This window comes from Cygnus atratus, chromosome Z (genome assembly GCF_013377495.2).
Source record: "Cygnus atratus isolate AKBS03 ecotype Queensland, Australia chromosome Z, CAtr_DNAZoo_HiC_assembly, whole genome shotgun sequence".
Lineage (NCBI taxonomy): Eukaryota > Metazoa > Chordata > Aves > Anseriformes > Anatidae > Cygnus > Cygnus atratus.
In genome coordinates this window covers 49,952,717-50,017,645 of record NC_066396.1, presented here as the reverse complement: position 1 = coordinate 50,017,645, position 64,929 = coordinate 49,952,717, and the positions used below count along the sequence as shown (strand labels likewise).

General features: G+C 38.8%; 1 protein-coding gene across 1 annotated transcript; it reads right to left on the bottom strand.

Moving 5' to 3' along the window:
- Positions 1-4,777: 4,777 nt before the first annotated feature.
- Positions 4,778-48,289, bottom strand: SLC27A6 (solute carrier family 27 member 6). The gene is made up of 10 exons (XM_035572251.2): positions 47,809-48,289; positions 38,540-38,746; positions 36,087-36,245; positions 35,493-35,617; positions 23,295-23,489; positions 15,369-15,459; positions 13,671-13,869; positions 12,959-13,056; positions 10,202-10,332; positions 4,778-7,342 (listed from the first exon to the last, which is right to left on the bottom strand). Exons 1-10 carry the CDS (start codon positions 48,287-48,289, stop codon positions 7,166-7,168), a joined length of 1,863 nt encoding a protein of 620 aa, XP_035428144.1. The 3' UTR covers positions 4,778-7,165.
- Between the last annotated feature and the right edge of the window lie 16,640 nt (positions 48,290-64,929).

Sequence of the window (64,929 nt, the reverse complement as noted above, 5' to 3'; positions counted from 1 at the left end):
AAAGAACTATTAATTTCTTCAGCATATCAGTACCAGTTACTTGAAGAAAAGGAAGCAAAACAAACAAACAAACATATATATATATATATGTTTTTGGTTTTGTTTTTGCCAGCATAAGTGCCCTTCTTATGAGTAATAATTATGGAGTAATAATAGTAAAATGTATATGGGACAGGGGACTTCATGTGAGAAAACATTTCCAATATAGGAATATTTAATAATGGGAACTGTGCAAACCTCACAGTGCTAGGAACAACTCTAGATGGAAGTAGGTCAGTGTATCTCCTGCTGCAAGGCAGCAATGAAGACTGCTTTGCTATATCCCTCTCTCCTTTAACCACACCACTAAAAGCAATTCTTGACTGCCAGATTTGAACCATATCTGATGCAGTGTTTGGAGATATTGAATGAAGACTATTTCAGTAGGAGATTCTCAGACTGTGGAGAAGTCGTGGATTTGTTTGTGATACAGGAATTTCATTCCCCTCTGGTAATGACCTAGTTTATTTTAAACTAACATTGTTATCTACATAATATAATCTATCATTAAGGGTGTATATGATGTGTCCGGAGTTATGTCCCAAACACCAGGACATAATATGATGATTTTCTGATGTTACCCTTGTAGTGCAGTTAATTACCAGACTATGCTGTCAGTTATTGACAGCACTGCTAATTATATAAGATCTCACTAAATTTATTCCTAAAATTACTGCTGTTCATTTAGAACATTCTTTGGCTGTCTGCTGAATCTTTGCACCTAATTTTACATTAAATACTTTTTGAAGATAACAAATTTTAAACAGATGGAAATTACTCACTTAAAATGGGTTTTGACTTAATGAATAATTTCCATAGAAATTAGTATGTGTCATAATTTCTTCCATGAGTGAGAATGTAGTTCAGGTAACCAGTTTCATAGTTAACAGAAAAGAAATATTTATTTATTTATTTATTTATTTATTTAGAAGCAGAGGGCCTTTTGTTTTGTTTTGTTTTGTTTTGTTTTGTTTTTTGTTTTTTGTTTTTCCCTGCATATCTGTCTAGCATTTTCAATTAAAAAAAAAAATGTAAGCAGGACTGCTTCTCTCTCTTCACCTTTTTTGTCTTACACACACACACAAAACAAACAAACAAACAAATAAATAAATAATCAAAACCAACAATAGAAGACATTTTCTTTGTCATCTACAGATAATTTGTAGAACAATTGAAATAATTTCTCTGTGGTGGCTGATACACACATGGGAATGCTGATGGGCATGTGAGGATGTACTGGATTCACCTGGCAAGATTTTGTCAGAGTGGGAGGGAGCTGCAAGGCCATCTTCTGTCAGGAGAGGCCACAACTCCTCCAAGTTTGGTGTCGTTGGCAAATTTGCTCAAAACACCTTCTAGTCCTACATCCAAATCATTTATAAAAACATTGAAGAGGACTGGTCCTAAAACGGAGCCTTGAGGGACCCCACTAGTGACCATCCGCCAGCCTGATATGGCCCCATTTACCACAACCCTTTGAGCCCCACCCGTCAGCCAATTGCTCACCCATCATACGATATTTTTGTTTAGTTGTATGCTGGACATTTTGTCCAGTAGGATCCTATGGGAAACCGTGTCAAAAGCTTTGCTGAAGTCCAAAAATCAGCTGGTTTCCCTTAATCGACTAGATGGGTGATCTCATGATAAAAAGAAATCAAATTTGTTAGACAGGACCTACCCTTCATGAACCCATGTTGGCTGGGACCAATGACTGCATTGCCCCCAGGTGCGCTTCAATAACTTCAGGGATCATCTTCTCCATAATTTTACCAGGCACTGACATGAGACTGACAGGCCTGTAATTGCTAGGGTCTTCTTTCTTACCCTTCTTGAAAATTGGCACAGCATTTGCCCGCTTCTGGGGGGGAAAACATTGCACAAGAGCAGGTGAGGGAGCGGAATGAGAAAATGTGAGAGAACCAGCCCTGCAGACCCCCAGGGCAGTGCAGCAGGAGGGCAGGAGGTGCTCCAGGCAGGCAGCAGCAGTTTCTCTGCAGCCTGTGGAGAGGCCCCTGCTGGAGCAGGCTGTCCCCCTGCAGCCCACGGGTCCCGCATGGAGCAGATCCCCACGCTGCAGCCCGTGGAGGAGCCCCCGGTGGAGCAGGTGGATGTGGCCTGGAGGAGGCTGCGGCCCATGGAGAGCCCCTGCCGGAGCAGGCCCCCGGCCGGAGCTGCAGCCCGTGGAGAGGAGCCCACGCAGGAGCAGGGGGTCTGGGGGGAGCTGCCGCCCACCCATGGGGGACCCGTGCTGGAGCAGTTTCCTCCTGGGGGATGGATGGACCCCCTGGTATGAAGCCGCGTGGGAGCAGTTCTTGAAGAGCTGCTGCCTGTGGGCAGTCCCTGCAGGCTCAGTTCGGGAAGGACAGCATCCCGTGGGAGGGACCCCACATGGAGCAGGGGAAGAGCATGAGGAGGAAGAAGCAGCAGAGACAAATCCTTACGAACTGACCACAACCCCCACTCCCCATCCTAGTGCACCGATTGGTGTGGGGAGGAGGTTGAAGAATCATGAATAGGGGCAGTTTAGACGCTTCCTCATCTCTTGAAAAGCTTTATCCACCTGAGTTAGTGGAGGGAATAAAATTCAGGCCATGATCTCTGCCCTGGTCAGGCCTCACCTGGAGCACTGTGTCCAGTTCTGGGCTCCCCAGTACAAGAAAGACGAGGATCTTCTGGAAAGAGTCCAGCGGAGGGCCACAAAGATGATACAGGGCCTGGAGCAACTTCCCTGTGAAGAAAGGCTGAGAGACCTGGGTCTGTTCAGCCTGGAGAAAAGAAGACTGAGAGGGGATCTCATCAATGTGTATAAATACCTGAGGTGTGGGAAACAGAGGGATTCGGCCAACCTCTTTTCAGTGGTTTGTGGGGACAGTACAAGGGGTAATGGCCACAAGATAGAGCACAGGAAGTTCTGCACCAACATGTGAAAGAACTTCTTCACAGTGAGGGTGATGGAGCACTGGAACAGGCTGCCCAGGGAAGTTGTGGAGTCTCCTTCTCTGGAGATATTCAAGGCCTGTCTGGACGCCTACCTGGGCAGCCTGCTCTAGGGAACCTGCTTTGGCAGGGGGGTTGGACCTGATGATCTTTCGAGGTCCCTTCCAACCCCTTCAATTCTGTGATTCTGTGATTCTGTGATCTGCTTATAACTTTGTATTTTTTTTACCATTCTCTGAGGATTCTGAGAGAGACTTGTAAAACTAACCCAGACTGCAGCAGTATTAACTATACCAGGTCCTCTAGGACAAAGAGAGTGGGTAGTGTTGACCCTTAGCATTTTACAGTCCCTAAATAAGTATCCCAAATTCATCTTTAATTTTTTTAATAAATGCTTCTTTCACCATTGACCATCCCCACTTGCAAACAATACTCTAAAGCTCAAAAGTAATTACTTGTATTTATTTTAATCCCTCTTTTTTTTTTTCTTTCTTCTAATAAGTGACCTTAGCAGGGCAACTCTCCATCCACACTCCAGCCATCCTGCTGCTGCTTTACCCTCACCGCACAAAATGAAACTTCCCAGGCACAGTTTTGCAGCAACACTCAAGCCCCCAGCCCATTCCACATGTTGATCTGAGCATGAGGGCAGGAAATGAACAGGTTGGTCCAAATACCTCAGCTTTCTCATTCTGAAAGGAAGGGCTTTCCCAGTGTCTGACATAAACCTCATTATAATTCAGCCTAACATCAGTACCAGTTCAACAACTTACATTAACTGTGGGAAATATAACATTGTGCAGTAACATGCTTCAGTGCATGCTGGCACCTAACCTACTAGCTAAAAGAAAGCAAACAACAGCATGGCAAAAAATACACTGTTTTCCCCCTAGGAAATACAACACCTATGGCTATGTAGCTTTCCCTGTTTTTCATTCTTGATCTCATAACCACCACAGGGACAGAAGGGCTCTGTGGGAGTGTGGTCATGGGGTGTTTGCTGTTGCTGGGCAAAGTTGTTGACCAATGAATAGTTAGTGGAAAAGTACTGCTGTGGGGTGAATGATATAAGAAGGGAGCCTGTCCTCAACAAGGATGATGAAGTTATGCCATCAGTAAGAGAGGGATGAAATTATGCCCTCAATAAGAGAGAGCTGAAGTTATGTCATCAATAAAGTAGTAACAGTTACTGATCCTGAAAGAACCCTGGTGTCCGTGTGGTCCATTATGCCACAGGGCTCTTTTGCAAGTCTTTGGAAACAATCAGATTGTCCAAGCTGGCATGATTACACAAATACAGGGGAGTTGCTGGAATTCTCTGTTCTCTAGTGGTCACAGCTGGGAAACCAATCTTTGTAAACTATTCAAGCCAGCTGAGTTAGAAGAGTACTGCTACTGCTGTAAAGCACCTCAGAGATCAGAGACACCATTGGCAGTACTGCTACATGAAAGTTAGACACCTGAATTTTCCCTTCTGTAATGCTGTTTCTGCCCTAGCTTTCCCATGTAGAAACAGTTTCTACATTACAAAATAAGCCACCAAATGGTGACAGTCCCAAACTTTTTTTTTTTTTTTTGGGTATGGAAAAGTATTTACTTGTCTGCCTGTATTTTCTTCATGTTTCTTTTTTTTCTCCTTTCTTTTGCTGTTAAGTGGTAGAACATTTCTTTTCACTAGTCATAAGCAGTATCAAACATTTTAAAGCAGAATAAATGAAAAGTGGTAAATCTAATAACAAAAATGAGTATTTGATTCCATTATATTAAGTTTTATTCTATTATAAGATTTAAGAAGCTACTGTAGATCTCAGGGTAAAGGTTTTTTTTTGTTTTGTTTTTTGTTTTTTTTAATTATAAAAAATGTATTATTTGCCACGTTAGTGTTGCAATAAAAGAAAAGAGATCCTGAAGTATAGTCAACACACACATATGGTGAGATGGACATAAGAGATAAAATAGTTTTGATTTCAACAACAACTTTGCTGAAAATTGTAACCTATTTTGCAAAGTTGGGTTTAACTCTATTGTAAATACTTGACTCTTAAATTTGCAGTCCATGATTAGAAAAGTGGAACTCTGTTCAGAACAGAACATTATTATTTGTATCTAACCAAAAAAGAAGCAAAAAAAAAAAAATCTCCCTGTTGTTGACAGCAATTTGGGGAACTACAAAAAGAAGCAGATATAAAAAGTGGGACTGCTCAGGAAGTGCTAGACCATAGCAACCCCTTCCACTCTTACCTAGCAGTTGTCTCCTTTCCCCTTTATGTGCTTAACCTTTTATAATAACATCTAACATGAAGCATGATGTTGGTGAAGTATTGTTTGGTTTCGCTTCCTTGTAAACTGCAAAACTACAAACTTGCTTATTTGTACTAGCAGTCCCATGAAGAATATAGCACTCAGAAACAAGCACGTTAAGAGTCTTCATATAATTTTTATTGCATTCTTGTGTGCAGAATCAAAGGTCTGGGGTTCACAGTTGGCAAGAATCCACACAGTAGACAATAGATGCAATTCACTTTATTAATTCTCCAACACAGACAGTACCAAACGCTGCAGTAGCTATAGGAGCCCTGCCAGGACAAGGAGACCACCAGGTGCTGAGGAACATCAACCCATGGGCGAGGCTTGCTCCTATTTAAGTGGGCAGCACTTTTCTAATACCGGTTTATGCTCATTAGTGTATTGGGTTCTGGTCACAGTGGATGATCCAATGTGGTCACCCTTATGGCAGCCACCCCACATGATCAGGTTCCATGTCTGAGAAAGTTTGAAACATGAGGGGTGAGCTCCTATATAGAATATAGAATCAAGAGCATTGTGTGGGCTTGACCTTCAGCCAAGCAAGTTACAGCTGGCTACTTGAAATACGCATGAGATAGCAATAAGCAAGAACAGTCCTTAGCCAATCACCTAACTCCTTGCAGTATCTTATAAAATGGCTCATACACCTTGGTTTGGGATTTTAAGGAAAATCAATGAAAGTGATAATCAAAGAAACAGAAGTAGACACAATTTCTAATGCATCGTTTGATGAACAAAGTAGAAAGAAACAAAGAAAAACAGAACAGAATCACCCTTGCAGTGTTCCATGGTACTGGTATACTTCTGGCCATTAAGGCCACTGATCGAAGCTGGCAAAACAATCCATTAGAGGAGGACATTGTCCCATTATTTGTACTGTGTAAGTAATGTATTGAAACAGGCTATTAAAAGTCTTTAAGCAATCAGACTTTAACTGAGACAGCACAAAATTTGTTTAAATAATCTTATATTTTATTTTAAAACTTTTGCAAAGCAGTGCATCAGAATATATGATTAGGAATTTTTAAATTTCTGCTATTTTTATACCCATAAAATAACAATTTTCTGGCAGCCATTAGTAAGAGTAAGGAGGCTATTTATTAGTCAGTATGTATGACATAAAGCCCTTTAAGAATTCTTTTTGTGCTATATGAGTGATTTTCTTCCTACTGTTGATATGCTGCTAAACATTACACAAAAGTTTGGTCTGTCTCCATAACTTAATACTTCAAAGAGCCAGTTTAACAAATGAAAGAGCATGCATCATGACAAAAAGTTCTAGCAGTAATGTTAGTATTAACTTTCTAGTTTTGTGTTTGTTTGGAGTGTTTTCTTCTGTTTCATTCTCTTTCATCTTATGTTCCATCAGAAAAGTCCTCCACATAAGAGGTTTCTTCCAACCCCTTTCAAGTCTTATTTCCTAAAACATATATTGGTAAGTACATATGAAATGTAAATTACATTAAAAATATGTTACTGGCTTATTTTGTCTATCTAGAACTAATAACAGCTTCTGTCACTACATTTTTATATGTTGGATCTTTTTTTACTATTTAGCATTCCCCATATCATTCATGTTAATATAGTACTAAGAAAAACTATCACACTCTGCATCTATACTCCAAAATTAAGATAAAATAGATTTCAATGTTGTTTTACAGGTCATTTACTTGTAATTGATCTCAAGAGGTAGAAATGATTAATGAACAATTATCAAGTGAGGAAAGATACAAGACATATCTGAAAGTAAATATCAAGAATATAAAATACTATTCTGGTTAATAACATATAAATATTGGTAATTATTTTCACTGCTTCTAACACAGTAGTTCATGTAGAGACACAGACTGTCTCCTAATAGCCTATAAGCCTATATAGTTAATTAAAGTTTCATTTGCCCAGATAAGATCCTCTCATGTAGTTCTTTGGTTAACAAGACGTACGCTTGCTTAGAATTATCTAAAAAATAAAGAGGATCAGTAACTGTGGATGGATTAAAACCTTCATCCACTAATCGAAATTTTTGTTGTTTGAAAGTTCCGGTCATTTCCATTGTTTCCTGTAGAAGAGATAAAAATATATTTATTATTCAGTAGAAGAGCTCCTTTTCTTTTGCTCACAACATTTGTTTTCAAAACAAATTTTTGTTTTTAAAAGTCTTACTTAATATAAGATCAATACTAGTTGGCCTTATTACTTTGTAAAACAATGTTTTTCCCAGAATTTTTGCGCTGGACCACCACTTGTTGACATGTGGATAAACACTGCAGCCTCTTGCTTTCTGAATTGTTGTGTAGTTATCAAATGTTATCAAAGTCTTTGGTGGAGCCCCATCATGCCTGAGACAATCTAGCATCTTCATTTGTACACATTACAGATCCACACATCGGAAAGAATCTCAACAAATAAAATATGTTATTAACAGGAACTACTTACTGAAAAAACTCAGGAAATTCTCTATGTCTGTGACTATTTTGGCATTAAGAATAGGCTGAAAGAATCACAAAATTATTGTGGTCCAAATAAAGCTCGATTTTTACTACACATTTTATAATGCTGTTGTGGTTTAGCCCGGCTGGCAGTCAAACACCACACAGCCGTTCGCTCACCCTCCCCCCTCCCTCTCCGGGATGGGGGAGAGAAACGGGAAAGTGAAGCCTGTGAGTTGAGATAAAGACAGTTTATTAAGACGGGGAAAAGAATAACAACAATAATAATAATAATAATAATAATAATAGTATTAATAATAATAATGTGTACGAAATAAGTGATGCACAATGCAATTGCTCACCACCCGTTGACCGATGCCCAGCCTATCCCCGAGCAGCCGGCCCCACCCCTCCACCCCGGCTAGCCACCCCATATATTGTTCAGCATGACGTCAGATGGTGTGGAATACCCCTTTGGCCAGTTTGGGTCAGCTGTCCTGGGTCTGTCCCCTCCCAGCTCCTGCTGCATCCCTAGCCTGCTCGCTAGCAGGACAGAGAGAGGCTGAAAAGTCCTTGGCTTGGTGTAAGCACTGCTCTACAACAATTAAAACACCCGCATGTTATCAGCGCTCTTCTCATCCTAATCCAAAACACAGCACCCTGCCAGGTACTAGGAGGAAAATTAACTCTGTCCTAACTGAAACCAGGACAAATGTTTTCAAGCTTCTCTTCAGAGTCACTGTGTCCCTTGGAAAAAGTAGTAGGAGACATGTAGAGACATGTAGTAGTGAGTTGTTTGGTTTTTTTTTTGTATTTCTAATTTTTTTTTCTAAGCTTCATCTTGTTTTTCAGTCACTATGAACAATATGGAACTCTTCTCTTATTTCCGCTTTCCTTTATTGCAGCCATGCCTCATACACCTCCTTTTTCTTCTCTCACATCCAAAAGAAAATTTCCATCTGCCTTGTTTTTCAAGCACATCAATTTCTCCAGTAACTACTCTCCATCTTCCTACTCTTTTGTTCTTAGTCCAGCACTAGCCATTTTCTTTCTACATTCAAAACAAGTAGGATTTTCTGTCTTCCATCTAAAACCCCTGTGACAGGCACCACTATCCTCTGCAGTGACTAACTTATTGAATTCTCGTCTCCAGTGACCTCATGATTTACCACCAGTCTTGGATTCAACTCCTCCACTACCACTCTAGATCATTCCATTTAAATCTCTGGCTGTTGTGCTTCTTTATTGATTAAATAATTTTGACAAAGTTCCTAATGACCTTATACTGATGAAATTTTAGTGCAGTTATTGCTTATCCTCTTGATCTGTCAAAAACCCTTAATGCATTCATTAATTCTGCTATTCATACTTTCTCATACTCCATGGACTTGTGAGAGTGTGTTTCTTCATTATGTCTATCCTACTTCTCTCTTCTGAGCTCCACTTATTGACCTCCTTTATCTTCTATTCTATCTTTACATTTATATACATGTATACAAATCATATCTGATAGTAGAATTCTTTCTACACTTTTTTTTTCCCATTTTCAAGGTTTTTCACAGTCTCTTCCTTTTTACCTCTTTATTCTAAGCAGTATTCAATCTCTGACTGACCCAGAGAACCAGCTCCCATAACCTATGTTCTCTTTTCAATGATTTTTTTTTTTCAGCTTTCCTTTGGACATAAGAGACTTTCTTCATAACCATCTTCTGCTGTTTGCCTTTGTCATGATGTTCCCAAAACACTTACCACAAGTGAAGATGCTCACAAGCTTCGCTAATCACAGCGATCCATACTGTGTATTTTCTATACTCTCCCTATCTTTTTTCCTAGCCATATGTAGCCTATTGTAATTACTTTTAAATTTTTAACTCTTTGGCAAAGGGACGTTTTTTCTCCAAACTGGACAAGTTACCACAGCAAAGTACTAGTATACAATTAGGCATGATAGGCATTCTGATAGTTATGGTGGTGACAGTAATAATAAACATTTTTAATTTAGGCCCAGTAAATATGGCACATTTTCCAATGTTTTTGTCTTTTTCGTCATTATATTACACGGCAAATAACATCTCATTTGTCTGATTTGCACTATCAATGTGTCTCCTGCTCTACCTTTACTTTTGTACTCTTGTTTCCATCAAATAAAATGGATTTTAGATTATTTTCTCCAGATGCAACAGTTCACATTTTACTAATCTGAACCTTTTGTTTTCCCATGTTCTTGCTTCTAATTCCCTAAATCCTTTTGTATGGTATCCATTCTCACTGGTTTATACAATTCCTCCCATTTTAAAATAATCTGCAGATTTTATTATCTTTTTTTGTAATTCCTCTCCCCAAAATACCATTAATGGAGACAACAAATAGGGCCATTTCTAAAATTAAATTAAGTGATATATTTGCAAGCACTTTCTGTTATTCATTCAGCTATCTCTGTGTTCAAATGACATAGATGTTTGCATGCACAGTACAGTAATGCAGCTTACCCGAACTCTTAAAAAAAGAGGACAGGCATAACTTGGTAGATAGGTCACCACTTGCTTATACATTTGCTCTAAGTCCAATGATTTATTCTGCTTTAAAATGAGAGAGGCCATTCCTGCTTTTCCTTCATGATCTGTGGGAAAGGAAGTAAAATGAGAATTTTCAAACATGAATAAAGTTAAAATTTTTGTGAAGAACCATACAAAAAAGAGCTACATGAATGAACTAACAATAATATATCATCTTCTGAGTTTCAGTAAAACAAAGAGATTACATGTAGATTTTATATAGTATGACTTACTTTTGGAGATTGTTCAAGTGATCAGTTAAACAATAATGCTGCAAATGAGTTGGGCAGGTAAGACTAAATGGAGTACTGTCATGGAGTACCATGCTCAATATTAATCAATATCTGAGGATAAATTACAAAAACCTCTCTCTCTCAAAAAGAGTGCTGAGGTGATTTCACGGATTAGCCAATTATATGTTCTCTTCACTTTCGGCCTTTCTCTCTTGCAAGTATGTTCCCTCAAAACTGTGGATATGAATGTTGACAACAGAGAGAGATTAAAAGTCTTAACTGGTTTGTGGGAAATGCAGGCATCACTGTTGGTCTATGGGAAAGAAAAACAAACAAACAAAAAACAACAGCAACAACAACAAAAACCAGGTAGATAATAAAAACAATAAATTTCAGCAATCAAAAATAATCTCACATTTTAACCATCAGATATTAATAACAGCCAACCTTACTTTTTTCTCCTTTCTATCCTTTTTTTTTTTTTTTTTTGCTAATTGTCCTGGTTTCAGTTAGGACAGAGTTAATTTTCCTCCTAGTACCTGGCAGGGTGCTATGTTTTGGATTAGAATGAGAAGAGCGCTGATAACATGCTGATGTTTTAATTGTTGTAGAGCAGTGCTTACACCAAGCCAAGGACTTTTCAGCCTCTCTCTGTCCTGCTAGCGAGCAGGCTAGGGATGCAGCAGGAGCTGGGAGGGGACAGACCCAGGACAGCTGACCCAAACTGGCCAAAGGGGTATTCCACACCATCTGACGTCATGCTGAACAATATATGGGGTGGCTATCCGGCGGGGGGGGGGTGGGGCCGGCTGCTCGGGGATAGGCTGGGCATCGGTCAACGGGTGGTGAGCAATTGCATTGTGCATCACTTATTTCGTACACATTATTATTATTAATACTATTATTATTATTATTGTTATTATTGTTTTCCTGTCTTAATAAACTGTCTTTATCTCAACTCACAGACTTCACTTTCCCGTTTCTCTCCCCCATCCCGGAGAGGGAGGGGGGAGGGTGAGCGAACGGCTGTGTGGTGTTTGGCTGCCAGCCGGGCTAAAACACAACACTAATGCTATAGCTTCTGTGAGGAAATTGATTTGCATATGTTTTAAGTACAATTATCATGACAGTTCTATGAACTGGTTCAGCTATTTCTTCATACAGGTAAGAATTGGCAAGTAAATGTATGCTGTCATATTTTTGATCCTGATTTTCAATAAGTCTTCTTCATTTTGATTTTTCTTGTTTTGTGGCTTTAAACTAGTGGCAAGTGACACCTTTTGCACATTTTAAACACTTATCATTACGTAGTGGGTTCACCTTGGCCGAGGGCTAAACATCCACCTAGCCTCTCACTCATTTCCTTCTCTCACAGAAGATGGAAAATAGAAAGAAGGTGAGAAGACTCATGGCAGTTTAAAAGGGAAAGCAAAAGGGGTACACTAGCAAAGCAAAAAGCAGAATTCATTCACTACTTTCCACTGGTAGGCAAATGTCCAGGCACTTACTGGAAAACAAGGGCTCAGCATGGGCAATGGTTGCTTGGGAAGGCAAGTGCCATAAACAGAAATGTACCCCCTCTTCTTCATTTCCCTAAACTTTTATTACTGAGCGTGGCATCATATGATATGGAATATCCTTTTGGTTAGTTTGGGTCAGCTGCCCTATCTACATCTCCTCCCAGCCTCTTGCCCAACACTGCATACACACAGTAGAGAGAAAATCTTGACACTGTGTAAGCTTTGTTCAGCAATAGCCAAGCATTGGTGTGTTATCAGCACTGTTTTAACCACAAATGCAAAGTACAGAACCTTAAAGGTTACTATGAAGGAAGTCATCTCCCTCCCATCCTCACCTAGAACACATTTTTAAAAGCCTTTAGCAATAACCAGAATCAGGCCCAAATAATCTCATGAAATTTAGCTAAAAATATTATTGAAAAAAATACATTATTTTCTTTATTAGTCATTTATTTATTTTTCTATCCATTTGTTTCTTGCCCTGTCTTTAGCTTTATAATATTCCTGTTTTTAGATGGTTATGAGGCTAAGTTAAAAGTGAAATAAAATAGTAGCATTTATTCATATACTTTCAAGCAACTTTAATTCTTACCCCGTTGACGTGATTATTTTCTGACACATGAAAGTGTGGATTTTCCATGGCTGTCTATTTCATAAAGCTTGAAACTTTCATTTAGGTTTTGTAGCTATCACAAATTCATGAAAGATAGGTAATTTTTCAAAAGTACACATCATTGCGTGCACATAAAAATGCATGATTCACTGGCTCATTCACGAACAATTGGTATTTTCTTCATCTACGTACAGATTTTAGCTAGGTATTAAGCAGATGACTCAATCAGAAATGATTCATAGGCTTATAACATGAAATAAAAAACTTATGAGAGTTAACAAATAAACCTAGGGGAAGAAAAACATAAAACTGAAGCTTTCCTTACCTGGCACAGATACACCATACACATTTGCTTCTTGTATGAAATCCAACATTACAATGACATCAGAAACTTCTGTTGTTGCAACATTCTCCCCTTTCCATCTAAAACATGAAAAAAATAATTTGATCCCATGAAAACATATGGTCATCTACTCTTTAAAAAACATTAACTTTAGTAAGACTTCCATTCAGTTTAGACTATTAAAACCTCACATTTATTCCTGCTTGTCATCTCAGTATATTGGTCTGATAACCAGAAGACAGTGCTTGTAATTGAAATGTTACTGGATATTATCTATCACTATAAAGCACAATTAAAGTTTATCATAATCTGATTTAATGGTTTTCAAAATTTTGATGTATGTCAAAATACATCAGATGTGACCAGTCTTCAGTATTGATATATTTTTCTCTGTTTCAGTATCTAATTCTCCTTGCCTACAACAAAATGATCATTGGTTAGTATGATCACTGGAAGTATTGTTCAAAGACCTGGACTTCCTACAAAACCTTCTGGAAATGAGTTATCCAGCTCTGCAGGAGCACTTTTTACTAAATTAAGCTCCTATCATCCACTTCAAGATCATTATAGACTACATCACAATAGTTATAAACTGAATACTTCCTGCTGAAAACAAATAGAACAAGTATTATTCTATCCTACATGTCTGTTTTTTAATGAAAAAAAAAAATGTAAAAGGAAACAATGATTATACCTGAAGGTATCTCCAATCCTGTCCCAAAAATACAGGAAGTTCTCATGGTCTTGAACCATTAGATCTCCAGTATTAAAATAAAGATCTCCCTTCTTAAATACTTCACTGAGTAATTTCTTTTCTGTGTGCCTCTTATTGCCAGCATAACCAAAGAAGGGGTTCTTCGCATTCACTTTGGAAATGAGAAGACCAGCCTCACCTACATGGAGAAGTTGAAATGAACGTATGATACACTGTTCCTGTACTGCACATTAGTGTTAGTTTGCTACATATGACTTTACAAGACCAGGAACCAAGTTTGGCAGGGTTCAGTACATAAGGCCAAATAATAAAAGCTTACCTGCTTTGCAATTCATATAGCTATCTCTATGTGCAAAGTGACCATAAAGACACAGTACAATATTCTCCACTCAAACTCCCAGTGTTTTGTATTTCTTGATAACTAAACAGTTCTGATCCATCAACCATGAGTTTAGTCACAGTAACTTTATCTTCTCAAAGCACTCACTCCAAGTGAATATTACGTCCCACTTCCCACACCTTACTGAATTTTTAGTGATGAGTCTCAACTTCAGCACTTTCCTAGTGAATTAAAAAGCTAGTGTTTCTGAAGAAGCAGGTGTTCAACCAAGACAGTAAATCCTTATTTAATCTCAGAACTTCTGAGAACACTTCTGAGGAATTTTCATTAATGTGATAAAACATTGTTGCTGTCTTTGCAGAGTAAAATATCAATGTTTTAACATATTTTTTCCTAAAAAAAAAAAAAAAAAACAGTGACATGGAAATAGGGTAATCCTGTCATGCATGTCCTACATCACAGTATTAGTTTCCTGAAAGTGTAATAGTATGAACTCCTAACAGTTTTGGAAGCACGTTCTGAACAACAAAGCTTAAGAGTTGCATTACTTTATCAAAGTAAAGAATTACAGTGATGAAAATACATAAAATAAAAATATGTCTTAAGTTATGTCACTTACATCTTTTGGGAACCACATTTTCCTGGAACTGCCCGTGTTTGATTAAGATGTGCTACAGAATCTCCAAACTCCTTTGAAAAATCCACCTCAGCTCCCTGTTAAAGCAGTCTGTCTGACCTTTAAATATGAGTTTGTCTCACTTCAGCTTCCAGGCATTAATTACAGCTGTTATCTTCCCACAGTACAATAGGGGTGCTTTAGTATCTGATAAACACTTTGCAAATAGGTACAATAAAGAAAAACTAGATATCTAATAAGTATTTTGAAGACAGTTATAATCAAGCAACCTCTTATATATCTATATATTTGATAAACTAAGTACTGGAACACTATCAAGAGCAGTTAATCTCCAAAAAGCATTTGCTCTAATCCACCAGACTTTCTTGTAGATCTCTTAGGCAATCATCTCAGTATGTTAACCTCCCTTAAAAAATACAGATCACATTACTTACATATTCAGTGATAATACCACATTGTCGCTTTTATACATTGCTCTCTGTGAATATCCAAGGATCTCCTAAATTCTTTTGGTGTTCAGCACTGCTGTGCTTAATAATGTTCTGTCTTACATCAAAAATCATATTGCTTTTGTCAAAGCGAACAGTAATAGTTTATGTCGGCATAATACAGTAATACAATAGCAATTAAAAAAAAAAATCTTTGAGGTATTTGTATTGCAATCAAAAGACAATTGTATCCTACTGTAATACATACTTACCTTTCTTAACTTTTTCACACCAACCATGCTTATTTCTAACTGGTTCATCTTTTTGGAAATCATACTTGATTAAATCAAATGGAAAAAAAAGCTAAAAAATGGAAAAAGTGTCATCAGTTATTCATCTACACAGTGACATCTGGTGGCAGCAAATTTAAGCAAAGAAACCTTTAGTTTTGGTCATCTAAAAGTAGAGTGCATTTCATATAAACTTTCTATGTGTAAACTTACACCATTTCCTGGAGGGAAGTGACATCAGAATATTTATGTAATCTTGTAACTTTCAAAAATACTTGGTGAAGACAGAATTGTGATTTTGTTCATTTTCTTGTAAATTAGTTGTGGGATGCACATATCAGTGGAACAGCCTACATGAGTCAGGATAATAGAAGCATATATGAAATTTGAACTGACATTTAACGGTAGCTGATATGAAAAGTCTTCTAGGGATATTCTGGTGCCTAAAACAAATGGGAAAGCACGGGACTACATATCCTTACAAACAGAAGCCTGCTTCCTACTGGGCTTTATTCTTGCCTAACTAGCCTCAGTTCTTCCCTCTGAAAAGTCCTACCACGAGCATCAGCAGTAAGATATGTACTCCTATGTCGTTTTACAAAGTTATGTAGCTGTGGATGTGCCATAGTTATGTCAGGGTCAGTTCTGCATTTCTTGGAAATACTGTGAACCCTTGAGTCCTAACACTGCTGACCTAACTGATCTCCTAGTTTTATTTTACAACCAACCTTCCTCTCATATAAGTATCACAGAGAATATGACTCTGAGTAAGCTGAAGGAGAGGGCAAGATATTCTTATCAACACTACAAATCACAATATTTTTACTTCCTAGATATGCAGGGTCTGACTCTTACTTCATCTTATTTTTCTACTGTGATATAAATCTAAATTAGACCTAAAAGATAGCTATAGGCTTGATACCACATGGACCACTGTTGTTGTGATTATTATCCTAAGGCTTTGATTTGTTCAGCTTAGGAGTCTTCTAATTTCTGTTTTCCTAAAGAAGTATATCGGCAATCTATTTAACAATGTATTTAATCTATTTAATGTTAATCAAACCAAGGATATATAATATCTTTTCCCATAGAAATCCTGACAAGCAGAGAAAACAATTTTAAAAAACGGAACTTTTCACTATAAAGAAATGTAATGTAATGTAATGAAATAAATGTAATGTAAAGGATGTTATGAAAGTGACTGAAGTAATGGATAGGGTGCCAAAACATAAAACCCTTTGCTTTTCTGCACCTAGTTTGCATGAGTTCTACAACGACTTTATCCTAACCTGAAATGTCTTTGTAGTTATATAACATCATTTTGTTTTCAAGAAGTCCAAATAAATAGTGGCTTGAATCAAACATTAAGCACACAGTTTCCGCCTCCTTTGGAAAAAAATATTTCACTTTTCAAAACTGACCATTGTATTTTGCTTGCACCCAAAATCTGAAACAAAAGATATTTTAAAAAGTTGACCAATTGAACAAGGTTTAAGCGCACTGTGCAAAATCAATCCAAGAATTGGACACTTTTTCAATAAAGTCATAGGGAATTTTTCTTTATAACAATATTCTGTAGTGTTTATCAAAAACAAGAGTTTGAGAGCTAAAGGGTTTACCTTAATTAGAAAATAGCTGTTTTACTCTTGATAAGCCACATGACAGGTATTCATAATGAACAGTAAGCAGAAGGGATTTTTGTTGTTGTTTTTTGTTTGTTTTGTTTTGTTTTTCTTGGAGAAATTTCTTTGGATTTCTACATTTAATTGCTGTCTTTTTTTTTTTTTTTTTTACAATGATATTTACTATTTTAATAGTATGACATGTTATTCTGATATTTTTGTATTTGATTAGAACAGCAGTTTTCCCTGCTCAGTTCCATTTTCATCCATTTACTCCTTCAGAGTTCAGTAGATATGCTTTGTCAACATATTAGTCTGCATGATGCATTATTTTAAGTTGTTTAAAATAGTCAAAAGCTTTAATTTAGTATTTGAGATCATCTAAAAGACTGATGAGACTTTTAGTATTTATGCCACTGCATACATCTTTTACTGCTTGCAGCTTTGACGTATTATCTATGCCTATTGCAGTTAAGTCTTTGAAATAACTCATGCAAATGCTTAATTAAAAGGAGAAAACAACACATATTGCATTAGACATGCACAATGAAAACATATGCCAATATATTTTCTGTTCAAACATATGTCTTTATGCAAACAGCTTTCTTTCCATATTAAATAATAGAAAATGAAAGCTCCAGAGCAAAGCATTTAGTCTGGGTACTGGTCTACATTTGTTTTATCCCATTTAAAATTTATTGGAAAAGAGAGCCTGAACTGCTGAAGCATTACCATATTATTTTCACACAGTAGTGCATGCAGCATTCATCATTTTAATGTGTATTTTACTCCCTAAAGCACTATGTAAACGCATAAAAACAAAAGCATCATTTACCTAGTTGAAGCTTAAAATGAGTTAAACTGCAATGTTATCGTCTATTACTGTGCAATTTGGATGTTATTCAACAACAGCATTGCAAAACACTATATATTATTTAAAAAAAAAAAAAGGAAATTTGAGTTGTTAAATGTTATTTCAAAATTAGCTTTGATATTCCTAAAGTTTCAACTTATATGGAATGACAATATTAAAAAAAAAAAAAAAAAAGTTAAAGCTAAGCTTGATATTAACAGAATCACCATATATTCCACCATAAGTAAGATAATTCGGAATATACTTAAAGTACCTTAGAGTATCTTAGATCAAAACTAGTCAAAAGAGCAGAATCAACACTAATTTTTAGTTAATCTGATATGCATTCCTGTCCATTGACCAATGAACTTGAGAGCGCCCATTGCTTGCACAAACACGTATCAATGTTTTGTCTGTGAGTACAGTTTCACAGGGTCTTAAGACTTGGTTAAAACTGTTTGCTTTTAAACTAAAAATTATCTCTTTTGCCATTTGCTTTTATGGCTATATGAAAAAAGTGCATAGTACTAATTCTGTGTTGCTGTTTTACATAAGATGTTTTAAATGCTGAAATGACATATGGATATATTAGAACAAGTTCAGAGGAGGGCCACAAAGACGATCAAGGGGCTGGAGCACCTCTCCCATGAAGACAGATTGAGCAAGCTGGGGTTGTTCAGCCTGGAGTATAAAGGGCTCCAGGGAGACCTTATAGTGGCCTTCCTGTACCTAAAGGGGGCCTACAGGAGAACTGGGGAGGGAGTCTTTGTCAGGGAGTGGAGTGATAGGACAAGGGGTAATGGCTTTAAACTAAAAAGAGAGAGATTAAAATTAGTTATAAGGAAGAAATTCTTCACTCAGAGGGTGGTGAGGCACTGGCACAGGTTGCCCAGAGAAGCTGTGGATGCCCCATCCCTGGAGGTGTTCAAGGCCAGGCTGGATGGGGCTTCGGGCAACCTGGTCTCATGGGAGATGTCCCTGTCCATGACAGGGGGATTGGAAATAGGTGATCTTTAAGGTCCTTTCAAATCCAAGTCATTCTATTATTCTGTGGATGTTATCAACTTACATTTTCCATCAAATATGACTTAAATGTTTTTCAGCTCGCAGCTGATTTTGAGGCATACAATTTTGAGTAACAGAGGTTTAGATTCCTATAATTGTTGCAATACTTATGTTTAAAATAATGAAAAAATAAATTTATAAATAAAATTTTGAATACATTTTTTGTATGCTGTTCTTTCAGGTATTCTTGCCATGGATTATTTTTAGGCCTTATTATAAGCTTTCTTGTATCTCAGCAGTTCCATTCCCCCATTGAATATTCTCTGCTGTCACACAGAATATATTTCAGTGCAAGACAGACATTTACATACATATTTGACAGATGTTACTGAGAGTCTTTTTCCAAAAAAAAAAAAAAAACATTTATATGTATGTACATAATTGATTTCATAATACATTTAATGTATTATGATAATGTCATGATAAAATTAAACATAAATGTTAGCATACAGATGTATGTCAGGTGTAAACTTCAGACAGCAATTTATTATATTACTATGCTAATTTACATAATCTTCTTTGTAAAATATTTCAAGAGGTATCATCTAAAAAGCTAGCCAAATGATTCTACTATGCTGTTCACTGAGTCTATATGAACATTATGAATATCCATATTTAAGGGTTTATTCATATACCACAGTGATGCTTTCAAGCACATGAACCAATTCCTCATATAAAGAGTACTATGTGAAAATAAGTGCAAACAAGAGCAGTGCCTTGATTTAACATCTCACACACAGTCACTTCTTGGATGTCTGGCAACTGCTATACCATTCATCTGTTTCTTCCCATTAATTTGTGACTTCCAAATTATTTACAAAAATAAATGTGTAGAACCCTAATATTTATCAAAGCTATTTCTCCCCTGACCACTTGGCAGTTACTGACACAAAACATTCTTTCCTCATTCTGAGGGCTAAATTTATTTTTTTTTTTTTACAGATGTAACCTTTGTCAGCGTTTCACCTTTAGAAACTGTGCCCTTATTGCCGTTAGGCACAACAGAAATGACATCATATTTCTATTAGTTTTTCCCCACTAAAAATATTATATCTTGAACCTACCTGCCATTATTCCAACTATACTTGTGATTTTTGTACGTATGGACTTTTATACCACATTTACTTCATTCTGACTGTGTAACTATGCCAATAGAAAGAGTATGTTTCTTCCTTTGCTGTTATCACATGTATGGTCACCCAAATCTCTTCTCCCCTTTTTCCATTTTCTTTCTTTCTGTTCCCAGATTAAGAAACAGGTGTGTAGGAAAATCCCAGGATATATGCCTAAGAATATCTTCTCATATCATCCTATTTGTCAAGAGAATAAGATTTCAAACATATGTATGATTTCTTTGCAGAAGCAAAATAATTTAGTAACCAGATAGATGTGCCTTCTTTGTGCCATTCTCTGCTTTCCAGCATGAGAGTCTCCCTTTTCAACTTCAGGTCGTTCAAGGGTCAGAGAATCGGAAATAAAGCTGCTCTTGTTTATGTATTGCTAGACGTCCAGTGGATGTCATTCAGACTGAAGTAAAACAAACACAACAGCTACACTGCAGAATGCATTGTCTAATAACCTTAAACCTGTAAAACATATTTAAAAACAGCAAAAGCCTTAAATAAGTCAAAACTAACTTAGATATGGCATTAAAAAGCAGGGTGAGTTTGTGTCACAATACTCAATTGCAGAATAATCAAAAACACATATAAAAGGAGGTCCCCAAAATTTAGTATTAATTTTTTTTATATATGAAATCACAAAAAATGTCTCATGTTTCCACCACCCATTCTCTCTCTCTACCTCTTTTTGACTTTTCTTTTCTGCATCTCCTTACACAATCCATACAGATACATAAACATTTGTTCATGTCAACACTACTTTGCTTCAGCATATGGGGGAGCTAGCTGCTCCTGCAAACTAGAAAGCGTCACAAAGCAGACTGGAGCTGTCATTCCAGAGTGACTGCACAGGTAAAAAGAGCAAAGTCCCATCAGCTTACAGACTGGAAAAAATTTAATTTGACACTTCTAAGTAGTGTAATACAAAAATATTAATGTCATTTTGTTCTGCTGACATAAATTATTTGAGAGAGAGATAAGGTACATCATGCAACCATAAAGGTTCTGAATCAAAACAGAGTACTTGTGAAAAAGTGCCTGATGTGGCCTTGGAAAAGTCTTTCAGAACACCTCAATTTGGAAGATATTTTTGCCAGATCTATTCCCACATAATGAGGGTCATATAATTCACCCAAAACCTAGCTAAGGATACCATGCCCACATAATCAAGGTGAGGTAATTTGTCTCCACACTGAAACTCATTTTCAGTGACAACCTTTATTCTTCTCTACAGACACAGATGGCCAAATTCACATATGTTGGTGGAAGGGGTGTATACCTTAGGCCTGCATGGACAATGGTAATAGCTAAATAGTGAGTCTGCTCACAAATAACGTGCTTTAGCGACGATTCTTATAACAGAAACTATAGAAATAACTGAAGACTTACTAACTGAAGACTTACTGTAGATGTATTTCTAAGGAAAACAGAGTATTGACAGAACATAAATTGATTTCAAGCCAAGCCAAATGCTATGAATGGCTTTTTCTGGTTCATAAAATCCCTTATTGTCTTTCCATATTCATACTGAGTAAGCAAGGGGACAATCCATAATTATCTTAGCAGACTATACTGGTGTTTCCACAGAATACAGCAGTTTGAACTTGAAACAGCATATAAATTATAGAAAAGATGTCTAGTGAAATCAAGTAGTTAGTTACAACTGCATTTATTGCAGTTTGCATGAGCTGTTTTTTCTCCTAATCTGCAGCAACTGTCTTAAATTGAAAATCCAGTCATTAAAGAGGAAAAAGTATCATGTTTCATGTGGAAAAAAAAAAAAAAAAAAGCCCCAAATACTAATCTGCCTTTTGGGAATGCATAAAGCAAATTTTATTGATATATGACATGCCAACATTAATGCATGCAAAAAGCACAAACTACTACTTGACTAAAAGTAGAGAAAAGTAAGTTAATAATTAGGTAATTTCAAGTCTAATCCTTTTTCTGCTGTAACTTAGTCCAGAAAGTTAGTGATTTCTGACAAAAATCTGTCAAAAGTTCTAAAATTCTGAAAACATATTCAAGTTCTGAACAAATGTAAAATTTCATGAGATAGAAGGAAAAAAGTGGTTTACAAGTAATTAGATCATTTGGCCCTCTAAAACAAAATGTAACATGAGCTCTAAGGCTCCTGATTCAGCTACTGCTCCCCTAAATTCCAGATTCCTTATTTCCTGTGGTGGATCTCTGTCTTTCTAGAGACAGCTACCATCACCACATGTCCATGCATATTACAAATTATCAATGACATAGAACACACAAAATCAGCAGAGTAAATCTGCTTTAATTCTTGAGCTCCCAAAGGTTTCTGAAAAACATTGTAGCTCTTGTGGTCTCTCTCTGAATGTTTCCAAGTTGTTCCTTGCAAAGTCTGAAGGCAAAACATAAGCTGATTGGTTCCGATCCCTGCAGAGAAGATCTAGGAATTCCTCTGGGCCCTGAATTGTGAAGTAGTCTATGTGGTGATGATGTATTGAGATTGTGAACCCTGGGACATATGCTGTCTACAAACATATTTCCACTTCATCTGAAGTCACCTCACACAAGTGTGCTTCAAAACGATATTTTTAGATAACGGTGAAAACAGATTGGTCTGGACATTTTACTGTTAGTTTTCCTTAGAAGCACAAATGCCACTTCAGTCAGGAGGATTTGTATACATAGATAGGTATCTGAGTTACTTTTGTAAATTCTAGGCAATGTGTGTAGTCCTATTTATTTCAAGTAGAGTAAAAATTAACATAAATAGCAATATAACATTAAATACCTAGTCTCCTTGCTAGAAAGCATTGCTAAGTAATTTTACATGTTATTAGCTAAAGCTTGAGATTGAGACACACATTATTTACTGTTCTCTCTAGTCATTTAAGCGTGGTACTAATAGGACCCCACGGGCAAAATCTGTGAAGTTTTGGTGAAATACTTTTAGGTGGACATATCACTTGTAAGCTGACCCATCAAGCAATTCGTCTTCATTTAACCGGACAGGTGAAGGAGAAGAGAGCATGTATGATATAAATAACAAGTACTGCTCTTCCCCACAACATATAACTTCATCAAAGTTGCTGAAATACAAACTGAGACTTCAGCAGCTGAGGTTTCACAGGCAGTCAATTAAATTTCCAATAACTGAGTTAGAAAATTTACCTTATACTTATGACTGTAGTCCCACGTCCTATGGTCAAATTGAGAAACACATCGACTTTCAGCACTCCCTTTTACAAAGTAAAATATAAATAGTCACCTTATAAAAGAAATTGGTGCGTCCAACAGATCCAATTTTTCCTGTGTGGTTCATAAAACAAATGTTTCCTTCAGTAGCACCATAAAACTCACAGATCTTAACGGAACCAAATCTGTCTAAAAATTCTCTCCACACATCATTTCTTACTCCATTTCCAACTGCCAGTCGAACTTTATGATTTTTTTCTCCATCCTTCTGTTAAAAAAAAAAAAAAAAAGAAAAGATAACTGCATTTGATGTTGCATATTTGGTGGGGAAAATGTACTTTCTTATATACATCAAGTATAAACAGGGGAGGGAAAGAAAAAGGGGAAGGGGAAAGGGAAGGGGAAAGGAAAATGAAAAGGAAAGGAGAAAAGGAAGAGGAAGGAAAAGGGGAAGAAAAAGGGGAAGGGCAAGGAAAAGGAAAAGGGCAAAGGCAAGGCAAAACAATAGGAAGTTAAAGAAAGCTGGCACAGCTAGCCTACAGCTACAAGGTAGCACACTGCAATCCAAAAGCTATTATCTTGTTGAATAAGCAAATTATTGCCTGAATAATGGCTACACCAATTTATACAAGTATTTCTATATTTTAAAAGGTATATCATTTCAGCCTGTTTCCACTCAGAGCAATTAGAAAGCTGGGAAAAATGCAGAAAGGCAGGCATTGTTTCTGACAGGCGATTAAAGTCATCAGAGATTAATAATTACTTTCCCTGTGTCTTCAGATTGATTAAAAGAAACAGTCAGGTTACATGTGCTTGTAATTTGTGTTCCTTCCCACACATTGCATATGAGTCATATTGTGTATTGTTTTCAACATTTAGTCTTGCAAGGTTTCGTTCATCGTTACTTAGAATACAGTATATCCCGGTGACCTTAAATCTTTTCTGTTGTCAACTCTCATGTTTTATTACAAGAAATACTATGTGTTCAGCCAGTTCAGTGAGACAGATTCTATGAATACTTTCCCAAACCCAGTGATTGCAAGGAGCACCTTAAAAATAAAATCAAATTTAAATTGAAGTGTCAGAAAGCAAAAGACCTAAAATGTATTTTTTTTATTTCACCTATTTTAAAACCAGAGTCAGTTCTTAATCATTGCAAATGGCAATACAGTACGCCATATGAATGATGTAGCACAAAATTAATACAGGTACCATTTATTACCGCATACCTTTAGAAGTGCACATCACTCTGGTACTCCAAGACTATCTGTATGTATCTCTATATACGTATACTTTTGCATATGTATGCAAATCTCTCTATACATACATACACATGCACATATACGTGTATATGTACACATATATTACAGAAAGCTGAAGGTCCTTATTTTCTGATCCGTTTCAATCTTCTTTTCCTTTCAACTCTAGTCCAGTATAAATTAGAATCATAGAATCACAGAATCATATAGGTTGGAAATGACCTCTAAGATCATGAAGTTCAACCTTTAACCTAGCACTGCCAAGTTCACCATTAAATCATGTCACCAAGCTCTACACCTACACGTTTTTTGAATACCTCCTAGTTGACTCAACCACTTCCTTGGGTTCCAATACTTCCAATACTTCCAATACTTCACAATTCTTTCAGTGAAGAATTTTTTTCTAATATCCAACCTAAACCTCTCCTGGTGCAACTTGAGGCCATTTCCTATAGTCTTATCACCTGTGAGAAGAAATGAATGCCCACCTCCCTATAGCCTCCTTTAGGGTAATTGTAGAGCACAATAAGGTCTCCCCTGAGCCTCCTTTTCTCTAGGCTAAATAAACACACTTCCCTCAGCTGCTTCTCATCAGACTTGTTCTCTAGACCCTTCACCAACTTTGTTGCCCTTCTTTGGACATGCTCCAGCACCTCGATGTCCTTCTTGTAGTGAGGGACCCAAAATTGAATGCAGTACTCAAGGTGTGGCCTCACCAGCACCAAGTACAGGGTGGCAATCTCTTCCCTAGTCCTGCTGGCCACACTATTTCTGATAGAAGCCAGGATGCTTTTGACATGTTGGCCACCTGAGCACACTGCTGGCTTATGTTCAGCCAGTTATCAACCAATACACCCAGGTCCCTTTCTGCCAGACATTATTCCATCTACTCTTCCCCAGCCTGTAGTGTTGCATGGAGCTGTTATGCCCCAAGTGCAGGACCTGACACTTAGCCTTGTAGAATCTCATACAGTTGGCCTTGGCCCATTGATCCATCCTATGCAGACCCCTCTGCAGAGCCCTGCTACCTTCAAGCAGATCAACAATCACACCTAACTTGGTGTTGTCTGCAAACTTACTGAGGCTGCCCTCAATCCCCTTATCCAGATCACTGATAAAGATTTTGAAGAGAACTATCTTCAATACTGAGTCCTGAGGACACAACTTGTGACTGGCCTCCAAGTGGATTTCACTCCATTCACCACAGCTTTTTGGGCCCTGCCACCCAGCAGGCTTTCAACTCAATGAAGCATACGTTCATCCTTCCAGCCTTTCTTGAAGATGGGCGTCACATTTGCTAGCCAACAGTTAACTGAGACCTCCCCTGATAGTCAGGACTACTGATAAATGATGAAAAGCAGCTTGGTGAGATCTTCCACCAGCTCCCCCAGCACCCTTGGATGGATTCCATCTGGTCCCATAGACTTGTGTACATCTAAGTGCTTTAGCAGGTTGCTAACCATTTCCTCATGGATTATGAGGGCTTTGTTCTGCTCCCTGTCCTTACATACTGTCTCAGGCGACTGGGTACTCAGAGAACAACTAGTCTTGCTGCTAAAGACTGAGGCAGAGAAGGCATTAAGTACCTCAGCCTTTTCCTTATCTTTTGTCACTATGTTTTCCCCCACGTCCAATAAAGGATGGAGATTCTCCTTAGTCTTTTTCTTGTTTAGGTATTTATAAAAGATTTTTTATTGTCTTTAACAGCAGTAGCCAGATTGAGCTCACTCTGAGCTTTGGCCCTTCTAATTTTCCCTCTCCACAGCCTCACAACATCTTTGTCCTCCTGAGCAGCTTGTCCCTTCTTCCAAAGGTCATAATTTTTTTATTTTTTATTTTTTACTTCCTGAGCCCTAGCCACAGATCTCTGCTCAGGCAGGCAGGTTTTCTTTTGGACCGGCTCATCTTTCAGCATGTGGGGACGGATTGCTTCTGCACCTTTAAGATTTCCTTCTTGAAGAGTGCCCAGCCTTCCTGGACTCTTTTGCCATTCAGCACTGCCTCCCAAGGGACTCCTCCAACCAGTGTCCTGAACAGGCCAAAATTCTACATCCAGTTTCAGAGTCTTTCTTCAGTGATTCAGCAAGGAATGCATACGTTTCACTAGATGCAGACAGCTCTTGGCAGATTACACACTGAAGCATTATCCTGTTATATCATCCCAAAACTACATCACTCACAAGGCTCCCTCAGTTGCTAACCATTTGTTTTTTACATCAACTAAATTATTTTATTTTCCTTTCTCCTCTCCTACTTTACTGTAGATGCAAAAGTCATTTCTAAATACATAAGCACATACTTCACTGACTTTCTGCTAAGTTGTTATTAACAATTGTATTGTGTCATATTACGCAGTACTATGAAATCATCCATGGACATGACCTGTAATAAAGTGTCTAAAAATGACCTGTGGATGTAATTTTTGGAGTGATTTGTTTTTTCCACTTCAGATGCAGTATCACAAAGCAACTCTGTAGATTTTCATATATCTGAAATAATAAGGTCTGTTCCACATTCAAAGATCATTACACTGTCAAGGAAAAAAAATATATTCATTTTTTATAAGAAAGTGATTCAGTGCTACTTTGAAGTACAGCAGGAAAGCCTTTTTCTTCCAGGAAATTGTCTACCATCTTTGGAATGTTCTAGACAGCTCAACTTAAAACTTTTCAAAGTGGGATATTTTCTCTACAGTTTCGTTGATAAACTGAAATTAATGTACCAGTAACTGAACTGCAGTTACCCCTCACTGACACCACTGATTTATTCAAATGTTCTGCCTCTGCTAAGATATGAAATATAGCACAAGAGATCCTTTGTCCCAAAATGAACAAAAGAGACAAATATGTGTGTATATATACATACTAATTAAGCGGGTCATTCATCAGTCTGGGAACATTCTAATTCTCTAGAGTCCAAGTTAATAAACAGGTGAGTTTGCTTCTATATTTATACATCAGGTTAATAAAAATACTGATGACAGTTTGCTGAAAAGACACAGACTAGGATGAGCTAGAAAACAATTAACTGCTTATATTTTTTTTTTTCAAATGGACGAATGTAACATAGTATATAAGGTCGGTTAGTTCAAATCTTTCAGCTCCTCTTGTTGTTTTGGCTGTTTTAAGTTACTACAGCACAACGTTGTTTCTCCAGTGCAAGACACAAAATATAATCATAGAATACCCCGAGTTCTTGGAAGGGACCCACAAGGATCACTGAGTCCAACTCCTGGCTCCACAAAGAACTACCTAAAAATCATACCATATATCTGAAAGCATTGTCTAAATGCTTCTTGAACTCTGGCAAACTTGGTGACATGACCACCTACCTGCAGAGCCTGCTCAAGTGCCCAACCACCCTCTCAGTGAAGAATCTTTTCCCAGCATCCAAGCTGAACCTCCCCCCATGCAGCTTCATGCTGTTCCCTCTGGTCCTGGTCAGCATTCTACTGTGCTTGCAACAACACAACATATGACTGCCTCACTTTAGGAAATATTCTCTTAAGGCACTGGGCCCTTTCACAAAAATACAGAGTAAGTATCTGAAGTCATCAAAAACTGATTGCAGAAGGAACGCTTTCTTAAAAGACATAATAATAATACACTTGTCGTTCACAACTAAGGTAAATTTCCTATTAGACTGCATTGCTGCAACTGCAGTGTTTGTGATTGAGGCAGCTCCATCACAGTTGTACCCATCTGTTGATACTACTTGAAGGGTATTGCAGGGCTTTCTGGGGAAAAAGCATTAAAACTGGCATACCTTTTGATAGTTCTTCAACTGCAAGAATAAAAACTGTACGTAATTTATCTTCCAGTAGATGTTTAATAAGTATGAACATTATAAATGAGGGAAATTTTAAACAGTGTAATTCACTGTAGTTTTAAATGCAAGTAAATTCACAAAGTTAATTTTAACATTTTTACCTAGACTTTATGTATAACTACTATATGACATTAATCAGCTTTACATATAACTAACTTTCAACAGAAAGTGAGCCACAGTAAATGAAATGGATTTAGCTATATTGACACCATTTTCGTGATTCGATCTGTAAGTATTTATCATCTGTATTATTGTCCAGCTCATTGCCATGCTCCAAATCTGACAGGAATAGAGATACCCACTGGCACCATGGCAGATAACTATGCAGTAAATAAAATGTAATAAATAAGAGAAGGGAAGGAAAAGGGATGATAATTCCAACAAGTGTTAAAAGCACGGCTAAGCAATGTTCTAAGCACAGTGTTCTATGCATATGAAAATCTAAATAAACTAAATATGCAGGAACATATGCCAACAGCCTATAGCACCAAACAGTCATGTTTTGAATTTCTGCTGTATTCACATGGCATTTCATCAACTAGTTTCCCATCGCTACAGAACCTAGAGGTATAGGACTAGGAGGGATTTCAAAGAGTCACTTAGTACACATCTTTGCTGGAAGATAAACTGCTATCCCTGTCATCTGAAAAAGCTGCAGCAAGCCAGCTTGCTACTGTGCAGCTGCTGGTATGCTGTAGTTGTCTGCATCCATATTCATAGTCTACTGCAACAGTGGAGTACCTAGTTAACACCTCCTTCACTAAGACCTAAATTTCCTCACAATACCTGAGTTAGGAAGGGCTCAGCACCTTGCCCAGACTCGCAATCATAGATAGCTCAAACAATTTGTGTCCTCTGAAAATTTGTTCATGTTTTGTGTTTCTCAGTGTGATTAATAGTTCTGTCTGGATGATTCTGAAGACAGTATTTGTAAATGATTTTAGAATAACAATGTTAGAATACCTTTTCAAGTGTTTTAAAACTATTTATTTTCCTGCACTGTGATTTTCTTTCATTATTGAATGATTTTGAAACAAAATGGGGATTCAGTCTCTACCTACCTATTTATAACAGTAAAAGTGAATTTTTTTTTCAATGCCTTTCTAAAGCATTAATAAGACAGCACTGTTCATACCTTATACCTGGACTTTTATTCAGTGCATTCAGCCAAAATCTTTGAACCATATAGGAAATACTTGCATACATTATGAATCAGTTTTTGACACACTATTCCTCCATTCTGTGTACTTGTTTCATTTGTATAGTAATTAATTGACAAGTCAAGATCTGCCTTATTATACTAAATACCACATAGCTGGGATTCTTAATCTGCCAGTCTTTCCTCCTTAAGTGTTCTTTGTAAACTATGTGGACTATTTGCGTGATTAAGTCACTGATAAAAAGAATAAAAGTCTTTTAAAGGGCCATCAACACTATATTAATCAGGTGTGGGATGAACTCATGACTGCAGCTATATAAAAACGTACTTAGCAGTTTCATTAAAGGAATCCAAGAAAAAAGGTTCATTGTCTTACTTTTACCATTTACACAGCAGGAAAAGCTAAGTGGAGAGAAGCAAAGGCAACTTCAAGTAAAGAAGGTGTGAAGTGTTCCTTTATTGTGGCATTGATGAACCTAAAAGCAGTATCAGGGCCTGAGACATGCAAAAATCTGTTAAATACAAAATATGGACAGGCCATACAGGATTTACATTCATGTATTTACAGGAATGTGGATGTCAGTACATTCAACGGTTATCTGTTGACCCATTAGCCCTGTAAAAAAGGGGGCATCAGGTAGATATTAGGAACACTATGAAATGAGAGATATCTTATTGCCATTAAATTGACAAATGCAATATTTTTTTTCAAGACATATGCTTCAATTCACCTTGCAGAAATACTTCATTACAAACTTCAGCTAGATTTTTTGAGTAACAACCATAGCCAAATTTAAAAACAAAAGTAAGTTTTACTTTTTTTACATCTGTCTTGAACAGATGCACTAAAAGAAGGGAACAGGAAAATTTAGCAACAGCGTACAACTTTCCAGCTCAGGAATCAGTTGTTTACTATTGCAGTATACCTCACTCTCACCACACTTTCATTAATAAATCTCCTGATGATCTAATAACATTAGATTCTAGTGGTATTGATTCTTTATCTCTTCTAGTGGGGAATGTTTTCTTTAGAATTTCCTTAGAAAATATCTACCAATAAAAAAAGTCACTTTTGTCTGTGTTTCACCCAGTGATACAAAGTAGATCATTGTATTTTTAGTGATTGCCCTAGGAGCCCAAATGTCAAAACAAATTACACAAAACTTTCCAAAGGTCAGTTCAGAGAATTAAAGTATGCACAGAACTTTTTATTTATTTTTTTTTTCACTCTGAAGTATTCTATGAATATGAGCTTCCCTTTGCAAAACTATGAATGTGATTTCAAGGCTCTGCTACCAGGACATCAGAAATGGTGTGGCCAGCAGGACTAGCAAAGTCATTACTCCCTTGTACACTGCATTGATGAGACCCCACTTCACATACTGAACAATACTATTTCAATTTTGGGGCCCTCACCAGAAGAGGATACTGAGTTGCTGGAACACATTTAGAAAAGTGCAATGAAACTGGTGAAAGGACTAGAAAACAAGACATATGAGGAGCAGCTAAGGAAACTCCCTGTTCCCAGTGGAAACTCCTACTGGGGCTGTTTCCTCTGTAGAAAAAAATGGGGCTGAAAGAAGACCTCATTGCCCTCTACAATTACCTGAGCAAAGGCTGTAAGAAGGAGGGTGTACGCTCCACATGTTAATGACAAGACAAAACACAATTTGTAGTACTGAACGTAAATTGAACAAAACTGTGCCTGCTGACTCATTTTTCATTCTCTACCTTACTCAATCAAATTTTCTTCCTTCAGAGAAACTTGTTTCCAGGTGGGACACACTGTTATCCAACATACCTGCCCTTATACCCCTTCCCACAGCACCTGAGTCAACAGCAGGGAAATGTGTTCACTCTGTTTGCTGATACCAGCAGTGTGAACTTCCTTGTTTTCTCCTTTTAAATTACTATTGTTCTAATACAGAAGAGTTTTAATAAAATAAATCCTTAAGCATCTTTGCTAAAGTCACTTCAGAGCTTAATCCTATCCAAAGAAAACCTTGGCCAAACTGGTTCTAGTAAAGAGATTGGCTCGCTTCAGCTTAACAAAATTAAGTCTGAAAGCTGATATACACAATCTTACATGTTTGAGGTAACTCCAAGGAAACAGGAAATGTTACTGGTGCCAAAGGATAACACCAGCTCCATACCAAATGGAGATAAAACAGGATTGATACTTAAGAAGATTTTGAAGCAATGGTTTATTGAACTGTGAAACAGACTTTGAATACAAGTAGAGGTGAACTCCACCTTTAATAGAGAGCTTAGCAAGTTCATGCAAAGGATTGTATATCAAATAATTAATGTCATAATATCTGACAGGTTGTGACAGTTGGAAACAGGACATAATGATCAAGAAGACTGATTTCTAAGCTATATTTGTAAACCATTGCAGGATTCCAGACACCCTTATAGAAAAGCATGAAAGAGATGCTACATTTCCACTCCTATCTTTCCAAAAGCTTCATGACCTGTTATATGTAAGTAACTCCTTACTTCAAATTAGAAACAAATTTTGTTGAAACCCCCTAGTGAAAATACATCCACGGATTAGTAGGATCCAAGGCCTTTGTCTAAAGAGGAAATAGGGAGCTACACTGAGCTGTACTTTTATATATTTTTATATTTTATATTTTTCATATTTTTAGAGCACTGTAACTAGAGACTTTGAGCAATGTCAGCCAGCAAGACTAAGTTATTAATTTGCTGAATACCTTTACTAGCCATTTTAGAGCAGGATCCATTTTCTAGCTACTGATAGCTAGTAATCATTGGTACTGGCTGTTGTACTTTCACTACGATCAAAAGAGAGCAGACATTTAGAGGTGGGCAGGCACAAGGATTACTCACTTATTTAGGAGCCCAGAAAAAACTAAAAGCATCGCACAGTGCATGACCTTGTGCTTGTACTTAGAGGAAAAAAAGGACTTACTTTTCTAATAAGTGGTCTTTCCAGTCAACAAGTTACTAAAACAAACTTGATGCAGAACAGGTTTCAGAAGAATTCCACTGCAAGAAGTTTTCAAGAGCTGTTGCAGATGTGAGTGAGAGGCAGAAAGATCAAACAAGACAGAACCCATAAGGAAAGCTAACCTAAAAGTCTGGATGCTACAACAAAGACTTGACAAATGTTCATTTCAAAATCTATGAAACAAGAAGCATCAGAGAACTGTGGCCTCCAACTGTAGAAACACACCATTTATTTCAAATTTAGTATTAAAGAAAAAAAAAGAAGCAGTTAGTAGAATTGTTATGGCTTTAATATATGCTTATTATAAGGGCTTTAGAGTATTTGAACCTTGAGAACACTGTCTACATAGTAACTTCACAGTAGTTTAGAACTTGTATTAGCCAGACCTTTTTTGTGCTGCCAGTATATATACCACTTTTAAGCTGATGAAACTTAATGAGAGAAAGTAACTTGGCAAATTATTTCACTAGCTTGAAAAATAACGATGGATTGCACAACATACTTAGAATCCTTCCACTTACATGTGTGAACATGTTTCTCTTCCAGTTCAAACATGAGAAATAGTTACTACTGTTCAAATACAATCTAACTAGATATCAAATTCATTCATTTATATATATATATATATATATATATTTTTTTTTTTTTTTCTTGAGAAGGACTATTGGATTTCTCTTTAGTCAGAAAAGAAAAACAAATAGTAGCCTCACAGAGCAAAGAGTTTAGATATGCCAGCTCTTGGAAAGTACTCACATAAATTAACAAATAGAATGACTATTTAATGATGGTATATCATCTGTCTTTATTTGCAAAACTCCTTTAACTTTTTGATGGCTTTGGAAGGATTTACAGAATCACAGAATCATCTAGGTTGGAAGAGACCTCCAAGATCACCGAGTCCAACCTCTGACCTAACACTAACAAGTCCTCCGCTAAACCATATCACTAAGCTCTACATCTAAATGTCTTTTAAAGACCTCCAGGGATGGTGACACAACCACTTCCCTGGGCAGCCCATTCCAATGCCGAACAACCCTTTCAGTAAAGAAGTTCTTCCTAACATCCAACCTAAAACTCCCCTGTCGCAACTTTCGCCCATTCCCCCTCGTCCTGTCACCAGGCACGTGGGAGAATAGACCAACCCCCACCTCACTACAGCCTCCTTTAAGGTACCTATAGAGAGCGATAAGGTCGCCCCTGAGCCTCCTCTTTTCCAGGCTGAACAATCCCAGATCCCTCAGCCGCTCCTCATAAGACTTGTTCTCCAGACCCCTCACCAGCTTCGTTGCCCTTTCTCTGGACTCGCTCGAGCACTGACTTTGTTTAGAAATTAAGTACATTAATCTATCATTGTTGCTCTAAGACACTGAACCAGATAAAATTAATAACACAAAATTCCATGCTCAACTGTACGGAGAACAGTTTCTAAAGGACAGAAAAGAGGAACAATTAATATCTGAGTCTGCAAACACAGCAAAAGTTAGAAAGTGTTAAAGAGAAGGGGGATGTCTTTGGGGAAATCACGTTGGCATACAGCGAAGAAATCCTATTTAAAAAGCTGGGCCTTTCAAATGTTCTGATTTTCTTCGTAGTCTTTAACTTTTCTCTGTCCACAGCCACTGGTGATTACTGGGACCTCAGCCGTGCCCTCTTTAATACAATTATATTTTCTTTGCTGAGGAATGCATGGATAGGGATGTAGGACATATGAGCCTAACTCTACATTAGTTAAATATACTCCTGAAAATTTTCAGGAGGAAAAAAAAATCCATCATCTTCTTTGCACTCTCCTAATCATTTTGTTAAATTAAAAGAAGATATTACTCTTTATGCTTAATACAATATAGGTACTCTCCAGCAGTTATTTATTTTTATGTATTATTCAAAATAAAAGCTGTTTATGATCATAATTAACTGTTTAAAAACATTTATTAACATGTTTTACTGGTAAGGTAATCTACAATGAAAGATTTAACATGTATTATTGAAACACAATAGGATAACCTGCAGCTTATAAATGGATGGAACAGTTACCAGCATTAGCAAGATGAATTTTAGTTTATACGGGACTATGAATGCTTGTTTCATATTCATTTTGACACATTGAGAACAAACACTTGAAGATAGAAAGTCAATTGGGCTTGCTATGCAACAGGTTATATGCTTGATCCATTCTGTCTATATTATTCTATATTACATTTTGAATTAATTCCAACAAATTTTAGGCATTTAATTTAACCTAAATATTTTGGATTCTCTTAACCAACAGGTAGCTCTAGGAACATACCACAGAAAAAGCCAGACCAAGAGTTAATTCAATTAATCTGAGTCAGCTGTACGTGGTTTTTATAACAGGTTCAGCACGCTTAGTATTTGATACCCTGTAGATAGAACATCACACTGCTGACTGCCAAGGGAAAAGAAGTATGCTCAAGTTAGGGCTTACACAGTTTCAGGGAAGAATGTCATTTTAACAAAACTTGCTTTGTTGTCTGGAATAGCTTTCTAACTGGAACAAAGGCATCTTTCCTAACCAAACCACTTAAAAATTATAAAATATGGTCCATATGGTCTAAATATAAGCAAATCCCACAAGTCAAAGCAGTGTTAAAACATAACCTACAAGACTTTAGACTTCTCATACACTTATATTCCAAGAAACAAAGTTTTGAAAATTCTAAAACGGCATTTAACAGTAATAATGGTTTTCTGACATTAGTTAGTGAAACTTTAACAATATTTCTTCACCAAATGACTTTGATTCACTTGATATCTGAATCTTTTCTCTAATACTTTAATTTTTTACAATTTACTTTATTTTTTTTACAATTTATTTTTTTTACAATTCAAATCTTTTTTTATTTATTTATTTATTTATTTTTTTTTTACAGTCTACAGACCACCAAATACTTGAGGAACCTCACATAAGATGAAGGGCAGAGAAACAGGCTCGGTATAGTACAATACAGTACTTCTCTCTTAACATAACCACAGTAAGAACAACAAACGTACAAGTAACTTACAGATAGCCATCATCTTGGTTCTACTTACCACTGGTTGGCTGCAAAGGTAATGGCAAAGTTCTCCAATGTACTGGATGACAGTGACATTGTACTTTTTGCAGTCATTCCAGAACTGACTAGCTGAGAACTTCTTTCTTAAGACACAGGTTGCCCCTTTATGGAAACAGTAAAATGGGAAAAGAAGCATTTCTCTATGTGGCAGCTTAGCTAGCTGTATTTGTATTTAGCAGTCTTTTTAAGTTCACCAAAATACATTTAATTCTATACCAGAGTACGATACTTAGTCTGTACACACACTAACGTGTTATACACACTGTCAAAATATACGTCCCTAAGTTCCTTTTTACCCAAATAAAAAAGTAAGAACACCTTTTACACAAGTAACTGTAATAATTCTTCTCAAACACCACAACGACAGTAAAAAAAAAAGAAAGTAAAAGAGATCCTTTGCTATTACAACACTCTTCCACATCCCCCAAAATTCAGAAACATAAAGCTATTCAGAAAAGAATATTCGTTAATTTGCAGTTTCCCTAATGGCAGAGAGCCTAAATGTGTTTTAATACATTTTTATAATAATTAATACTCTGTTAAAAATACAATTAAATGAAATGAGTCCTACCTAATTCGATGCATCCACCGATGCCAAGGAGAGACGCTGCACTGTGATAAAGAGGCAGGGTGATATAAATGATGTCTTCTGCAGTAGCACCAAAAGCCCACAGTCCAGCAGCTCCTTTAAGAACCTGCATGTGACTGATGACTGCGGCCTTTGGAAGACCTGTAATAAAAACAAAAAATTTGCATAAAGCCCCCCTTCATGAGAAGCCTTTTTTTCTTTTTTTTTTTTTTTTTCCCACAGTCTCTATAATTGTAACATAATCAATACCAAATATAGATAATTTTTTTCAGACAACTATTTAGTTAAATAGACAACTGAATGTTTAATACAGTATTGTATGTTTGTTTCTGTACACATAGACATGCAAGAGCCAGTTTGTAATCTCTTGTGTTATTATTCTGATGTAAATCTGTTCAAATAGGAAGAAACATGAAGAAACTCCACAGCTAACACACTATCAAATTACACAGAACCAAAAAAGGGTTAAAAACATTCATTATCCATATGTACTTCTTTTAACATATAGCAACATCATTCAAGCAGGAGCCAAAGTGACTGCAACATAGTTAAGAGCTAAGTACAGGATCTGTACCAGGCAGACCAAGCAGTGGATGCTTATCTAAAAACATGTTCATCTAAGTCTATCTAGTCTTTTAGAACACTATGAAGACTATGTAGAATTTAACACAATCCAGCAAAAGATGTTAAGAGTCCATTCAAGTTATATTCTTCTGTATGAGATTCTTCAGGTTCAGCACAGAATTTCTGTTCAGGAACACGAAGACTCACACAGGAGTTCATTGGGCTTCTACCCTGGTACTTACTATTTTGAGTGTGTATTTTAACGTGTTCTTGTTTGATATGTGTTCTTAAATTCATTCAAAAGCTTCAGATTTAGTCCTGCTGATGAACAGTAAGAACTATTAAAATTTCAAAAAGTGTAGTGGAGCAGGAAGTTTTGTCACCTATTCTAATAAAGCTACTGTTACTCTGAAGATTAACTGAAGCTGTTAACTGGAAGTGTAATCTCTGGAGATTCTAGCTATACTTTAAACCAATTCCAAAACTCACGCTGAAGAGAAACACTGAAGAGAAAATGCAATAAGCCTATGTTGTCAAGGAACAACTTCAAGCAAGAAGGAATTCCACTGGAATAGGTTCCTCAGAGCGGCTCTGGTGTCTCCCTCCTTGGAGATCTTCAAAAGCTGCCTGGACATGGTCCTGGACAACCTGCTCTGGGTGTCCCTGCTTGAGCAGGGGGGAGCAGGAGGTTCGAACCTCCAAAGATCTCTTCCAACCTCAGCTATTCCATGATTTTGTGATGCTGGAGAGTCTTCAGTTTTTTTCTTCTGCCCTATATTTTCCCTAGGGGGTTTCAACACAAAGAGCTGACTACAGACCATGCAAGGTAATACTTTCTTTCAAATAAGTTTATCCATCATTAATTTTATACTAAACACTATGCTCTTGCATTATCAAAAATGTGAAAATGCTGAATTACTTTAGACTAGAACTAGTCATCCCACACTTCTCAAGCTGAGTGAATCTTATTCTTCTAATTACATAGTATGAAAAAAAAAAAAGAGATGTAAACAAATGCAATATATATAAACATTCAGTTATATTAGTAGTATTTCAAACACACCTGACATCTGGACAATATTAATATCTTTATATATGTATATATGTGTGTGTGTGTGTGTATATATATATATATATATTATTCTAGACTATAACTTTTAGTTTCTAAATTTTCCCCAAGAATTAGAAGCAAATAATTTTAATAATTATTTATATTGAGGAAACAAGCCATAACGTGAATCTTCATTTTAATCCTTCCTGTGGCTGAACAAGAAAGCCAATCTGCTTATCTTACCAACATCATGCTGCTTTTCATGTCACTGATCAGTTGTTTTTTTTTTTTTAAGTCTTAGCTCCTTAGCTGCTAGAGGACTGGTACCATCTGCTTCTAAACTTAAAGGCTAGTAACTTAATCCTATTTTCTGTCACTGCAGTGACCTGCATAGAACTTAACTCAATGAAGAAAAAGTAAATGTCAATTCGCTAGTTTTAAGATTGTTTTTTAAAGTTATGGTTAAAATGTTAGCTATGTTAGCTGTACTGTGGCATGTGATCACAAAACAGCACTTATTACTGTTGTAAACCTATAGAATAAGCAAAACGTTTTATAAACACCTCAACAGTTAAGTAGTAAGAGGTGGTAAAGCTCATCTCATAGTATTTGTACAACCTGAGAAGAAAAAAAAAAAAAAAAAGCACATAAAATATTGAATATAAACAGTCAACTGTAAGAAGTGTGCTTATTTCCTACCAAAATGATATGAAATATGATATTCAATTATGAAAAGATTAACAAACAGACTAGAGTGTCAGAAAATCAGGTTTCTAGATGAATGCTTTAGGAAAATATTGCCTCTTTAGCTGACCAGTACCTGTTGTTCCTGAAGTAAATATGTATAAAACAGATGACTTGAGGTTATTGGCAGAACGTCGATTAACCGGAACAGGGTCTTCAGAAACAGCCTCCATTTTGTCTAAAAGTGTATACACACTTGGAAAAGTGGAGTCTTTGGTCATTATCCAAACACTAATGTCCTTTTGCAGATTAGGAAGAATTTCTTCTAATGTCCCAAGCAAATCTTAAAAATTAACACAAAATAATGTTACTTACATTATATCTTCACAAAACTAAATGCAAGTAAGGCATGTTTCTTCCAAAAATTTTAATTTCTATAATAGAAAGAGGAATTGCATTTACCTCTATGAATGTAAATACATAATACAGTAAAATAATGATGAGCTGGAATGGATATTCATTGAAAACTGGATATAAGGTGGTAAAAGTACTGCTGACTCTCTGACTCCACAAGGTATAATTGTCATCTTGTCCTCAAGGCAAAACGCTGAGCCTTGATTACTAGCTCCTGATTCCCACTGCATTTTGGGTAACCCTTTGTTATTGCTAAAATCAGAATGAAGTGTTGTTAAGCTTCAAATTAAAGATGAAGAAATCTGTTAAAGATGCAGGGTAAATATATACACATCTAGCAATATAATTCAGGTTTCCTTGGATGCCATCAACAGCAATTGTTCATCAAGCACTGTTTTTTCATTAGCACAGAAATGACCGACTTGAAAAAAAAAAAGTATCATATATCATGTGTACCAGTACATGATTCAGGTGTCCGTACACCTGTATCATGTGTATGGACACCTGAATTTCAGTGAATAGAAATATGAAACAGACCTATGGCTTATTCATACACTTCTGAAAAATCATGTGGCTCTTTCTGTGATTGTTTCAGACATCAACATTTTTATCTGATTGGGATTTTAGGTATATCAAATGATTTTATTTTCTTATAACCAAACATTCATTCACTAAAAGGAATTCATTCCATTAGCTTTTACCTGAATATAAATACAAACTCACTGTTATAAAAGAAGAACAGTAGTGTAAATAAGATCTATTTTGTTCATTTAAGCAGAATAGTAACAGAGAGAGAGACCTAGGTTAAACAAAAAGAAGAAAAAAATACATAAATATAGGCCGGTTCCTAAGTAATACATTTGGTATTTATCTTTTTAAGTATTTTTACAATCTGTCACTTTCACAGAACACTGGACAGGCATTAAAGTACTAATCCAGCAAAATTCTCAAGAATAGGAATAGTCATATTGCTTTCAATAGAATCATTCATATACTTAAAGAAACGTTTACACTTAAGTGCTTTGCTGGATCTCAGCCTAAGCAATTAATCTTGTAAATACCCCTGTGGGTATAAATGTATGTTATTATCTCATTTTTTATAAATGAGTAAACAAACAAAGTTGAAATGACTCACCCAGAACCTCATAATGAGGCTCTGCAAGAGCCAGCATTTGAACTCCTAATGTCAAACCCAAGCTCATTTTGAAAATACTAAATATGGGTATTGTTAATAGAACTCACTTGCATATACTGTGCACCATATTAATGCAAGATTTTTAATCCTTCAAAAAAATTTTTGCTAGTGACAGACTGCTGTATATGTTTTAGTGAATGACATACTAATCTCTGTTACCATAACAGAGACATAGTCTACTGTCCCTGACCGTATGTATGTCTTACAAACCTGAAGCCAGAGGACAAGTTCTGTATATTTTGTGAATGTTTAGAAAACATTCTGATGGAGTGTGACACAAAAATTTTGGTGTCCTAACTTGCTTACCCTGCAGAATGATTTCAGGAAGAAATGACCTATAATAATAATTATGAAAATCTAAAAGATAGCCTCTTGTTTGAACCACCAGAGTATAGTCCCCTTTCACTTACTACACATAGCAATAGAACAAATAAAGTCATGTTAAGGACAATAATGTCAACTGCAGGAAACCTGATGCACTGAAAATCCAGGTTCACTCATCAGTAATTCTGCTTTGCTGTCACATTGTACAATTAGGGCACGTTTTTCTAGTCATAAGTATTAAAATATAACAGTAATATTTCTCATGAAAAACAGCTGTTAATAAACCAAGTGTGCCAGAATAACTATATACTAAGTAGCTTCCAATTGTGATTTTTGTCTTCCTCTTAAATGTCTTGTAAATATACTAATAGTTTGTGTAGGTACAAGTTAGGCTGAGAATCTAGCAAGACAAACGTGTGTTTGAAGTTGCTGGAGCTCAATTTCTCTTCTCAAAAATAGCAAAAGTATATCACGTCCTCTGCCCCTGTTTGTTAATGCATTGGCACTAACCACAGTGCCAGCAAAGATGTTAAGGATTGTTAAGGATTATTAATTATTAATGCCAAGGATTTTGTGGTTTCTCCAACTTACAGCAATCCTACATGCCAGACTCAGATGGCTGTCCTGTGTAGAGACCTTACTAAATAATCAGCATGATGTACAAATATCGAGAAAAAAGGTGCAATAAAAGTTATCAAGCAAAATTTTCCTGTGTAACTGAACTGTAATTGTAAATGAAAGTTTACACATTGTTGAATTACAAACTATCCTCTTGCAAAAGTCCTGAAAACAAACAAACAAAAAACCAAACAAACAAACAAACAAACAAACCCACAACAATATCACCTTTAAAGTACTGCAGATACCAAAGAGGCCATTACTGAATTTCCTTATTTTCCAGAGCTAGATTCTTTACTCCTTGCATTGCCTTAAATTGTTTTGCCTTCCATGTTTTTTAAAGTGATAAAGATGAAGGTGTAATACTGGCCAGCTGTTGTTTTCTCTACAGAAGACATTTTTGTTCAGAACTGCACAACAGAAATATTTGTGAATTTCTTCATACTTCTTTAGTATTCATAAATGCTAGGTAAGATGTGCACCCACTTCTCTAAGTGTTTGAGTAACATGAACTGCAAGTTTATCAAAAAGAAGAAGATTTCTCTCTTCCATTTCATTTTTTCCTCTCTTCATTTTTTTCTTTGAAGGAAGGAAAATAGCAACTACTGATTTCAACTGTACAGGCATAATCAGTTAAGATTCAAGAATGACAGGAGGACATAACTCCCTTTTAGTAGATTGAAACATTTTTACGGTAAATAATTAAGATCAATCTTCAAATTAAGCATGCATACTGTTTACTGTTTCTCTAAACACACACTCATATAACCTAAGGCTTTTTTTGTTGTATAAGGCCTTACTATTTTTTTTTCTAACCACTATTGAACACTCGTTCTGTGAGTAAAATATACAATAGATTTTTTTTTTTGTGCTAAGGAATCTAGTACTCGGAACAATATGTGAACAGTTTGTAATGATATGTTATCTTGAAAGAAGTTTCTAGCTAGATAGCAGAGAACAATAAGTCATTTCCCAAAGAAGAAAAAGTAATTTAAAACAGCTGTTCTCAAAGTGCCAGAAACTTAAAATTACTTCTGGAACAGGCATGAGCATGGAGTGTTTGCAGATAACTCTCAGTTGTACTAATATATTTCCAAAGAATAATTCTGATGATAGTCAACTAATGTTTTGTTCCGTGAACAAAAAACTTCTGTGCCAGATGTTGTGTAGAGCTCATTGGTCTTTACAAATAATCTTGTCCATGTGTCAGGAATAAATAGCCCTCTTGGAGGAAGTACAGTTCAATTATTTTTAGAGGTACCTGGTATGTGTACTCAACCATATAGTAAAGCAATAATAGTAAATCATAAATAGTAAATAATAGCAAAAAATAGTAAATAGTAAAGCTATTTAAACTTGTGGTTTCTCTCAAGTACTTGTTGACTCTTTAAACTATGAAATTATACTCAGGTTTTGGTTTATTTGTTTTGGAGGACATGAATATTTATCTAACATTTATCAATGTAGTCAGAAGTTCTGTGTGTGCTGTTTACATATTTTATATGTGAATATTCCCCACTTACTAACTATTTGGCTTCCACTGAAAAAAAATCTATTATTTTGTCAAAATTAATATGTTTCTCCAAACATTTTTTTCTCTTGCTTCTATAGAAACTTATTGTTTAAAAGAAAGTGTTTGAATCTGTGTTACATTAAATTTACATGAATACACAAGTAAGTTACATCTTTTGAGAAAACAAGTAAAATAGGTTTTGGTTTTAACCTAGTGTCCTAGGCTTCAAGTTGCACAAAGGGTTTGTTATATTAATTTCTAGCATAGAAACAATGTGACCTATTGGCAAACAGACAAGTCCTACACTGATGAAAGGAATAAATCAGGTTATGAGATCTAGTTGGACTGAACAAAAAAGTTACTCAGAGAGCAAGCTGTATGAAATGGTTCTTACACAAATTTGATGTGCACCCTGGATGATATGCTCCATAAGCCATGGCAAGTCCAAACTGTTTCCCACACTGCCTGGCATCAGAAACATTAGTTACCTGTGCCTAATCCCTAAATGACTCCTTACACTCAGGGTCTATTCTCAGTAAGCAATAATAACAGAAATCTCGTTTCAGCTGCGGATCAGCATCAGTGCTGGAATCTCAAACTGTCACCGAAGGCAGTAAAAGCAGTACAGCAGAAACCAGTTTGGGAATCACAGCGGGCACTGTTTTCTCATCAAACACTGTCTTAGAGACACAGACTGAAAGAAAACAAGTGATCAAACATACAGTGTCAAATGGAGTAGGTAAGAGTGTCTTCTGCAGGTCTATGATTTCCTTTATCTGGATGTTTAGGTTTTCCAAACTTAAGAAAAGATGAAGGTTTTGACAAAATCTATTCCTTTTTTACCCGACGACTAACATCCGAGAGATGACGCTGCTATTTGTATATACCATATACCATATACCATATATATACGATACCATATATCGTAATTCACAAATACCAAGAATATTTTCCTAAATCCCTTTCTCCAGGATGTAGACACACATCTGTCTGAACTTTACACCTGTCAGCAATAAACCCTGGTTCTGAGCTCAAACGACAAAAAGTTCAGATTACACTCACCAGCAGTAGAAAGCACTGCTGATGCCTAAAGAGTACAGAACCCTGGCCAAGAAAATGCTATACCTTGCACAGCTGTGAGAATGGCAGAATCACAGAATGGATGAGGTTGGAAAGGAACAACTGTTGGAGGTCATCTTGGTCCAAAACAGTCACGGTTTTGCCTCAGCACAGTCACCAAAAGCAGGCTGCCCATGCGTATCCACACAGCATGTACTCTGAATGTACTCTGAACAACTTTTGCTATCAGGACTGTTGTAAACCAGTCTCCTGGAGCTTCCTAATGCAATCCTTTCGCAGCTGAATCCTTGAATCAGAAGTCATGATGGCAATCAGGGATGTCCTACTAAGATCTGAACTCTTCTGTTTATAACACACTATAAATGCACTAACAAATTCCATTTGTACCTTTATACTGAGTTACTAGATTATGAATGTATTACTTCTACACAGCTTTTGTCCTAAAGGTAAAATGTAGTTCCTTGGTCAACTACGCCTCTAATGAATAGAGATAGTCCCTAAAAAGGCCATAGGGCCTTAAAAGGTAACACAAAACAGTATCTTACTCCTCTGTTTATCCCAGCATTTTTTTAAAGGAATAAGGGCAGCAGAATCTGGTAATAAATGTAGTACAGATAAGCACCTTATAAGCAGGCCAGATTCCTGCTAAACTAATACTAGCAGTTTTACAAAGAGAAGGTATACAGCTTCCTTTTTCTTCTTCACAAGTTCCTTATTTGCTTGCACGTTAGAAAACTGTTTTATTAAAAAGGCAGTTTCAAACTCCAACTTTTGAATCTCTTACAAAAAACATTCCCCAGAATGGGAGTGGTGATAGAGAGTTTCTGGGGATGGAATACTGAGAGTGTTACACATGAAATTAAAGTAAAAGCTAAAAATCCCAAAGCAGCTGAAATGCTCTGAAAGCACAGCGGACAAGTGAAAGTAGTTAAAGCAAAAACTCATTATTTACTAAAAAGACAAATGGAAATTCTAGGAAGGAAAACAGGGTGTAAATATTGGCAAACCAGAGAATCTCTCTTTCTTTTACAGCCGGTGTTTGAATGAGAAGGAAGGAACCAAGATACTAGATTATGCTAAATGAACTACAAGAACATTGTTATCATATTAAAAATTCAGCCTTTTAGAGATAATCATTTCATACAAGAAACCAACAAAAGGAGAAATTCTGGAGCTTGTATAACATATCAGAGGCTGAAGAATCAAAGTTTCAGTTGCAGAGAGGTTGTAGAATACCTAAGTCAAAACCAAATCCCAAAATTTAAGTATTACTAGAATACTCCAATCTGCAGTTAGAAAAAGCATTCAAAATATCAGAGAATTGTCAGAACTGAACAAGACCTGACTGCAAGTGCTGAAGGAAAGACAATACTATACTAATTGAACTGTGTTACCAAATCACATCCTCTGAAAAATATGCAGACAAAAAAGACAGCTGAAGAGTACAAAGTCCACAAAATGGGATAGATTTTGCAAGCATGGAAGGTATGGAAGAAAATGCAACATAAACAGTATCCAGCCTGTTTGGATAGGGGTATCACATTCATAAAAAAATAAAACATTTTTGAAAAAAGTACACAATGCACTAAAAAAAAGAATTCAAATGCAATTGTTGCACACAGAGACACCAACATATTCTGAACAGAGAAGATTTAGCAATAGACAATTATCTGTGGGAACTGTTCCAGATATCAGCAGAAGGTGGAAGGTCCCCTTCAACACAAATCTTACGTGGATTTAAATGCATGTTCCAGACTTAATGTGCCATTACAGACAAGAATTTCAAGAGCAAATTTGGTCTTGCTGAGCACAGACAGTTAATGACCAAATTGTAAGGGGACGATTTCTGCTGCGCTGCAGTATACAAACTAGATTAAAGGTCATCTGAAGTCTTGAAAAGGTAGCTTTGTAACTGTTTCAATGGAGTTGCTGAGTCAAGCCTAGATTCATTTGTGGAAGGTGCAAAGCATGCATACAGCTGAAAATCAGAATTTTCTCTATCCAGAAATAATACCTTTGTAAACTAATGCCTAATAATAAAATAAAATAAATAAAAAAAATCCTTATTTGCCAAACATGACCCTAACTATGACAATGATAGATATTGGACCACTGGTTAAATGTTTTTAGTGTATATTCTTTGCTAAAGAATGTCCAATTTAGTGGAAAAAAGTGCTACAACAGCAAAACACACAAGGAAAGCTCAGGTCATGCCTACAGTTAAGGCAGAAACCCTTGAAACACAAACACCGGACAAAAAAATGTTAATACACCTCTGATAATGTATCTAATTGTCTGTGTAACCTGAGTGTGAAATACTGCCCTGCAATTTTTATAAACATTGGGGGGAAATGTTATGTGCAATAAAGATGCATAATACCGTGCTTCTGTTTCAAGTGATGTGAGTTAGTCCTCACAGCCACTAAACAGCACATGAGCCTTCAACTGCAAAACTTAGACCCCTTTGGAGAGGCTCCTTTATTATATGACATGGCCAACGAACAAGGACAAAACAGAATTATCAGTTCTTTCACAGAGACGGACAAATAGAGCCTCCAAATCCTGAAGAATACTGTGATGCCTTGTAGGCTCGAGGAACTGAGGATCTTAATGCACAGACTGAAACCCATGAATAAAGTTCACCAACACATAAAAGACCAACTCAGAGACTAGCGTGTTGGTACTACAGGTTCACATGCAGCTTTTCCCCTGTGAGCTGAGATGGCCAGACTCCTAAAACAAGTTAGTTCAACACAGTCACTACAACTAGAAGCTGCTGATATTAGATTAAGAGTGGAGCAACACGGATCCTGTTCCTGATTTCCATATGCTTTTCTCATTCATTATTTAAACTCTCATTTTAATAAAGATGACCTCTATATACAAGTTTTGATCCAAAGTTCTCTTCAACCACAGTTGATGATCAAGAAATGCCTTAACATTAATTTGATTGCTCAATTGCACTCAAAAGCACATATTCAAAGACGGTGTGTTAAATGATTTTTTTTTTTTTTTTAATTAAGTAAGACGGCAAAATTAAAAACTGCCAGTTCAGAAACATTTTCATCATTTGCTCTGGGATTATATTTAAATTGGCTCATTTTAATTACCAAGCACTCTATTATTCTTAAACCACCACGGCATAAACAACTGGAATTAGACAATTTGAATTGAAAAATATGCAAGGGAAAAATATTAAACAAAATTGTTAAAGCATATTTTTTGCAGCAGCTGCACAGAGCAGACAGAAGGAAATCCCACCAGTTAGGTGTCACTGATGCAAAAATCCACAAACTTTGTGACAGGAAAAGAAGCTGTGAACTAGAAATAAGGCATACTACACTTGAAATAATAATTTTAGAGAGAGAGGACAACACTCACATTTTGAAATATCTTCCTCTAACCAAAAAGTCAAGGTACTGTGTGATTCTTTTTAGCAATTGTAGGTTCACTTGCAGTTGATCATAAATTCTGAGGTGCTAAGCAGACCAAGTTTAGGTTTTATATCTCTGGCTTTGGATTATACATCTATATAACTGAAGCTCAATTGCAATATACAATGCACAATATATCTACGTAAAGATTTTAAATTCTTTTGAAGCAGGTAATAAATAAAGTAGTACATTGGAAACTTACATAAAACATTGTTATCACCTATTCAAACACGGCAGTTTCTTCTACAGTCTGACGCCAACACTAAGTTGGTTATTGCAAATCTATCTTCTGCATCTATAAAATAAAACTCCCAATTTTAATCCCTAGAAAACAATTACACCTCTGTGTATAGTGGTACAGCAGAATACATATAGTGTGTAGCTTTGACCTTCTAGATCATAGTGGATTTGATCACTACAACTATGGAACAGAAAAAGAAAGTTCATGACTTGGATAAGATAAAAATTGACTATTTAAAAAGGAATTGAAAATTATTCTTAATAGCTCATTTTAACCTTTTCTGACACACATTTGGCAACTCTTGAAGTAATTAAACACTTGGACAGGCTACACTTAGACGTTGCAAACTTCCCTGCAATGTATACTTTTAAGAGCAGGTTAAAACAATGTTCCCAAAGCATGGATATACTTGACTCTGTCTAACTGGCTTAAGCTTTATACTCTCTTGAAGTCCCTTCTAGTCCTAGATCTCTTTCTTTCTGTGAACATCTGAAAATTTGGTTTTCAGTGTAGGAGCTGAAGACACATACGCAGGGGAGATGTGACATTTAAAGCTTTGGATGTGCAAAGCAACTGTATACTCTACCTGCTCCCACAATCAGTATCTTGGGCTCACAGCTACTGAGACAGTGCAGGAGAGATCTGGAGCGGACATTGAAGTTGAGGAAAGCCACCACGCAGCCCAGCTTGGCCAGTCCAAACCACACATGGATGAAGTCGGGCTCGTTGCCCATCAGCAAGGCCACTGTGTCACCCTTTTTCAGAGCACCATGGTGAAGGAAGACCTGCGCTACCCTGTTACTCCGCCTGTCCACATCCCGGTAGGTGTGCACCTTCCCTTCATAGATGAGGAACGGCTTGTGGGGATGCTCCTCAGCCAGCTTCACAAACTTGTCCAGGACGGTGACAATCTTCCCTCGCAGCCTGTAAATCTCCACTTTCAGCCCATACATCAGTACTTTCAGCAAGTATCTCAGGTCAGCCCAGAAGTAGGGAAAGAGGAGTTTCTGGATGAGGTGCAAGGAGGCAATCCCAGCGGCAATGCCCGGAACCCAGGAGGGCAGCATTGGGAATGGAGAAAGGCTGTCCCGGACACGCATTTCCCCACAACGGCTCGACGCACGGAGTCGGCACGCAGGGAGCCGCCTGGCAGGGAGCGGAGCCTGACAGGAGACCCCGAAGGGGTCGAGGCTTTCCCCTGACTCTCTTCCTACAGAGAGGGGCGCCTGCAGCCCGCAACAACACCCCCACCGGGCAACAGCAGCGCGGGGGGACCCGGCCAGCCGCCGGCTGCCACAAGCCGCCCGCCTCAGCCCCGGCTCGGCCGCGCTCTCCGCCACCCGCCCGCCGCGACCAGCCCCGCACCTGCGGAACGGCACGCCCCTCTGGGTGAGGTGAGGGCAAGCAGGGCTGGGCAGGGGAGAGAACGGCCCCCTCCGGCCCTCCCGCCCCCAGCTCGGGGCTGCCGGGGCCGCGCTGCGCTGCCGGCGAGGCGGGGGCGGCCGCTCCCTGAGCAGCTTGCATAAGGCGGGAAGCTGCTGCCTCTGACGCCTCTCTCCACCCCCGGCGGCGGCAGCCCGTGGGGACGGTGCCGGGGACGGGACTCCATGCCTCAGGACTGCCTCCACCAAGAAAGAAAGAAGGGTGATTGTTGTGGGCGACTCCCTCCTCAGGGGAACGGAGGGCCCTATTTGTCGGCCTGACCCCACACATAGGGAAGTCTGCTGCCTCCCTGGGGCCAGGGTCAGAGACGTTACCAGGAAGCTTCCAAACCTGGTTCGCCCCTCTGACTATTACCCGCTTTTGATAGTCCAGGCTGGCAGTGATGATCTTGAAAAGAGAAGCCTGAAGGCTATCAAACAGGACTATAGGGGGCTGGGACGATTGGTGGAGGGAGCGGGAGTGCAGGTGGTGTTTTCGTCTATCCCTGCGGGGGAAGGGAGAGGCACGGAGAGGACATGGAAAGCTCACGTGGTTAATAGGTGGCTCAGAGACTGGTGCCGGCACAGAAATTTTGGGTTTTTTCACCATGGGGAGCTTTACTCGGCGCCCGGCCTGATGGCCCCAGATGGGTCCCTATCTCCAAGGGGAAAACGGATCCTAGGCCAGGAGCTGGCGGGGCTCATAGAGAGAGCTTTAAACTAGGCAAGAAGGGGGACGGGGCTCAAACAAGGCTTGTTGGAGCCGTGCCGGGGGAAACAATGGCTAGGCTGGGGAAGAAGGCGATGGCCCAGCTGAAGTGCATCTACACTAATGCACGCAGCATGGGTAACAAACAGGAGGAGCTGGAAGCCATTGTGCAGCAGGAAGGCTACGACTTGGTTGCCATCACGGAGACGTGGTGGGACCGCTCCCATGACTGGAGTGCTGCAATGCCTGGCTATCGGCTCTTCAGGAGGGACAGGCAGCACAGAGGGGGTGGTGGCGTGGCTCTCTACATTAGAGAATCTTTTGATGTTGTGGAACTCCAGGCTCGGAATGATAAGGTTGAATCCCTGTGGGTTAGGATCTGCGGGAAGGCCGGCAAGGCTAGCGTCCTGGTCGGGGTCTGTTATAGACCGCCGAACCAGGATGAGGAGACGGATGAGGAGTTTTATAGGCAACTGACAGAAGTTGCAAAATCGTCGGCGCTTGTCCTCGTGGGGGACTTCAACTTCCCGGATATATCCTGGAAACACAACACGGCACAGAGTCTAGGAGGTTTCTGGAGAGCGTGGGAGATAGCTTCCTGACGCAGCTGGTCAGTGAACCTACCAGGGGTGGTGCCCCGCTAGACCTTCTCTTCACAAACAGAGAAGGACTGGTGGGAGATGTGGTGGTCGGAAACTGTCTTGGACAGAGTGACCACGAAATGGTAGAGTTCTCTATTCTTGGCGAGGCCAGGAAGGGGACCAGTAAAACTGCTGTATTGGACTTCCGGAGGGCTGACTTTAAGCTGCTCAGGACGCTGGTTGGCCGAGTCCCTTGGGAGGCGGTTCTGAAGGGCAGAGGAGTCCAGGAAGGCTGGGCACTCCTCAAGAAGGAAATCTTAACGGCACAGGAGCGGTCCGTCCCCACGTGCCCAAAGACGAGCCGGCGTGGAAGAAGACCGGCCTGGCTCAACAGAGAGTTGCGGCTTGTGCTTAGCAGAAAAAAGAGGGTTTATAATCCTTGGAAAAAAGGGCAGGCCGCTGAGGAGGACTACAAGGATGTAGCGAGGCTGTGCAGGGAGAAAATTAGAAAGGCCAAAGCTCATCTGGAGCTCAACCTGGCTACTGCCGTTAAAGACAACAAAAAATCCTTTTACAAATATATCAACGCGAAACGGAGGACTAAGGAGAATCTCCATCCTTTACTGGATGCGAGGGGAAACCTAGTTACTAAGGATGAGGAAAAGGCTGAGGTGCTTAATGCCGCCTTTGCCTCAGTCTTTAGCGGCAATACCGGTTGTTCTCTGGATACCCAGTGCTCTGAGATGGCGGAAGGGGATGGGGAGCAGGATGTGGCCTTCACTATCCATGAGGAAATGGTTGGCGACCTGCTAAGGAGCTTGGATGTGCGCAAGTCGATGGGGCCGGATGGGATGCACCCGAGGGTACTGAAAGAACTGGCGGAGGAGCTGGCCGAGCCGCTTTCCATCATTTATCGGCAGTCCTGGCTATTGGGGAGGTCCCAGTTGACTGGCGGCTAGCCAATGTGACGCCCATCTATAAGAAAGGCCGGAGGGCAGACCCGGGGAACTATAGGCCTGTCAGTTTGACCTCAGTGCCAGGAAAGCTCATGGAGCAGATTATCTTGAGGGTCATCACGCGGCACTTGCAGGGCAAGCAGGCGATCAGGCCCAGTCAGCATGGGTTTATGAAAGGCAGGTCCTGCTTGACAAACCTGATCTCCTTCTATGACAAAGTGACGCGCTTGGTGGATGAGGGAAGGGCTGTGGATGTGGTTTACCTTGACCTCAGTAAGGCTTTTGACACCGTTCCCCACAACATTCTCCTCAAGAAACTGGCTGCTCGGGGCTTGGACTGGCGTACGCTTCGCTGGGTTAGAAACTGGCTGGATAGCCGGGCCCAGAGAGTTGTGGTGAATGGAGTCAAATCTGGTTGGAGGCTGGTCACAAGTGGTGTCCCCCAGGGCTCGGTACTGGGGCCGGTCCTCTTTAATATCTTTATCGATGACCTGGATGAGGGCGTCCAGTGCACCCTCAGTAAGTTTGCAGATGACACCAAGCTAAGTGCGTGTGTCGATCTGCTCGAGGGCAGGAAGGCTCTGCAGGAGGATCTGGATAGGCTGGAGCGATGGGCTGAGGTCAACTGTATGAAGTTCAACAAGGCCAAGTGCCGGGTCCTGCACCTCGGGCGCAACAACCCCAAGCAGAGCTACAGGCTGGGAGATGAGTGGTTGGAAAGCTGCCTGGCTGAGAAGGACCTGGGGGTATTGGTTGATAGTCGGCTGAATATGAGGCAGCAGTGTGCTCAGGTGGCCAAGAAGGCCAACAGCATCCTGGCCTGTATAAGAAGCAGTGTGGCCAGCAGGTCTAGGGAAGTGATTGTCCCCCTGTACTCGGCTCTGGTGAGGCCGCACCTCGAGTACTGTGTTCAGTTTTGGGCCCCTCGCTACAGGAAGGACATGGACGTGCTCGAGCGAGTCCAGAGAAGGGCGACCAAGCTGGTGAGGGGTCTGGAGAACAAGTCTTACGAGGAGCGGCTGAGGGAGCTGGGCTTGTTCAGCCTGGAGAAGAGGAGGCTCAGGGGCAACCTTATCGCTCTCTACAGTTACCTTAAAGGAGGCTGTAGTGAGGTGGGGGTTGGTCTGTTCTCCCACGTGCCTGGTGACAGGACGAGGGGGAATGGGTGAAAGTTGCGACAGGGGAGTTTTAGGTTGGATGTTAGGAAGAACTTCTTTACTGAAAGGGTTGTTCGGCATTGGAATGGGCTGCCCAGGGAGGTGGTGGAGTCACCATCCCTGGAGGTCTTTAAAAGACGTTTAGATGTAGAGCTTAGCGATATGGTTTAGTGGAGTACTTAGTGTTAGGTCGGAGGTTGGACTCGATGATCTTGAGGTCTCTTCCAACCTAGAAATCTGTGTCTGTGTCTGTGACAGTGCCTGCGCAACGCGGTGGTGGCCGAGCGAGGGCTGGGGCTGTGGGGAGGGTGGCGGGCGGTGTGAGCTGCACAGGTGGCCGTCGTGGGGCCGTTCTGCCCCAAGAGGTCGGTTACCGCCGTTGGTCCCTCGGGCTCGGCTCCCTGACGGGGAGTCCGGCGGGATCATGGGGGTTGACAGCAGGGAGGGCCAGGCCTGCCCTGTCTCATGCCCTGACTGGGCTCTGGGAGCAATTTTAGGCTGAAGAGACCAGCACAGCTAGTCGTGGTCCAGAAAGAATGTGCATGACTCCCACCAAGTTCAGTCCACCTGGAAACGCGGGGTTGGTCCAGGGTCAGCGTACCACAGAAAGGTCTTAATTCATGCTGAAGGAATGACACTGGCAAGAAGCTGTGGGCACCTGGACACAATGTTGATACTGCTGCTGTTGAAGTCTGTCATCCCAAGCATGTCAACATGTTGATGGAGCCAGGCTTCCACTGTGGTCGCTCTTGGATTGAGACACGTAACCATAGAATCATTAAGGCTGGAAAAGACCTCCAAGGTCATCTGGTCAACACATCCCCCTACCACCAATATCACCCACTAAACCATATCCCTAAGCACCATGTCTAACCTTCCCTTAAACATCACCAGGGATGATGACTCCATCATCTCCCTGAGCAACCCATTCCAATGCCTAAAATGTGATGTTCATGTGTTTTATTGCAGCTGAGCCTGTGGTCACACAAACTATGAAAAACTGAGGTTGTTTTCTCAATGACACATTTTCTGCACTTGTGCTTGATACAAACAATTTGAACACAACTGTAGTGCATCCTGACAACAATTCAGCGGTACTTACTGTAGACTAAGTGCATGCATTTTTTTTTTTTACAGGGTATACAGGCACTTTTGAGTAATTCTGAATTTGCTAAAGTCATAAGACCAAAAGTAGTGGTTCACAGTATGAACTCTCCTGCAGTATGAGTTCCTTTCCCACACCACATCCAACATCATAGGTCTGCCTGTTGCCAGTATCACACCAGAATCACGCCTCTTGTCATTTTCCACACCCCCAACCTATTTACCTCATGTACCAGGATACTGTCCTGGTTCTTTACTAGGGCTGCAGAGTATTACTGCAACATCTGCAAGAATGTACTTCACATCTGTCCAACTGGCACTTGATATTCAAATCTTGTTACTCCCCAAAATGGTATGTCTTACCTAAAAGCAGACAATGTAGCCCTTTTTTCCATTGTCTTCTTCAGATACCAAGCCAGCCAGCTATGTCACTTTCGAGTCTGTGAGGAATGTCTTCCTTCTCTTGACAAAGAAGATCTTTTAATATGTCAGAGGATACTGGAGTGTGCAGTGGAACTGAAAAAAGTAAGGCTATTATTTAACATAGTTCGTTCTATACAATGACCTAACAAAAATGACTACACACTGACCTAAAACAGTGATGCCCCAGAACTATGGAGCTTTTCCTGCAATGTTTGCTTTGTCTAACTTCTGTGGGCTACTCAGATCAAAGAATTATAGAATCATTTTGGTTGGAAAAGACCTCTAAGACCTCTAAAGTCAAACCTTTAACCTAGCACTGCAAACTCTACCACTAAACCATGTCCCTAAGCAACACATATATACATCTTTTGAATACCTCCAGGGATGGTGAATCAACTGCTTCCTAGGGCAGCTTGTTCCAATACTTCACAACCCTTTCAGTGAAGAATTTTTTTCCTAATATCCAACCTAAACCTCTCCTGGTGCAACTTGAGGCCATTTCTTCTTGCCATATCTCTTGTTGCTTGGGAGAAGAAAGTCAGCTCTCTATAGCCTCCTATAAGGTAACTGTAGAGCACGATTAGGTTTCCCTGAGCCTCCTTTTCTCTAGGCTAAATAAACGCACTTCCCTCAGCTGCCCCTCATCAGACTCATTTTCTAGACCCCTCACCAGCTTTGTTGCCCTTCTTTAGACATGCTCCAGCACCTCGATGTCCTTCTTGTAGTGAGGGACCCAAAATTGAATGCAGTACTCAAGGTGTGGCCTCACCAGCACCAAGTACAGGGTGGCAATCTCTTCCCTAGTCCTGCTGGCCACACTATTTCTGATAGAAGCCAGGATGCTTTTGACATGTTGGCCACCTGAGCACACTGCTGGCTTATGTTCAGCCAGTTATCAACCAATACACCCAGGTCCCTTTCTGCCAGACATTATTCCATCTACTCTTCCCCAGCCTGTAGTGTTGCATGGAGCTGTTATGCCCCAAGTGCAGGACCTGACACTTAGCCTTGTAGAATCTCATACAGTTGGCCTTGGCCCATTGATCCATCCTATGCAGACCCCTCTGCAGAGCCCTGCTACCTTCAAGCAGATCAACAATCACACCTAACTTGGTGTTGTCTGCAAACTTACTGAGGCTGCCCTCAATCCCCTTATCCAGATCACTGATAAAGATTTTGAAGAGAACTATCTTCAATACTGAGTCCTGAGGACACAACTTGTGACTGGCCTCCAAGTGGATTTCACTCCATTCACCACAACTCTTTGGCCCAGCTTCCCAGCCAGTTTTTTATCCAGTGAAGCATACACCCATCCAAGACATAAGCAGCCAGTTTCTCTGGAGAAATGCTGTAGGTAACAGGGTTGAAAGCTTTATTAATGTCTAGTACACCACCTCCACAGCCTTTCCCTCATCCATTAAACAGGTCACCTTGTCATAGAAGGAGATCAGGCAAAACCTGCCTTACCTAAATTCATGCTGACTGGGCCTGATCACCTGGTTGTCTTGTATGTGCTACTTGATGGCACACAAGATGATCTGCTACATGACCTTCCAAGGCCAGACTGAAAGGTATGTTTTTCCCCAGGTCCTCCTTCCAGCCCTTCTTGTAGATGAGCATCATATTTACTAGATATCCCAGCTTACCTCGGCCAGGAACTTCTGTCAGCTTTTTACCTTCTTCAGAGAAGACCCAAGTCTTTCTCTTTTTGTCTAAGGACTCCTCAGCCTCTGACAAAAGCAAGGTTGTTGATATCAATGACATATGAATGGAAATGTTTATTTGCAAGAAAGCAATAGCTGAAAAAGGGCTAAAAAGATTTGTGCTGATAATGAAAAATGCAGTTGTCAGGCAATCAAATTGCTGATTTGCACTGTTTCTGGCAAGCCAGTAGGCCTGCACACAGATTAAACCACAGCACAATTGTCTCATTAAGGGACAAACCCGCCCTCTCACAAGAGGAAGATATCAACAACATAGAAGCATGTAACATTCTGCAATTGCTCTCCTGGTAGTCCAGTAAGTAGTAAGAAAACACAGAACTAATAAAGAACCCAAGAGACATAATTTTAATACTTCAATCAATTCTTCAGATTATTGTGTTACTACAATAAGATTTTCTCCTCCATAGTAGTTGTGATACAGATTTCTGTTCCATAAACTCAAAAACTCATAAATCACTCTAAATCACAGTGCACATTGCGTTCCTCAATGCTTGAAAAAAAAAAAAAAAAAAAAAAAAAGGCCATAGAAGAATAATAACTGAAATAGTGGATCATCAATTTATTTTTGAGGCTTCCTGGCATATGTACCACATCATTCAATCTGAGAATTTCTACTTTATTTGCTGAGGGGAAAGACTCGATTCAATCTGAGCTTTTGAAGGTAGATTTTTGTACCATTCCCCCACCAATCTTAACAGGAAAAGATCAGTTCATTTTGTTTTTTATGTCTTTGAAATTGAAGAACACAAGGAATAATGGAAATTTAATTCTGGCCATTTGGTTCAAACCCAAAGCTCAGCTTCATACTCATTTCTTAAAGTGATTTGAAAAAAACATTTTAGTACTTGCTTTAAAACATGGGAATCATAGAATCATAGAATGGTTTGGTTTGGAAGGGACCTTAAAGATAACCTAATTCCAACTCCACAGCCATAGGCATAGACACCTTCCACTAGACCAGGTTGTTCAAAGCCCCATCCATCTTGGCCTTAAACACTTTGAGGGTTGGGGCATGCACCAATTTTTTCTCTGGGAAACCTGTTCCAGTGCCTCACCACCCTCTGAGTGAAGAATATCTTCCTTAAAACTAATATAAATCTCTCCTTTTTTAGTTTAAAACCATTAATCCATGTCCTATCGGTACACTCCCTGACAAAGGGTCCTTCCACAGCTTTCGCAGCTTTTCCGAAGGCCACTATAAGGTCTGCCCAGAGCCTTCTCTTCTCCAGGCTGAACAACCCCAACTCCTTTAGCCTGTCTTCACAGGAGGGGTGCTCCAGCCCTCTGATCATCTTCATGGCCCTTCTCTGGACTCATTTTAATCCTTCAGTGTCCTTGTGCTGGGTGCCTCAGAGCTGTAAGCAGTGCTCCAGGTGGGGTCTCACAAGAGAAGAGTAGAGGGAGAGAATCACCTCCCTCACCCTGCTGGCCACACTGCTTTTGATACAGACAAGGATATGGGTGGCTTTCTGGGCTGCAAGTGTATGTTGCTGGCTCATGTTGAGCTTTTCATCAATCAACACCCCCAGGTCTTCCTCCTCAGGGCTGCTCTCAATCCATTCTCTGACCATGCTGTATTTGTGCTTGGGATTGCTCCAACCCAGGTGCAGGATTTTGCACTTGGCCTTGCTGAACCTCAATGAGATTCTCACAGGCCCACCTCTCAAGCCTGTCCAGGTCCCTCTGGATGATATCCCTTCTCTTCAGAGTGTCGGCCACACCACACAGTTTGGTGTCATCAGTAAACTTGCTGAGGGTGCACTCGATCCCACTGCCCATGCCACCAACAGAGACGTTAAACAGTGCTGGTCCCAGTACTGACCCCTGAGGAGCACTCGTTACTGATCTCCACCTGGACATTGAGCCATTGACTGCAACTCTTTGAGTATGACCATCCAGGCAATTCCTTACCCACTGAGTAGTCCATCTGTCAAATCCATGTCTCTCCAATTTAGAGACAAGAATATCCTGGGGGTAGTGTCAAATGGTTTGCAGAGTTCTAGGTAGGTGATGTCAGTTGCTCTTCTCCTATCCACCAGTGCTGTAACCCCATTCTAGGTGGCCACCAGATTTGTCAGGCACAAGTTGCCCTTAGTGAAGCCATGCTGGCTGTCACCAGTCACCTCTTTATTTTCCATGTCTTAGCATAGTTTCCAGGAGGATCTGCTCCATGATCTTGCCAGGTAAGAGGTGAGATGGACTGGCCTATAATTTCCCAGATCTCTTCCTTTTTTTTTCCTTTTTAAAAATAGGAGTTATGTTTCCCCCTTTCCAGTCATAGAGAACCTCACCAGACTGCCACAGCTTCTCAAATATGATGGGCAGTGGCTTAGCAAGTTCATCCACTGGGTCCCTCAAGTCCTGAGGATGTATATCATCAGGTCCCATGGGTTGCCCAGAGAAGTTGTCGATGCCCCATCACTGGAGGCGTTCAAGGCCAGGTTGGATGGGGACTTGGCCAACCTGATTTAGTGGGTGGTATCCCTGCCTGCGGCAGGGAGATTGGAACTAGATGATCTTTAAGGTCCCTTCTAAACCAAGCCATTCTATGATTCTATGACTTGTGCACCTTCAGGTTCCTTAGCTGGTCTCAAACTTGATCTTCTACACTGGGCAGTTCATCCTTCTCCTAGTCCTTGCCTTTGCCTTCTGGGGCCTGGGCAATGTGGCTAGAGCTCTCGCTGGTGAATACTTAGGCAAAAATGTCATTTAATACCTCAGCCTTCTCTTTATCCTGGTCTCCCATTTCCTTCTGGAGAGGGCACACAATTTCCGTAGTCTTTCTATTATCATCAGTGCACCTATAGAAGCCTTTCTTGTGGCCCTTTATGTACCTGGCCAAATTTAATTCTAAAAGGGCTTTGGCTTTCCTAACCTGATCCCTGGCTACTCAGACAATGTCTCTGCACTGAATAATGCAATAGTACTCTTAGGAAAAAAAAAAAAAAGTATGTTAATATAAAATCAAAACGATTAGCTTAGCACATACTTGCAAGTGGTTTATTCATATTTTGAAGAATCTCTAATTAAGACTATTCAAAAGATTAAGTTTTTTTTTTTTTTTAAAAAAAATACCCTCTTAAATACTCCTATATTTTACATATAGTGATATAATTTTTGGTAAATAATACCCAATATCCAGCAAGTAAATTACCCATTATTTGGCTTCTTGTTATATTTCATGAGCTGCAGTCTACTTTGCTATTGATGTTATATAGAACTCATACTACAGACAAACCACTGGGCCCTGAATGACTTAGTACACTATAATTATTTTGCTCAATTTCCCTTCAACAGAAAACATTTTGATGCCCAAGAGTTAGGTATGACCCTGTAATGAAGTAGAAAGATTTTAATTTACTTCTGCTGGAACACAGGAAAAAAATGTTTTTGAAAAATGATTAGATAAAACTAAAACATTTCCTGGTAACATCTCTAGGCAGTAAGAAAATATACACAAATTGCCACATGTAAAAAACATAATGTTTCAATGTCATCATTTTGGCATGTTATATCTTATAACATCCAGGTAATACAATATAGTGCTGCTTCTAGATTCGCATTAGCTCTGAACCTGGCTAATATAACTAAGGGGATTATCTTGTTCTATTTCAATAGTACAAATGTCAAGAAAGTTAAATATTTCATTAAAAAAAATAATAAATTAATTATTTAAATTGTTTTAAATAAGGTATTTTATGTATATGATTCTTCCCCCTTACCCCCACCCCCCAATAGCGTAACAATAGCATAAATTTGAAGTCAGCTGTGTATTTAAATTTTTGATTAAAGTAATTTTAAAATTCTGACAGTTCTTGTGGAATAGAAATTTCAAATTTTACAACAGAGAAAGCAGTAGAAGTTTCTAGAAGAAAAGAGTGTCTATGACTTAAAAGCAGCTGGCTTTTCAACTTTTCAGAGAATGCTGAAAATTCAGAAAATATTGAGATGGAAGGAAACAGCTTTACAGTCTGGAGATTGTCTTTCACATTGTCCCCCACTTAGTACCTGTTGAAGCTTTTTCTGTTTTAAATTACAGAAACATATAATATAAAAAATATATATTTATAAATTAATGTACCTTGAAAATCTAATTTCTCACTCTTCATATGTCACTATTCAGCTGCATCCCTATTAAAGTAAAATAGCTTTATTTAAATGAGTATGTCTATTAATTTCCACAGCCTGTCTGTGAAAATTATTTCTAGCAAAGTCTAAAATCTTAAATCTAAAACAAAATCAGTAATAAGCAAATCTGGAATGGATGGCTGAGTCAGCAAGTCATAGGACTGAAACAGCCAAACAGAACTAACTCCTGACAAATAATGTTATGTGAGCAACTCGGGAATGAGTGGTATAATCATTCTAGAGGTAGTGCAGGAGGTCAAGACAAGGGCTGTTGCAGTGACTGGGACAGGACATAATGGAAGGTTTTAATCATTGCAGAGCATTTAGGACTCAAATCAAGTCCGTTAGGACTCAAATCCAGGAAATGATGTCATTTTTATAATATTCTAGAAGCTTCCTTATACTGTATTTCTGTGAGAACATTAATTTAAAGTACTTATATTGCATGAAGTTTTTTGTCTCAAGTCATGCATTATAGGATCTCAACACCACAGACTTGTGTCAGCCTTTCCAGGATATAGTGAAATATCATCTCTGATAGGTGTACTATATTAACAGAAAGCCTTACTGTTAATGTACTATAGCATAAAAAATAGTGCACTTTATTGCATTCTGCTCATTTGTGTTGAGTAAGTTCCATGGGTAAATCTGTAGCTTTGCCAGAATGTATTAAATTGTGTTTGTACTACGACCCATTTTCCTGTATATTACGCAAATTTTTTAGTGTTCCAGTAAAATTTAGCTATAGCCTTCTATAGAAGCAAATTGAAATATTCAGATTTTCTCGCTCCTGAAACAATTTTATTGTCTGCTGGTTGAATAAGCTCACAACAGTGATTTTTTTTTTTTTTTTTGTATCCTGCAAAGATAGAGTTGTGATTCAGTCTCACTGTCATCCAGAAGTGATCTGCATTAAGAATGGGTAGCGATCTGCAAACCCCCCCCTTTTTTTTTTTTTTTAAATTTTGTTGCCAGTTTATGCATTTGAGATGAAATCTATTATTGATATGGAAGAGTTTCATATTTTACTGTGATAGCCTCAGGCAAATATGCTTTTGATCTTACTCCTTACAAAGCTACTGCTTTGCTAGTCAAGTACAGGAAATGGCAGCTGACCTGTCGAAGGGTCACTTACCTAACTTGAGGATAGCTAATAATTTGTAGAAAAAAGATCAAAAGCACATCTTAAATAAAAGGCAGATGAATATTTGAATATGAGTATAAATCCTTTAGGAAGAATGTGGTGGTGAATATGGACAGTCAGGTGTGAGATACGCAAGAAAATTTAAAAAAAATTTGGGGAAAGCCAGAAAAGAAGTGAACTGAGAAGTGAAAGAGCTCATCTCAGTATAAAGTGCCATCTGTTTTAAATCCTTTATAGAGGTATTTTACTGACTGTTAGTTTAACTTGGCTGAAGTTATGAATGATTTGAAAGTACCTGACTAGCCTATGGGCATTCCATTCCTTCATTTTTGGCTACCCTTATAATTGCTGTTCTAGACTACTCATGCAGCATGTAGCATCCCAATACATTTTTTAAAGAGTTGTTGAATAATAAAAACATACTTCTATGTAATCTTATCTGTGTTGGAATAGGATAACATAGAAATCTAGCAGAAAGTCTTCTAGTGATCATCAGGGAAATTTTCTGGCATGTTGATCTGTCTCAAAACACCAAGGAGCACATCTGAGATATGAAGGCCTTGAGCAAAACTGCAGCAATGTGGATTGACAAACTATCTCTAAGAAGTTCTCTTAGACATACCAGATGCCTAGTATTTGCATTCTGTTTTCTTCTGTTTTGTGCGTATTTGCTAGGAAGACCAAAGTTTATTTTATATGTGTATATATATATATTTCTAATCAGGGTGCTTTGAATAGCTACCAGTTGGAAGTATTAAGTCTTTTTCTTATCCTGTTAAATTTCTAGGTGAAAGTATTGTCAGAATCATCCTTCAAAGGATTAGAACAGGGTGTTTGCTTTCTGTGCCTTCGGGCATGTCTAAGATAGTTTTCAACTTGCCTCTGTTTTCTGAGCTTTAATGTTTCCATCAAAATGTTAAATAGTATGCCAGAGAACATCTGTCACTTATTTGTGCTTTCATTATTTTTTACTTTATTGATTACACTAGAAATGTTCCTTGGTGTTTGTCAGTACCGCTTTTTGCTAATAGTGCTTTCCTGTAATTGTACTCCCATTTCTGAACATGTCCATACATTTTTAAGAAAGTGTCTTCTATATGTGACACCATTTTCAGAAATACTTTGTCACCTGGTATAACTGGAGTATGTGCTAAAATATTGACTTCTGTAAATTCGATAGAAAGAAATATGCTCTTTTTTCTTTTTTTTTTCTTCCTTTTTTTTTTTTTTTTTTAATCGTCCCAGTTTTCTCTTCACAGCCTCTTTTTTGTCATAGGAAAATGAAGAGCGGAAACATCTCCCTTGAAAGCTGAAGAACCAACTTTCAGTGGGTGAGGGGAGAAAAGAATTTCAGCTACTTAAAGTTACAGGTACTTGCACTTCTCCACACATGTTTGGGCCATTTCTTCTGAATCCTTAAACCACAATCATTTTGTGGTGTGGTAGACTCACTCCTCAAGCATCTTCTACCTAGATCCTGGTAAACATAATTGTGAAGCAAATTGTTCTTGTATTAAGTCTTCTGTATTGAGCTTGTGTTTTTTTCTTTACAGCTAATAAGAGTTTCTGGCAAACCCAGATTTCAAGCTTGCTTGAAGCAATGTTTGACATGCTCTTTGTGCTCCCTATTTTCCCCTGGTATTCACCTTTCCCCCTTCACAAGACAGCCTACTTTGAGAGATGACTGAAGATCCTACTTAATATTACTTTCACACATTCAAGCAATAACAGCAAAGCTGCTCAACAGGAGGTGACAAGACAGGTCCAGAGGACATCCACAATACAGTCAGCGGTACCCTTCCTTACCGGAGGGCAGTCTTGCAGCACCTGAACACACCATGGTCTAAAGTGCTTCAACATAGGGCCTGTTAGAAGTCCCATACAAGGAATGGGGACGAATGAGTTCCAGGGTCCATCCAGTGTGTCCAGACAGGAAAAAGATCAGAAGTAGAACTAGAAACAAAGATAAAGCAAGATTCATCCACAGGACCAGACAACATAGCTCAGATGGGAGTGGCTGCCCAGGCTAGAGCTTAAATGGAGCTCTTGTGCTCTTTGAGTGGATAGGGGAGATCCCAGGTGACATTGGTCAGAGTCATTAAAGCTAGCTAGTGACACAATTGCCCATTATGACATTCTAAGAGGCTGTGATGTCCACTGATTCCAGCTGGAGCCACATGTGTTTAACAGTTTTCTGGAAAGTGTTTCTAGAAAAACAAATGCTTTATGTTAATTCAGGTAGGATTCCTGACCATGCCTGGGGGGTGGAACTAGATGATCTTTAAGGTCCCTTCCAACCCAGACCATTCTGATTTTTTGATTCTATGAGTCCAGGTAATTTCTCATAAGAAATATAGATTAGATCTGTCATATAAAACCCCTTTGCTTGATACACCTTGTGAAGTTAATGAGAAACAGAAAAGGTGACTTAATCAGATATATTGTCTTTGTATTTATTTATTATAATCACTACTACATACACATGAAATATTTTTGTATGTGCATGTTTCTCTTTGTGGTGTTTCTAAGTTGTAAGATGTGAACATTTCAGACAAATTGGTGATTTTCTCAGTTTTTAACTGATTGGGTTGTGTCTGTGTTATTAAATCATTACCTCAAGAATAGGGAGGTAAACATGTAGGTATGTCCAAATGCTAACTTGGCAATAAAAACAAAAAAGAAAGTGGCAACAATGAGGCAAGTATAGACACTTACAAAAAAAAAAAAAAAAAAAAAAGCATTATGTAAGCAAATAACTATGCTTTTGTTTCTGGAAGTGTTTTTCTTGCCAAAAAAAAAACTTCTGCTGGATGTAGTTTAAGTTTTTATATCTACATTAATGACATTGTTGCAAAATGTAACTTTCATGCCAGGGTATTGAAAAAGAAATTTTCAAGGATAAGTCTGTGCAGTGGACAATTTTTTTAAAGGACCTCCTATAATGAACATTAGTAACCTGTGTTGTACACTAGTACTGTAACCACTTAATAAATGGCCTGATTTTGCAACATTGCTAATCACAATTTCATACTCCTTTCTCAGTGGTGCTAAGAATCCCCTTACAGCATGTTAACAGCCAAACAATTTCTAATACAAGCTGAGATAACACCTCTTAGCGTTTTCTCAGCTAGCGTACTGTCCACTAAGGTGTCACTGTATTGACAACACTGAAATTATCTTATATGAGTTAGTCCACACCACTTATGACTGAAAGCAAAAGGCATTCAGAAAGATCTCTGCAGTTCAGCTGACTCTGCAGAGATGGACAAAGATGAGTATCCAATAGATGGTCTTGTGATATATGGAGAAATAATTCGTGTCAAGAAGATGGTTGATGTTAATAAAGAAGGGGGAGATGTGGGAGTGTGGCCATGGGGGTCGACAAGCCCCATGGTTGGTGATAACATCAGACTCTTAACGCTGAGGCCATCAGGAATGTAAAGAGTTTAGAGGGAACAAAGAAGGGTGATTCAGGAGATGCCTTGCCGTCTCGAGTTGCTTGTTCTCCAGTCGTTAAGGCATGGAAGTTGCTGGGGGTTTGCTGGTTGTCGGGCAAAGTTGTTTGACCAATGAAGAGTTAGTGGACAAGGACTGCTGTGGGGTGAATAGCATAAGAAGGAAGCCTGTCCTCAATATGGGATGCAACACGGTATGATGAAGTTCTGTCATCAATAAAGTAGGAGCAGTTACTGATCCTAAAAGAACCCTGGTGTCCGTGTGGTCGTTATGCCACAAATGGCACCCGAACAGGGACCTGAAGAAAACAAACACGGACATGAACAACAGGAACACGGACAGGCTAACAGAACAGGGACCAGGACAGGAACAGGGATCGCCTAATGAAGATAGGTTCAGCCAAACTCAGCAAACCGCTCAACGAAGCTCGTATAGAAAGTCGCTGGAAACAGGCGCACCGGAGCTGGAAGGAAGCTCAAGCTGAGAGAAGCGGACCTGCGCACACAACTGCCCCTCGCTGGCCGAAGGTAAGCAGTTGCCCGTTATGGTGAATCACACGACCTTAGAAACAAAGACTGTCCTGGTAACCTTACAACTTATTCCCTTTATTAACAATCAGACAGTTGATGATCCTGAAACATGGGACCAAACTGAGGTCAAGGTGTGGGACTCTGCTACTAAAAACGACAAGGTTGCGGTGGGATTGCTCGGCACCTGGCGAGCAGTCTCTGAGGCGTTAAAGAGCCATGTGCAGCCACAATCAGAAACGTGTGGTTTGCCAGATAGTGAGGGAGCTACGGGCTCGTCCACCGATCCTTCTGCTACACCATCGGCTACCCCTCCGCTACAGCCATCGCAGGCCTTTGCTGTTACGCCCCCTGGTGACCTGGACGTTCCTTTCGAT

Excerpts from the sequence above, each read along its gene's own strand:
- SLC27A6 (XM_035572251.2), bottom strand. The coding sequence starts at position 48,289 with ATGCTGCCCTCCTGGGTTCCGGGCATTGCCGCTGGGATTGCCTCCTTG. Across the intron at positions 36,246-38,539 it reads ATTTACTTCAGGAACAACAG|GTCTTCCAAAGGCCGCAGTC; the intron begins GTACTGGTCAGC and ends TTTTTATTACAG. Across the intron at positions 15,460-23,294 it reads GCACCAATTTCTTTTATAAG|CTTTTTTTTCCATTTGATTT; the intron begins GTGACTATTTAT and ends TCCATTTTTTAG.